The sequence below is a fragment of the Triticum urartu genome, chromosome 5 (assembly GCF_003073215.2).
Source record: "Triticum urartu cultivar G1812 chromosome 5, Tu2.1, whole genome shotgun sequence".
Taxonomy (NCBI): domain Eukaryota; kingdom Viridiplantae; phylum Streptophyta; class Magnoliopsida; order Poales; family Poaceae; genus Triticum; species Triticum urartu.
Window position 1 is genome coordinate 484,213,729 of NC_053026.1, and position 72,089 is coordinate 484,285,817.

Consider the following 72,089-nt stretch of genomic DNA (forward strand, 5'->3'; position numbering starts at 1 on the left):
AATTGCTCCCACTTTCAATATGTATCCAGATTGAGACTTAAAGTTATCTAGATCAGTGTCAAAACTTGCATCGTTGTAACTCTTTACGACGAACCTTTTGTCACCTCCATAATCGAGAAACATATCCTTATTCCACTAAGGATAATTTTGACCGCTGTCCAGTGATCTACTCTTAGATCACTATTGTACTCCCTTGCTTAACACAATGTAGGGTATACAATAGATCTGGTACACAGCATGGCATACTTTATAGAACCTATGGCTGAGGCATAGGGAATAACTTTCATTCTCTTTCTATCTTCTGCCGTGGTCGGGCTTTGGGTCTTACTCAATTTCACACCTTGTAACACAGCCAAGAACTCTTTCTTTGACCGTTCCAATTTTGAACTACTTCAAAATATTTTCAAGGTATGTACTCATTGAAAAAACTTATCAAGCGTCTTGATCTATTTCTATAGATCTTGATGCTCAATATGTAAGCAGCTTTACTGAGGTCTTTCTTTGAAAAACTTCTTTCAAAACACTCCTTTATGCTTTGCAGAATAATTCTATATTATTTCTGATCAACAATATGTCATTCACATATATTTATCAGAAATGTTGTAGTGCTCCCACTCACTTTCTTGTAAATACAGGCTTCACCGTAAGTCTGTATAAATCTATATGCTTTGATCATACTATCAAAGCGTTTATTCCAACTCCGAGATGCTTGCACCAGTCCATAGATGGATCGCTGGAGCTTGCTTATTTTGTTAGCACCTTTAGGATTGACAAAACCTTGTGGTTGCATCATATACAACTCTTTCTTTAAGAAATCCATTAAGGATTGCAGTTTTGTTATCCATTTGCCAGATTTCATAAAATGCGGCAATTGCTAACATGATTTGGACAGACTTTTAAGCATCGATACGAGTGAGAAAATCTCATCGTAGTCAACACCTTGAACTTTGTCGAAAAACCTTTTGCGACAATTCTAGCTTTGTAGATAGTAACACTACTATCAGCGTCCGTCTTCCTCTTGAAGATCCATTTATTTTTTATGGCTTGCCGATCATCGGGCAAGTCAACCAAAGTCCATACTTTGTGCTCATACATGGATCCCATCTCAGATTTCATGGCCTCAAGCCATTTTGCGGAATCTGGGCTCACCATGGCTTCTTCATAGTTCGCAAATTCGTCATGGTCTAGTAACATGACTTCCAGAACAGGATTACCGTACCACTCTGGTGCGGATCTCACTCTGGTTTACCTACGAGATTCGGTAGTAACTTGATCTGAAGTTACATGATCATCATCATTAGCTTCCTCACTAATTGGTGTAGTAGTCACAAGAACAAATTTCTGTGATGAACTACTTTCCAATAAGGGAGATGGTACAATTACCTTATCAAGTTTTCTACTTTCCTCCCACTCACTTCTTTCGAGAGAAACTCCTTCTCTGCAAAGGATCCATTCTTAGCAACGAATGTCTTGCCTTCGGATCTGTGATAGAAGGTGTACCCAATAGTCTCCTTTGGGTATCCTATGAAGACATATTTCTCCGATTTGGGTTTGAGCTTATCAGGATGAAACTTTTCATATAAGCATCACAATCCCAAACTTTAAGAAATGACAACTTTGGTTTCTTTCCAAACCACAGTTCAGATTGTGTCGTCTCAACGGACTTAGATGGTGCCCTTTTAAACATGAATGCAGCTGTCTTTAATGCATAACCCCAAAACGATAGTGGTAGATCGGTAAGAGACATCATAGGTCGCACCATATCTAATAAAGTACGGTTATGACGTTCGGACACACCATTATGCTGTGGTGTTCCAGGTGGCGTGAGTAGTGAAACTATTTCACATTGTTTTAACTGAAGACCAAACTCATAACTCAAATACTCTTCTCCACGATCAGATCATAGAAACTTTATTTTCTTGTTACGATGATTTTCCACTTCACTCTGAAATTCTTTGAACTTTTCAAATGTTTCAGACTTATGTTTCATCAAGTAGATATACTCATATCTGCTCAAATCATCTGTGAAGATCAGAAAATAATGATACCTGTCGCGAGTCTTAATATTCATCGGACCATATACATCAGTATGTATGATTTCCAACAAATTTGTTGCTCGCTCCATTGTTCCGAAGAACGGAGTCTTAGTCATCTTGCCCATGAGGCATGGTTCGCAAGCATCAACTGATTCATAATCAAGTGATTCCAAAAGCCCATCAGCATGGAGTTTCTTCATGCGCTTTACACCAATATGACCTAAACAGCAGTGCCACAAATAAGTTGCACTATCATTATTAACTTTGCATCTTTTGGTTTCAATATTATGATTATGTGTATTACTACGATCGAGATCCAACGAACTATTTTCATTGGGTGTGTAACCATATAAGGTTTTATTCATGTAAACAGAACAACAATTTATTCTCTTACTTAAATGAATAACCGTATTACAATAAACATGATCAAATCATATTCATGCTCAACGCAAACACCAAATAACACTTATTTAGGTTCAACACTAATCCCAAAAGTATAGGGAGTGTGCGATGATGATCATATCAGTCTTGGAACCACTTCCAACACACATCGTCACTTCACCCTTAACTAGTTTCTGCAACATTCAGATCCGTATGTGTCTTGCAAATCTCTATGTCTCCCACCTGGACTAGATCCCGGATGGAATTGAAGCGTCTCTTGATGTGCTTGGTTCTCTTGTGAAATCTGGATTCCTTTGCCAAGGCAATTGCACCAGTATTGTCACAAAAGATTTTCATTGGACCCGATGCACTAGGTATGACACCTAGATCGGATATGAACTCCTTCATCCAGACTCCTTCATTTGCTGCTTCCGAAGCAGCTATGTACTCCGCTTCACATGTAGATCCCGCTACAACGCTTTGTTTAGAACTGCACCAACTGACAGCTCCACCGTTTAATGTAAACATGTATCCGGTTTGCGATTTAGAATCGTCCGGATCAGTGTCAAAGCTTGCATCAACGTAACCTTTTACGATGAGCTCTTTGTCACCTCCATATATGAGAAACATATCCTTAGTACTTTTCAGGTATTTCAGGATGTTCTTGACCGCTGTCCAGTGATCCACTCCTGGATCACTTTGGTACCTCCCCGCTAGACTTATAGCAAGGAACACATCAGGTCTGGTACACAGCATTGCGTACATGATAGAGCCTATGGCTGAAGCATAGGGAACATCTTTCATTTTCTCTCTATCTTCTGCAATGGTCGGGCATTGAGTCTTGCTCAACTTCACACCTTGTAACACAGGCAAGAACCCTTTCTTTGCTTGATCCATTTTGAACTTCTTCAAAACTTTGTCAAGGTATGTGCTTTGTGAAAGTCCAATTAAGCGTCTTGATCTATCTCTATAGATCTTAAAACCTAATATGTAAGCAGCTTCACCGAGGTCTTTCATCGAAAAACTCTTATTCAAGTATCCCTTTATGCTATCCAGAAATTCTATATCATTTCCAATTAGTAATATGTCATCCACATATAATATCAGAAATGCTACAGAGCTCCCACTCACTTTCTTGCAAATACAGGATTCTCCAAAAGTCTGTATAAAACCAAATGCTTTGATCACACTATCAAAGCGTTTATTCCAACTCCGAGAGGCTTGCACCAGTCCATAAATGGATCGCTGGAGCTTGCACACTTTGTTAGCTCCCTCTGGATCGACAAAACCTTTTGGTTGCATCATATACAACTCTTCTTCCAGAAATCCATTCAGGAATGCATTTTTGACATCCATCTGCCAAATTTCATAATCATAAAATGCGGCAATTGCTAACATGATTTGGACAGACTTAAGCATCGCTACGGGTGAGAAGGTCTCATCGTAGTCAATTCCTTGAACTTGCCGAAAACCTTTTGCGACAAGTCGAGCTTTGTAGACAGTAATATTACCGTCAGCATCAGTCTTCTTCTTGAAGATCCATTTATTCTCAATTGCTTTCCGATCATTGGGCAAGTCAACCAAAGTCCATACTTTGTTCTCATACATGGATCCCATCTCAGATTTCATGGCTTCAAGCCATTTTGCGGAATCTGGGCTCACCATCGCTTCTTCATAGTTCGTAGGTTCATCATGATCTAGTAGCATGACTTCTAGAACAGGATTACCGTACCACTCTGGCGCGGATCCCACTCTGGTTTACCTACGAGATTCGGTAGTAACTTGATCTGAAGTTACATGATCATCATCATTAGCTTCCTCACTAATTGGTGTAGTAGTCACAAGAATAGATTTCTGTGATGAACTACTTTCCAATAAGGGAGAAGGTACAATTACCTTATCAAGTTTTCTACTTTCCTCCCACTCACTTCTTTCGAGAGAAACTCCTTCTCTAGAAAGGATCCATTCTTAGCAACGAATGTCTTGCCTTCGGATCTGTGATAGAAGGTGTACCCAACAGTCTCCTTTGGGTATCCTATGAAGACATATTTCTCCGATTTGGGTTTGAGCTTATCAAGATGAAACTTTTTCACATAAGCATCACAACCCAAAACTTTAAGAAACGACAACTTTGGTTTCTTGCCAAACCATAATTCAGATTGTGTCGTCTCAACGGATTTAGATGGTGCCCTTTTAACGTGAATGCAGTTGTCTCTAATGCATAACCCCAAAACGATAGCGGTAAATCAGTAAGAGACATCATAGATCGCACCATATCTAGTAAAGTACGATTACGACGTTCGGACACACCATTGCGCTGTGGTGTTCCGGGTGGCGTGAGTTGCGAAACTATTCTGCATTGTTTCAAATGTACACCAAACTCGTAACTCAAATATTCTCCTCCACGATCAGATCGTAGAAACTTTATTTTCTTGTTACGATGATTTTCAACTTCACTCTGAAATTCTTTGAACTTTTCAAATGTTTCAGACTTATGTTTCATTAAGTAGATATACCCATATCTGCTCAAGTCATCTGTGAAGGTGAGAAAATAACGATATCCGCCACGAGCCTCAATACTCATCGGACCACATACATTTGTATGTATGATTTCCAACAAATTTGTTGCTCTCTCCATAGTACCGGAGAACGGTGTTTTAGTCATCTTGCCCATGAGGCACGGTTCGCAAGTACCAAGTGATTCATAATCAAGTGGTTCCAAAAGTCCATCAGTATGGAGTTTCTTCATGCGCTTTACACCGATATGACCTAAACGGCAGTGCCACAAATAAGTTGCACTATCATTATCAACTCTGCATCTTTTGGCTTCAACATTATGAATTTATGAATATGTGTGTCACTACTATCGAGATTCAACAAAAATAGACCACTCTTTAAGGGTGCATGACCATAAACGATATTACTCATATAAATAGAACAACCATTATTCTCAGATTTAAATGAATAACCGTCTCGCATCAAACAAGATCCAGATATAATGTTCATGCTTAACGCTGGCACCAAATAACAATTATTTAGGTCTAATATTAATCCCGAAGGTAGATGTAGAGGTAGCGTGCCGACTGCGATCACATCGACTTTGGAACCGTTTCCCACGCGCATCGTCACCTCGTCCTTAGCCAATCTTCGCTTAATTCGTAGTCCCTGTTTCGAGTTGCCAATATTAGCAACAGAACCAGTATCAAATACCCAGGTGCTACTGCGAGCATTAGTAAGGTACACATCAATAACATGTATATCACATATACCTTTGTTCACCTTGCCATCCTTCTTATCCGCCAAATACTTGGGGCAGTTCCGCTTCCAGTGACCAGTCTGCTTGCAGTAGAAGCACTCAGTTTCAGGCTTAGGTCCAGGTTTGGGTTTCTTCTCTTGAGCAGCAACTTGCTTGCCGTTCTTTTTGAAGTTCCCCTTCTTCTTACCTTTGCCCTTTTTCTTGAAACTAGTGGTCTTGTTGACCATCAACACTTGATGCTCCTTCTTGATTTCTACCTCCGCAGCTTTCAGCATTGCGAAGAGCTCGGGAATAGTCTTATTCATCCCTTGCATATTATAGTTCATCACGAAGCTCTTGTAGCTTGGTGGCAGTGATTGGACAATTCTGTCAATGACGCAATCATCTGGAAGATTAACTTCCCAATTGAATCACAGTGATTATTATACCCAGACATTTTGAGTATATGCTCACTGACAGAACTATTCTCCTCCATCTTGCAGCTATAGAATTTATTGAGACTTCATATCTTCTCAATCCGGGCATTTGCTTGAAATATTAACTTCAACTCTGAAACATCTCATATGCTCCATGACGTTCAAAACGTCGTTGAAGTCCCGATTAAGCCGTAAAGCATGGCACACTGAACTATCGAGTAGTCATCAGCTTTGCTCTGCCAGACGTTCATAACATCTGGTGTTGCTCCAGCAGCAGGCCTGGCACCCAGCGATGCTTCCAGGACGTAATTCTTCTGTGCAGCAATGAGGATAATCCTCAAGTTACGGACCCAGTCCGTGTAATTGCTACCATCATCTTTCAACTTTGCTTTCTCAAGGAACGCATTAAAATTCAATGGAACAACAGCACGAGCCATCTATCTACAATCAAGCATAAACAAGCAAGATACTATCAGGTACTAAGTTTCATGATAAATTTAAGGTTCAATTAATTTACTTAAAGAACTCCCACTTAGATAGACATCCCTCTAATCCTCTAAGTGATTACGTGATCCAAATCAACTAAACCATGTCTGATCATCACGTGAGATGGAGTAGTTTCATTGGTGAACATCACTATGTTGATCATATCTACTATATGATTCACGCTCGACCTTTCGGTCTCCGTGTTCCGAGGCCATATCTATATATGCTTGGCTCGTCAAGTATAACCTGAGTATTGCGCGTGTGCAACTGTTTTGCACCCGTTGTATTTGAACGTAGAGCCTATCACACCCGATCATCACGTGGTGTCTCAGCATGAAGAACTTTCGCAACGGTGCATACTCAGGGAGAACACTTCTTGATAATTAGTGAGAGATCATCTTATAATGCTACCGTCAATCAAAGCAAGATAAGATGCATAAAAGATAAACATCACATGCAATCAATATAAGTGATATGATATGGCCATCATCATATTGTGATTGTGATCTCCATCTTCGAAGCACCGTCGTGATCACCATCGTCACCAGCGCGACACCTTGATCTCCATCGTAGCATCGTTCTTGTCTCGCCAATCTTATGCTTCCACGACTATCGCTATCGCTTAGTGATAAAGTAAAGCATTACAGGGCGATTGCATTGCATACAATAAAGCGACGACCATATGGCTCCTGCTAGTTACCGATAACTCGGTTACAAAACATGATCATCTCATGCAATAAAATTTAGCATCATGTCTTGACCATATCACATCACAACATCCCTGCAAAAACAAGTTAGACGTCCTCTACTTTGTTGTTGCAAGTTTTACGTGGCTGCTATGGGCTTAAGCAAGAACCAATCTTACCTATGCATCAAAACCACAACGATAGTTTGTCAAGTTGGTGCTGTTTTAACCTTCGCAAGGACCGGGCGTAGCCACACTCGGTTCAACTAAAGTTGGAGAAACTGTCACCCGCAAGCCACCTATGTGCAAAGCACGTCGGGAGAACCGGTCTCGCGTAAGCGTACGCGTAATGTCGGTCCGGGCCGCTTCGTCCAACAATACTGCCGAACCAAAGTATGACATGCTGGTAAGCAGTATGACTTATATCGCCCACAACTCACTTGTGTTCTACTCGTGCATATAACATCAACATATAAAACCTAGGCTCGGATGCCACTGTTGGGTTTCGTAGTAATTTCAAAAAAAATTCCTACGCACATGCAAGATCATGGTGATGCATACCAACAAGAGGGGAGAGTGCGATCTACGTACCCTTGTAGATCGACAACAGAAGCGTTTGGTTGATGTAGTCATACGTCTCCACGGCCCGACCGATCAAGCACCGAAACTACGGCACCTCCGAGTTCTAGCACACGTTCAGCTCGATGACGATCCCCGGACTCCGATCCAGCAAAGTGTCGGGGAAGAGTTCCGCCAGGACGTCGGCGTGGTGACGATCTTGATGTTCTACTGTCGCAGGGCTTCGCCTAAGCACCGCTACAATATTATCGAGGACTATGGTGGAAGGGGGCACCGCACACGGCTAAGAATATGATCACGTGGATAAACTTGTGTGTCTAGGGGTGCCCCCTGCCCATGTATATAAAGGAGCAAGGGGAGGAGGCCGGCCGGCCCTATAGGCACGCCAAGGAGGAGTCCTCCTCCTAGTAGGAGTAGGACTCCTACTAGGTGGGGGAAAGAAGTGGGGAGGGAGAGGGAAAGGGGGGCGCCGCCCCCCCTCTCCTAGTCCAATTCGGACCAGGGGGGAGGAGGCACGCGGCCCACCTCTGGCAGCCCCTCTCTCTCTCCACTAAGGCCCATATGGCCCATTACTTCTCCCGGGGGGGTTCCGGTAACCCTCCGGCTCTTCGGTTTTCTCTGAAATCACCCGGAACACTTCCGGTGTCCGAATATAGCTGTCCAATATATCAATCTTTATGTCTCGACCATTTCGAGACTCCTCGTCATGTCCGTGATCACACCCGGGACTCCGAACTATCTTCGGTACATCAAAACTCATAAACTCATAATATAACTGTCATCGAAACCTTAAGCGTGTGGACCCTACGGGTTCGAGAACAATGTAGACATGACCGAGATACGTCTCTGGTCAATAACCAATAGCGGAACCTGGATGCTCATATTGGCTCCCACATATTCTACGAAGATCTTTATCGGTCAGACCGCATAACAACATACGTTGTTCCCTTTGTCATCGGTGTGTTACTTGCCCGAGATTAGATCGTCGGTATCTCAATACCTAGTTCAATCTCGTTACCAGCAAGTCTCTTTACTCGTTACGTAATACATCATCTCGCAACCAACTCATTAGTTTCAATGCTTGCAAGGCTTATGTGATGTGCATTACCGAGAGGGCCCAGAGGTACCTCTCCGACAATCGGAGTGAAAAATCCTAATCTCGAAATACGCCAACCCAACATGTACCTTTGGAGACACATGTAGAGCACCTTTATAATCACCCATTTACGTTGTGACGTTTGGTAGCACACAAAGTGTTCCTCCGGCAAACGGGAGTTGCATAATCTCATAGTCATAGGAACATGTATAAGTCATGAAGAAAGCAATAGCAACATACTAAACGATCGGGTGCTAAGCTAATGGAATGGGTCATGCCAATCACATCATTCACCTAATGATGTGATCCCTTTAATCAAATAACAACTCCTTGTTCATGGTTAGGAAACATAACCATCTTTGATTAACGAGCTAGTCAAGTAGAGGTATACTAGTGACACTCTGTTTGTCTTTGTATTCACACATGTATTATGTTTCCGGTTAATACAATTCTAGCATGAATAATAAACATTTATCATGATATAAGGAAATAAATAATAACTTTATTATTGCCTCTAGGGCATATTTCCTTCAGGTAGCAATTACACGGACTGGGTCCGTAACTTGAGGATTATCCTCATTGCTGCACCGAAGAATTACGTCCTGGAAGCACCGCTAGGTGCCAGGCCTGCTGCTGGAGCAACACCAGATGTTATGAACGTCTGGCAGAGCAAAGTTGAGGACTACTCGATAGTTCAGTGTGCCATGCTTTACGGCTTAGAATCGGGACTTCAACGATGTTTTGAACGTCATGGAGCATATGAGATGTTCCAGGAGTTGAAGTTAATATTTCAAGCAAATGCCCGGATTGAGAGCTATGAAGTCTCCAATAAGTTCTATAGCTGCAAGATGGAGGAGAACAGTTCTGTCAGTGAGCATATGCTCAAAATGTCTGGGTATAATAATCACTTGATTCAATTGGGAGTTAATCTTCCAGATGATTGCGTCATTGACAGAATTCTCCAATCACTGCCACCAAGCTACAAGAGCTTTGTGATTAACTATAATATTCAAGGGATGAATAAGACAATTCCCGAGCTCTTCGCAATGCTGAAAGCTGCGGAGGTAGAAATCAAGAAGGAGCATCAAGTGTTGATGGTCAATAAGACCACTAGTTTCAAGAAAAAGGGCAAAGGGAAGAAGAAGGGGAACTTCAAAAAGAACGGCAAACAAGTTGCTATTCAAGAGAAGAAACCCAAACCTGGACCTAAGCCTGAAACTGAGTGCTTCTACTGCAAGCAGACTGGTCACTAGAAGCGGAACTGCCCCAAGTATTTGGCGGATAAGAAGGATGGCAAGGTGAACAAAGGTATATGTGATATACATGTTATTGATGTGTACCTTACTAATGCTCGCAGTAGCACCTGGGTATTTGATACTGGTTCTGTTGCTAATATTTGCAACTTGAAACAGGGACTACAGATTAAGCGAAGATTGGCTAAGGACGAGGCGACGATGCGCGTGGGAAACGGTTCCAAAGTCGATGTGATCGCAGTCGGCACGCTACCTCTACATCTACCTTCGGGATTAATATTAGACCTAAATAATTGTTATTTGGTGCCAACGTTAAGCATGAACATTATATCTGGATCTTGTTTGATGCGAGACGGTTATTCATTTAAATCTGAGAATAATGGTTGTTCTATTTATATGAGTAATATCTTTTATGGTCATGCACCCTTAAAGAGTGGTCTATTTTTGTTGAATCTCGATAGTAGTGACACACATATTCATAATGTTAAAGCCAAAAGATGCAAAGTTGATAATGATAGTGCAACTTATTTGTGGCACTACCGTTTAGGTCATATCGGTGTAAAGCGCATGAAGAAACTCCATACTGATGGACTTTTGGAACCACTTGATTATGAATCACTTGGTACTTGCGAACCGTGCCTCATGGGCAAGATGACTAAAACACCATTCTCCGGTACTATGGAGAGAGCAATAGATTTGTTGGAAATCATACATATAGATGTATGTGGTCCGATGAATATTGAGGCTCGTGGCGGATATCGTTATTTTCTCACCTTCACAGATGACTTAAGCAGATATGGGTATATCTACTTAATGAAACATAAGTCTGAAACATTTGAAAAGTTCAAAGAATTTCAGAGTGAAGTAGAAAATCATCGTAACAAGAAAATATAGTTTCTACGATCTGATCGTGGAGGAGAATATTTGAGTTACGAGTTTGGTGTACATTTGAAAAATTGTGGAATAGTTTCGCAACTCACGCCACCCAGAACACCACAGCGTAATGGTGTGTCCGAACGTCGTAATCGTACTTTACTAGATATGGTGGGATCTATGATGTCTCTTACTAATTTACCGCTATCGTTTTGGGGATACGCTCTAGAGACAGCCACATTCACGTTAAATAGGGCACCATCAAAATCCATTGAGACGACGCCTTATGAACTGTGGTTTGGCAAGAAACCAAAGTTGTCGTTTCTGAAAGTTTGGGGCTGCGATGCTTATGTGAAAAAGCTTCGACCTGATAAGCTCGAACCCAAATCGGAGAAATGTGTCTTCATAGGATATCCAAAGGAAACTATTGGATACACCTTCTATCACAGATCCGAAGGCAAGACTTTTGTTGCTAAATTCGGAAACTTTCTGGAGAAGGAGTTTCTCTCGAAAGAAGTGAGTGGGAGGAAAGTAGAACTTGACGAGGTAACTGTACCTGCTCCCTTATTGGAAAGTAGTGCATCACAGAAAACTGTTTCAGTGACACCTACACCAGTTAGTGAGGAAGCTAATGATAATGATCATGAAACTTCAGAACAAGATACTACTGAACCTCGTAGATCAACCAGAGTGAGATCCGCGCCAGAGTGGTACGGTAATCCTGTTCTGGAAGTCATGCTACTAGATCATGATGAACCTACGAACTATGAAGAAGCGATGGTGAGCCCAGATTCCGCAAAATGGCTTGAAGCCATGAAATCTGAGATGGGATCCATGTATGAGAACAAAGTATGGACTTTGGTTGACTTGCCCGATGATCGGCAAGCAATTGAGAATAAATGGATCTTCAAAAAGAAGACTGACGCTGACGGTAATATTACTGTCTACAAAGCTCGACTTGTCGCAAAAGGTTTTCGGCAAGTTCAAGGGATTGACTACGATGAGACCTTCTCACCCGTAGCGATGCTTAAGTCTGTCCGAATCATGTTAGCAATTGCCGCATTTTATGATTATGAAATTTGGCAGATGGATGTCAAAACTGCATTCCTGAATGGATTTCTGGAAGAAGAGTTGTATATGATGCAACCAGAAGGTTTTGTTGATCCAAAGGGAGCTAACAAAGTGTGCAAGCTCCAGCGATCCATTTATGGACTGGTGCAAGCCTCTCGGAGTTGGAATAAACGTTTTTGATAGTTTGATCAAAGCATTTGGTTTTATACAGACTTTTGGAGAAGCCTATATTTACAAGAAAGTGAGTGGGAGCTCTGTAGCATTTCTGATATTATATGTGGATGACATATTACTAATTGGAAATGATATAGAATTTCTGGATAGCATAAAGGGATACTTGAATAAGAGTTTTTCAATGAAAGACCTCGGTGAAGCTGCTTACATATTAGGCATTAAGATCTATAGAGATAGATCAAGACGCTTAATTGGACTTTCACAGAGCACATACCTTGACAAAGTTTTGAAGAAGTTCAAAATGGATCAAGCAAAGAAAGGGTTCTTGCCTGTGTTACAAGGTGTGAAGTTGAGCAAGACTCAATGCCCGACCACTGCAGAAGATAGAGAGAAAATGAAAGATTTCCCCTATGCTTCAGCCATAGGCTCTATCATGTATGCAATGCTGCGTACCAGACCTGATGTGTGCCTTGCTATAAGTCTAGCAGGGAAGTACCAAAGTGATCCAGGAGTGGATCACTGGACATCGGTCAAGAACATCCTGAAATACTTGAAAAGGACTAAGGATATGTTTCTCATATATGGAGGTGACAAAGAGCTCATCGTAAAAGGTTACGTTGATGCAAGCTTAGACACTGATCCGGACGATTCTAAATCGCAAACCAGATACGTGTTTACATTAAACGGTGGAGCTGTCAGTTGGTGCAGTTCTAAACAAAGCGTTGTAGCGGGATCTACATGTGAAGCGGAGTACATAGCTGCTTCGGAAGCAGCAAATGAAGGAGTCTAGATGAAGGAGTTCATATCCGATCTAGGTGTCATACCTAGTGCATCGGGTCCAATGAAAATCTTTTGTGACAATACTGGTGCAATTGCCTTGGCAAAGGAATCCAGATTTCACAAGAGAACCAAGCACATCAAGAGACGCTTCAATTCCATCCGGGATCTAGTCCAGGTGGGAGACATAGAGATTTGCAAGATACATACGGATCTGAATATTGCAGACCCGTTGACTAAGCCTCTTCCACGAGCAAAACATGATCAGCACCAAGGCTCCATGGGTTGTTAGAATCATTACAGTGTAATCTAGATTATTGACTCTAGTGCAAGTGGGAGACTGAAGGAAATATGCCCTAGAGGCAATAATTAAGTTATTATTTATTTCCTTATAATCATGATAAATGTTTATTATTCATGCTAGCATTGTATTAACCGGAAACATAATACATGTGTGAATACATAGACAAACAAAGTGTCCCTAGTATGCCTCTACTTGACTAGCTCGTTAATCAAAGATGGTTATGTTTCCTAACCATAAACAATGAGTTGTTATTTGATTAACGGGATCACATCATTAAGTGAATGATCTGATTGACATGACCCATTCCATTAGCTTAGCACCCGGTCGTTTAGTGTGTTGCTATTGCTTTCTTCATGACTTATACATGTTCCTATAACTATGAGATTATGCAACTCCCGTTTACCGGAGGAACACTTTGGGTACTACCAAACGTCACAACGTAACTGGGTGATTATAAAGGAGTACTACAGGTGTCTCCAAAGGTACATGTTGGGTTGGCGTATTTCGAGATTAGGTTTTGTCACTCCGATTATCGGAGAGGTATCTCTGGGCCCTCTCGGTAATGCACATCACTTAAGCCTTGCAAGCATTGCAACTAAATGAGTTAGTTGCGGATGATGTATTACAGAACGAGTAAAGAGACTTGCCGGCAACGAGATTGATCTAGGTATGGGATACCGACGATCGAATCTCGGGCAAGTAACATACCGATGACAAAGGGCCAATATGGGCATCCAGGTCCCGCTATTGGTTATTGACCGGAGACATGTCTCGGTCATGTCTACATTGTTCTCGAACCCGTAGGGTCCGCACGCTTAAGGTTACGATGACAGTTATATTATGAGTTTATGCATTTTGATGTACCGAAGGTTGTTCGGAGTCCCGGATGTGATCACGGACATGACGAGGAGTCTCGAAATGGTCGAGAAGTAAAGATTGATATATTGGAAGCCTATATTTGGACATCGGAATCGTTCCGGGTGAAATCGGCATTTTTCCGGAGTACCGGGGGGTTACCGGAACCCCCCCGGGGGTTTATTGGGCCTACATGGGCCTTGAGGAAGAAGAGAGAAGGAGGCAAGAGGTGGCCGCGCGCCCCTCCCCTTCCTAGTCCGAATAGGACAAGGGAAGGGGGCGCCCCCCCCCCCTTTCCTTCCTCTCTTCCACCTCTTTCCCCTCTCTCCTTGTCCAACTAGGAGTCCTACTCCCGATGGGACTAGGACTCCCCCTTGGCGCGCCCACCTTGGCCGGCCGCCCCCTCTCCCTGGCTCCTTTATATACTGAGGCAAGGGGCACCCCAGATAGACACAAGTTGATCCACGTGATCTATTCCTTAGCCGTGTGCGGCGCCCCCAGCCACCATAGTCCTTGATAATATTGTAGTGGAGTTTAGGCGAAGCCCTGCTGCAGTAGTACATCAAGATCGTCACCACGCCGTCGTGCTGACGGAACTCTTCCCCGACACTTTGCTGGATCGGAGTCCGGGGATCGTCATCGAGCTGAACGTGTGCTCGAACTCGGAGGTGCCGTAGTTTCGGTGCTTGATCGGTCGGATCGTGAAGACGTACGACTACAACAACCAAACGCTTCCGTTGTCGATCTACTAGGTATGTAGATCACACTCCCCCCTCGTTGCTATGCATCACATGATCTTGCGTGTGTGTAGGAAATTTTTTGAAATTACTACGAAACCCAACAGCTCGACCTTTCGGTCTCCGTGTTCCGAGGCCATATCTGTATATGCTTGGCTCGTCAAGTATAACCTGAGTATTCCGCGTGTGCAACTATTTTGCACCCGTTGTATTTGAACATAGAGCCTATCACACCCGATCATCACGTGGTGTCTCAGCACGAAGAACTTTCACAACGGTGCATACTCAGGAAGAACACTTCTTGATAATTAGTGAGAGATCATCTTATAATGCTACCGTCAATCAAAGCAAGATAAGATGCATAAAAGATAAACATCACATGCAATCAATATAAGTGATATGATATGGCCATCATCATCTTGTGCTTGTGATCTCCATCTTCAAAGCACCGTCGTGATCATCATCGTCACCGGCGCGACACCTTGATCTCCATCGTAGCATCGTTGTCGTCTCGCCAATCTTATGCTTCCACGACTATCGCTACCGCTTAGTGATAAAGTAAAGCATTACAGCGCGATTGCATTGCATACAATAAAGCGACAACCATATGGCTCCTGCCAGTTGCCGATAACTCGGTTACAAAACATGATCATCTCATACAATAAAATTTAGCATCATGTCTTGACCATATCACTTCACAACATGCCCTGCAAAAACAAGTTAGACGTCCTCTACTTTGTTGTTGCAAGTTTTACGTGGCTGCTACGGGCTTAAGCAAGAACCAATCTTACCTACGCATCAAAACCACAACGATAGTTTGTCAAGTTGGTGCTGTTTTAACCTTCGCAAGGACCGGGCGTAGCCACACTCGGTTCAACTAAAGTTGGAGAAACTGTCACCCGCAAGCCACCTATGTGCAAAGCACGTCGGGAGAACCGGTCTCGCGTAAGCGTACGCGTAATGTCGGTCTGGGCCGCTTCGTCCAACAATACCGCCGAACCAAAGTATGACATGCTGGTAAGCAGTATGACTTATATCGCCCACAACTCACTTGTGTTCTACTCGTGCAAATAACATCAACATATAAAACCTAGGCTCGGATGCCACTGTTGGGTTTCGTAGTAATTTCAAAAAATTTCCTACGCACACGCAAGATCATGGTGATGCATAGCAACGAGAGGGGGAGAGTGTGATCTACGTACACTTGTAGATCGACAACGGAAGCGTTAACTTGGTTGATGTAGTCGTACGTCTCCACGGCCCGACCGATCAAGCACCGAAACTACGGCACCTCCGAGTTCTAGCACACGTTCAGCTCGATGACGATCCCTGGACTCCGATCCAGCAAAGTGTCGGGGAAGAGTTCCGTCAGCACGACAGCGTGGTGACGATCTTGATGTACTACCGTCGGAGGGTTTCGCCTAAGCACCGCTACAATATTATCGAGGACTATGGTGGAAGGGGGCACCGCACACGGCCAAGAATATGATCACGTGGATCAACTTGTGTGTCAAGGGGTGCCCCCTGCCCCCGTATATAAAGGATCAAGGGGAGGAGGCCGGCCGGCCCTCTATGGCGCGCCAAGGAGGAGTCCTCCTCCTAGTAGGAGTAGGACTCCTACTAGGAGGGGGAAAGAAGTGGGGAGGGAGAGGGAAAGGGGGGCGCCGCCCCCCCTCTCCTAGTCCAATTCGGACCAGGGGGGGAGGAGGCGCGCGGCCCACCTCTGGCAGCCCCTCTCTCTCTCTCCACTAAGGCCCATATGGCCCATTACTTCTCCGGGGGGGTTCCGGTAACCCTCCGGCTCTCCGGTTTTCTCCGAAATCACCCGGAACACTTCCGGTGTCCGAATATAGCCGTCCAATATATCAATCTTTATGTCTCGACCATTTCGAGACTCCTCGTCATGTCCGTGATCACATCCGGGACTCCGAACTATCTTCGGTACATCAAAACTCATAAACTCATAATATAACTGTCATTGAAACCTTAAGCGTGCGGACCCTACGGATTCGAGAACAATGTAGACATGACCGAGATACGTCTCTGGTCAATAACCAATAGCGGAACCTGGATGCTCATATTGGCTCCCACATATTCTACGAAGATCTTTATCGGTCAGACCGCATAACAACATACGTTGTTCCCTTTGTCATCGGTATGTTACTTGCCCGAGATTTGATCGTCGGTATCTCAATACCTAGTTCAATCTCGTTACCGGCAAGTCTCTTTACTCATTACGTAATACATCATCTCGCAACCAACTCATTAGTTGCAATGCTTGCAAGGCTTATGTGATGTGCATTACCGAGAGGGCCCAGAGGTACCTCTCCGACAATCGGAGTGACAAATCCTAATTTCGAAATACGCCAACCCAACATGTACCTTTGGAGACACCTGTAGAGCACCTTTATAATCACCCATTTACGTTGTGGCGTTTGGTAGCACACAAAGTGTTCCTCCGGCAAACGGGAGTTGCATAATCTCATAGTCATAGGAACATGTATAAGTCATGAAGAAAGCAATAGCAACATACTAAACGATCGGGTGCTAAGCTAATGGAATGGGTCATGTCAATCAGATCATTCACCTAATGATGTGATCCCGTTAATCAAATAACAACTCCTTGTTCATGGTTAGGAAACATAACCATCTTTGATTAACGAGCTAGTCAAGTAGAGGTATACTAGTGACACTCTGTTTGTCTATGTATTCACACATGTATTATGTTTCTGGTTAATACAATTCTAGCATGAATAATAAACATTTATCATGATATAAGGAAATAAATAATAACTTTATTATTGCCTCTAGGGCATATTTCCTTCATTATCCCTTTCATACTTATAGTTGTGTTAGTGCGGGTACCCTTGGTAATGAGACTTGCTAAGTATCACCATACTCACCTTTGCCACAATAACAACAGGCATAGATGCATCTTACAGGTATGGTGATGGACGACGTTTGCTTGGTCGCCTTTCAAACAACGGTTTGGGCAGGGTTTTGGGCGCCATTTGCTTTACCTTGAGCCTTCTTAAGGAAATTTGCATTCTTACATGTATAAGGTTTATTCATTTCCATTGTATGAGTTAGATTTCGGTCATAAGGCCCTCGTTGTATGATATATTGTATATGACTTATTCTTGTTGTACGCGGAATACTTTTTAATTTGTGTTGTGATATCAACTCTTCCACATGGCGGGCACGTTTTGGCGTGTTCGTCATGTGAAGCTTTAGTGGTATTGGATTGATACTATGCGGAAGCTGGTGGAGCCGGCTAGATTTGCGTAGTGTCAGTCCTGGGCACTACATCCGTGAGTCGGTGTGGGTGAGAGGAAGCGAGGCTACGCCACAACTAGGGGAGGGCACGCGGCTACAAGCTGGCAGTAGTGTTGCGTGACGTTGCGCGAGGGTGAAAATGGGAGGTAGGAGGTGGCTATCGAACGACAGAAACAACCTATGGAACGGTTCCAGGAGTGAACATTCTGGTCCTAGGTCGGTTGCCCGACGACTATTATTGTCCTGATGAGAACGAACATAATGACGTTGGCAAGATTATTTGGGGAAGATGGGGCACCTGAAATGCAATGGGGGACATGGAAAGTGAGGAGGATTCATAGGTTTAATTAGTTCAAACTAGGTATGCTAACTTTATGGTGGAACCAACTCACGAGAGTTCCAAGTCGCATTGGTGCTTGTATTTTATTTCCAAGCTTTCCTGCAATTTTGGTTTAGTGGAAAGAGGTGTTTCCATCAATTACGATGTGCATGTGATCACTTTATCAATCTGAAGATATTGTGTCGGTTCAGTCTCTCTCGAAAGTGTTCATAGGGATTGGACTGTATGCGTGTATTAAAAAAAATGAGTGTATGCGAGCGTCTTCGATTGTAATGTGTTAAAAACATGATTCTACTACAAATGTACCTAAATTTTTTAGGCATGGCAGGTCAAACTCCCGAGATGGCAAATTATACTCCTTAGTAATTTTCTTAGCAAGCACATGGCAAATCCTTACCGTGTTCAGTTTTTTGCCAGGAATTGCCGTGATTGCTAAGAAAATTGTCATCCTCGCAACAACATATAATCTACTTAAAAATGTTCGATTTGCCGTGTCTAAAATCTGATGTCTGATTTTCAAGCACTCCAACTTGAATTTCAAAGAAAAATTAAGCAAAACTGAACCACGCAGAATGGCTGCTGCTACTATGTCGGTTCGAAGCACGAGGGAGGGCCCACGCGACGCCGATCAGCCGGATCTGCCGTCGACCAGCCAAGTCGGTTCCTCCCTCCTCTCCCGATCCATATAACCAACCAACGCCTCCCTCCTCCAGATCAAATCAATCCCATCAGATCTCAATTCTTCCTCCCCAGCCTAGCCCGCTCCCTCGATCCCCCCAAAACCCTAGCGCGCTGACCGCCATGGCGACGCAGACGGAGCCCGCTGCGCCGCCGCGCCGCCTCCTCGGCCCTCCCGTCATCCGCGCCGCCCGCCCCTCGCCCGGCCCCGCCGACGTCGCCGCGCCCGCGTCGCACCCCTTCCTCGACCTCCTCGACGCGGCCTTCAACGCGCCGTCCGCCGCGGAGGCCAAGGCCGCGCTCAAGCCGCGGAGGGCGCTCACGGAGAACTGCTCCGCCACGTACGCCAACTCGGGCAACCCCTGCCTCGACCTCTTCTTCCAGGTGGTGCCCGACACGCCGCCCGAGCGCGTGCGCGCGCTGCTCGCCGCGGCGTGGGCGCACGACGCGCTCACGGCGCTCAAGCTCGCCTGCAACCTCCGCGGCGTCCGCGGCACCGGCAAGTCGGACAAGGAGGGCTTCTACGCGGCCGCACTCTGGCTGCACGACAACCACCCGCGCACGCTCGCCTGCAACGTCGCCGCGCTCGCCGAGTTCGGCTACCTCAAGGACTTCCCCGAGCTGCTCTTCCGCCTCATCCACGGCCCCGACGTGCGCAAGGTCGCCAGGGAGGGCGCCGCCGCCGACAAGGTGAGGAGGAAGGAGAAGGACTTCGCCAAGCAGCGGGAGGCCTTGCGGGCTAGCCTGGCCAGCCGCAAGCGCGCCCGCGAGCTGGCCCCTGTGCCGCCCAAGGCCACCTTCGGCGACTTCCTCTCCGCCGCCCTCTCCAAGGCCGGCAGGAAGCCCATGGAGGTGGAGACCGTCCCTGTGTCTGTCACGGTCCAGGAGCCGGCCGAGCAGAAGCCCGAGGAGATGGAGGTGGACGTGGACCAGAAGAAGAAGCCCCGGCGGATGTCCAAGAAGGTCCGGAAGGTGGCCAAGCTCGCCGTGCAGTCGCTGGAGACGTACTACGGCGACAGCGCGTACAGCTTCCTGTTCGAGGCCGTCGCGGACTTCTTCGCCGCCCTCCTCGCTTCGGACCTCGAGCAGCTGGCCGCAGGTGGCAAGAAGAGGAAGATCGGCCTCGCCGCGAAGTGGTGCCCCACGCCGGGCTCGTCCTTCGACCGCACCACGCTGCTCTGCGAGGCCATCGCCCGTCGCCTCTTCCCGCGCGACTCGGACCCCGAGTACGCCCAGCTCACGGACGAGCACTACACGTACCGCGCCCTCCACCGCCTCCGCCGCGAGGTGCTCGTGCCGCTGCGCAAAGTGCTGGAACTCCCGGAGGTGTACATGAGCGCCCAGCGGTGGTCGGAGCTCCCCTACACCCGCGTGGCCTCGGTGGCCATGCGGCGGTACAAGTTCCTCTTCAAGAAGCACGACGAGGAGCGCTTCGACAAGTACCTGGAGGACGTGGAGGCCGGCAAGGCCAAGATCTCGGCGGGCGCGCTCCTGCCGCACGAGATCGCCGCGTCCGCCTTAAGTGGCGTGGAGGACGACGTGTCGGAGCTGCAGTGGCGCCGCATGGTAGACGACCTGCGCTCCAAGGGGGCGCTGAGCAACTGCATCTCCGTCTGCGACGTGTCCGGCAGCATGCACGGCACCCCGATGCATGTGTGCATCGCGCTGGGCGTGCTCACATCGGAGCTCAGCGAGGAGCCCTGGGCAGGCAAGGTGATCACCTTCAGCGAGAGGCCCGAGATCCACCTGATCAAGGGCAAGACCCTTCGGGAGAAGATGAGTTTCGTGGAGAGTATGCAGTGGGACATGAACACCAACTTCCAGGCGGTGTTCGACCAGATCCTCTCCACTGCGGTGGAGGCCCGGCTGGCGCCCGAGAAGATGATCAGGACCATTTTCGTGTACAGCGACATGGAGTTCGACCAGGCGTCGGCGACCGGCGGGTACTATGCTCGCAGCAGGTCGTGGGACACGGACTACGAGGTGATCTGCAAGAAGTTCAGGGCTGCCGGGTATGGCGACGTGGTGCCCCAGATCATCTTCTGGAACCTGCGTGACTCGAAGTCGACGCCGGTGACGTCGACCCAGCCTGGGGTGGCCATGGTGAGCGGCTTCTCCAAGAACTTGCTCAAGATCTTCCTGAAGAACGACGGCGTGGTGAACCCCGAGGCCATCATGATGGAGGCCATCGCCGGCGAGGAGTACCAGAAGCTGGAGGTGTTCGATTAGATCGATTGTCAGTTGTCATGAGCTTAGTCTGATCAGTTCTTTTCAGAATTGGCAGCTGGTGTTGATTCTCAGAATTCGAACCAAATCCATGCCTGCAAATGCAATAGGTTTCCGTCGTTGAACATTATGGTTGTGCTGGTAGGATGATTGGCATGGTTTAGCTTTATCCAGTTTTAGTGATGAATCGTCCTTGATTTGGAGTGCATGAATGAACTTCTGTATTCCGGACAGTGTACTGTTCGTGGTATGATGATTGGACTGGAAGAACGGATTTCTAGTGCTTAATACTGTACGTCCACTGACATATACTGTAGGTAGTTGTATTGCTGATCCAACATCATGCTTCTTTGCTCCTGCATGCCATGGCAGCTTGCTGCTGTTAATTTGCCAGTTCATTTGGATAGCGTATATATACTGCTGAAATACAATTGTTGTGGTGTTCCTGCCCTTTACCAGTTATCTCGGTTTAGTTTGTCGTGGTGTTTTGATTAGCTTCTGTTGAACATGTTGCTTTAGTTGGTACTAGGATAGGAATGTAGTGAGTCTCTTTGATTAGTGTCGTAGGTATGAACTGAATTCAGTTCAGGGCCAGTTTACCTTGAAATTCTCTGTTTCTGCAGGACAAGAGTGCAGGAAACAGAGAATGAATAAAATGGCTTTGAATGGGGAATTGCTCAATTCCTACTACTTCACAGAAAATACATTATTCATAGCCTTAAATCCTTGATTTTTTTTTCATGGGTGGTACTACATCATATAACTAAAAATTGAGTTAGAACATGAACTAACATAAGTTGTTTCTAATTTTTTTTGGAGTTACTGTGTTAGTTGATTTTAACTGTAGTCAGTTGCTTCACAATCAAATGGTGATTGCACCCAGTTGTGGTAGTGGCAATTTTACCTACCTAAGAGCATCTCTAGCCAATCCCCTAAAAAGTAGAGGAGTAAACCACCGAGTTAGCTTTAGCCTTTAGACCTCCTTTGGTTTGTAAGAATTTTGTGGGAATCTCGTAGGATAGGATTTCTATAGACAAAATTTCTTTAGAGCCCTTTCTATCCTCTATATTTCATAGGAAAATAAACGTTAGTCTAGACTCAATGGAAAAATCATATGATGTTAACCAAAGGGCATCTTCTTTCATATTTCTATTCATAGTATTTCAGATGCATGTCATCTTATTTCCTATGACTTTTCTATTGCTATGATTTTCCTATCATATGAACCAACAAAGGAGGCCTTAGTGGAGTAATTTACTCCACTAGTTTTGGCCGGACCTAACCGATTCCCTAAATACAGGGGAGTAAAACTTACAATTGGCTTATGCATTTTGTCAAACACTTGGTACACGTCTCCGCGACGAGCGGCAACAATGTTGACCACACATATTTAACTATTTCACTCATATTCTACAGGTAGATGAAATTTCTTTACACTTAAAAAATTACGTTAGTACTCATTCCGCTCCAAATTACTTATTTTAGATTTATCTAGAGACAGATGTATAATTTGGGACGGAGGTTGTACTAAGTATTGAAATTTCTTCTATATAATATCATAACACATCTCGTTTCATTGTTGGTTGGCGGAAATAAAGGACTTGCATTCTAGGATGCTAACAAATTAGTTGGCCTTGCTTGTGCTTCTTGTGTACCAACATATTGCCTCGTCTGTTTGCTATTCACGTCTTAAGTGTTCTGTGTAATATTCGTTTATTGCCTCCTGGATTATGCATTCAAACACTGCAAAACCAACAAACTAAATTTCAAAAGTAGATAATAATTCTGGAGCATGCTTTTACTGAAGTGTAATCAGTTGCCTGTAGATTGTACCATAAGCCGTAAGGGAATCATCGAGGAAAATTATCAGAAGTTTAAGAAACTCATCTCAGGTTCTTTACAAAACATGCAATTCATAAGCCTATGATTACCCAAAACTTCATTCTTACAGCCTCTGGACTTGGCATGGACCATGCAGTCATGTTCCAGAAAAGGTAACAAAAAAACGGCCAACATTGGCATGATTTGACATTTCTATTCACCTATGGTGTCGGGCCCACACGTGGACCGTGCCATCCTTATTTCCTGCAGATATCTCGGTTGTCTTCTCAACTTGGCGGTCAGCCCCGATAGGGCCTCTGCAACTGTTTGTGTTATTTGGGGTTCACCGGATTTGAGCAAGAAGATCAGTTTGGTCCTCATAGATTTCAGCAAGCTTTTTACCATTGCAAATGTTGGTTACATTGATTAGTCCATCTCCGAACTCTGCAATAACAATGCCATTATCAGAACAACCTGATATTGATCCTGAACTGATGTGGTAGTTGTAGGGATGCAGAATCAGTTTATCTGGACCTGAGCGGTAGTAATGGGGACGCAAAACATCATGGCACGGCGAACCATGGCTCTAATGTCGTCCCGACTATTGTTTCAACATGGACGGCTATTGGCAATGTCCTTGGGGTACATGGCCTGCAACTCCGCAGCTGCGGCACACATAGCCGGGTGGAGGTGCCTCACCTTCAATCTGAAAGAACATGTTAAATTATATTCTAAACAAATTCACAGAACAATGCAAAAATTATAGTGGAATAGTATAGTTCACATATTCACAAACACAAGGTAAATGATCTGTTACAATTTGTATTGAAATCTCCTAGGAGTTCAAAGGCTGGAAACAATCTTCTAGTTTGATTGTCAAAAAAGTTCAAGAATACCAAAAAGAAAAGAAACCTGGTCTTAGCAAAGCATGAACACCTACACGCTCTTTTTCATCATAACAATGGCTTTGATCTTTTAAGAGAACCTTTTCAGACTATCTGCTAGCATAATCATAACTCAAAAGGACTTGACACTGAAGACACAAAATTTCTGCATTACCATTATGGCGTCCTGATGTAAACCTTCCAGCAGCTTGTCCTCTCTTAGATGACTGCTCTTCCCTACATGCAATGCACCATTAAATATGATCATTAGAGAGGGTGCCAAAAAATCTAGCCGCTGATATATGCGAGAGAAGGAAATGTTGTATTCTAACCATTTGAGTTCAACTGCATCAATCACAGCTGCGATTGCAGCATCTTCATCCATGACTTTCCGTCTGCAAATAGTGGTACAATATTAGTATATGCAAAAGAAGAACATCTTCTTCGCCATCGGTTAATGCCCTACAAGGTTCAGCTTAAGCAATTGAGCTAAAGACCTCCCAAAGTTAGACCGACGTTAATATCTGTATGGAGAAAGAGTGACATATAGAACATCTACTGTAAAACAGTATGCATATCATTTTGGTTCATTTTTTGAAGGAAACATGCAGAAAAGGGAAGAGAGAGTGCCTTGTCAGTCTCTATTTTCAACAAACACAAATTGTTAAGAACGTAAGATCGTTGCTCAATTCCCACTGCTTCACAGAGAAACACGTTACTCATAGCCTTAAATCCTTGATTTTTCTCTGTGTGGTACATCATATAACTAAAATTTGAGTTAGAACATGAACTAACATAAGTTGTTTCTAATTATTTTTGGAGTTGCAGTGTGGGTTGATTTTAACCGTAGTCAGTCCCTTCCTTTTCTATGTGCTAAACTTTCACAATCAAATGGTGATTGCATCCAGTTGTGCCGGTGGCAATTTTACCTACCTAATACACTATCAGTAGCATTCGTATTTCGGTATGTCCAAGAGCACAAACAAATATATTTAATTGTTTAACTCATATTTTACAGGTAGATAAAATTTCATTACATTTTAAAAAATTACGTTATAGTACTAAGTATTGACATTTCTTCTATATAATATTGTAAAGAATCTCGTTTTATTGCTGGTTGGCCCCTACCATATAGCATTTCTGCAAAGATCAGAAATAAAGGACTTCCATCCTAGGATGCTAACAAATTAGTTGGCCTTGCTTGTGCTTCTTGTGTACCAACATATTGCCTCGTCTGTTTGCTATTTACGTCTTAAGTGTTCTGTGTGATATTCGTTTATTGCCTCCTGGACTATGCATTCAAACACTGCAAAACCAGCAAACTAATTTGCAAAAGTAGACAGTAATTCTGGAGCATGCATTTACTGAAGTGTGATCAGGTGCCTGTAGAAAGCCGTAAGGGAATCCTTGAGGAAAATTAACATAAGTTCACGGAACTCATCTCAAGTTCCTTAGAAAATATGCAATTGATAAGCCTATGATTTCCCAAATCTTGCATTCTTACAACATCTGGACTTGGCATTGACCATGCAGTCAGGTTCCAGAAAAGGTGAGAAAAAAGGCCAACTTTGGCATGATTTGAGATTTCTACTCACCTACGGTGTTGGGCCCACATGTGGACCATGCCATCCTTATTTCCAGCAAGTATCTCGGTCGTCTTCTCAACTTGGCGGTCACCCCCGATAGGGCCTCTGCAACTGTTTGTGTTATTTGGGGTTCACCGGGTTGAGCAAGAAGCTCAGTTTGGCCCTCATAAATTTCAGCAAGCTTTTTTCGTTGCAAATGTTGGTTATATTGATTAGTCCACCTCCGAACCCTGCAATAAAAAAAGTCATTATCAGAACTGAGCGGTAGTATTAGGGATGCAAAATCAGTTTATTTGGACTTGAGCGGTAGTAATGGGGACGCACATCATGGCACGGCGAACCATGGCTCGAATGTTGTCCCGACTATTGTTTCAACATGGATGGCTATTGGCAATGTCCTTGGGGTACATGACTCCCACCAACGGAATTAGCACCCAGTACATTATCTCTTGCCACTTCTTTTCGCAAGCATTCATTTTTGTTGGTGCATGATCTGAATTCATTACAAATATAGGTGGTTCCCCTCGCTGAAAATAGTGGCGCTCTGATAGGTTGAGGTCATCTCTTGCCTATTGCGTTGCAGAGGGAGGTGCGGAAACATGGCATGTTGGCTAGGCCTATCCTAGAGAAGCATGCTTGCTAACAAGTTGGTATTCTCCAATCTCTCACATATTAAACATTTTGAACATATAATACTAATGAAATATGGGGGAGAATAACTTGGTAAAGCACAAAGATTGGTTACTACCTAGATAGCTAGCTCATTGACGCACATTCAGCTAGCAAATGGAACCAGTGGAAGGTATATATAGAAGCTTTCATCTATGCAATAATGAACGATGCCCACATATGGGCTGATGTGTACATAGGAACTCGAAATGCATGATAATGTCTAAATTGCATGAACACATCACGCAACTGTTCTGCATAGAAGCCACAACTATTAGTTCTGAGAATTTAGTCATCACAATTCACAACTGCTCTGCATAAAGTCCGTTTGCTATCTAGAGCATGTATATTGTACATACGTACACGCTGCACGTTTGCGAGGCTTTGCTTCCATGTACAGCATATATGCTCAGTAGTTGAATGCATTTTGTTGGGGTTTCAAGAACATTTGAACACCAATTGAAAATATATTTGCAACGTACTCCTACACAATAGCACTGTACGCACACAAACCAACAAGCACAACCATCGATCAGGCATGGTACATGTCCAGGAACAGGTCGACCTCGTAGACGAGGGACTCCGGCGTGGGGCTGCCGGCGCGCGTCATGACGCAGTACCCGCGCGCCATCCTGAAGGTGCCGGTGCCGCCCACCACGGCGCGCTCGATGGCGCTCGTGAAGCTCAGCACGGGGCCCAGCATGGCCAGAGTGCTCCCGCGGCGCTCGCCGGCCGTGAAGACGAGGTTGATCGCCGATTGCGCGCCCGGCGGGCTCACGAGCCCCGCGCTGACGAAGAGGCCCTGGTACCGGCGGACGAGCGACGAGTTCCTCGCGTCCGGCCCGTAGCGCAGCTCGTCGTCGAGCACGCCGACCGCCCCGAACGTCGCGTCGGCGCCCAGAGGGGACGGCACCGCCGTGAGCGTCGTGGCGTTCGGGCCGGCGAAGGTCTCGTGCATGTACAGGTGGATGTGCGTGAGGCCGCCGGCGCGCGCTGGGAGGTAGGGCGCCGTCCACAAGGCCAGCAGGAGGACGAGCAACAGCGACGGCAAGGAGGGGGTCATGGTGATCAGAATTCAGAACGTGTAGGGCGTGTAGCAAGTAGCAACTGATATTTCAGTTTCAGCTGAGGGTGTGCAACGTTCCTGCCGATGGATTCAGCTTGCTCATAACGCTCCGTAGGCTTCATGCCTTCATCGGCTCGTTGAGGGACCGAGCCTGAGTATGACCTGCAGGCTAACAATAGACCTGCATCTGCATGCCCGTATATGTAGCTGTCACAACTAACAAATTAATTAAGACATTCATTTTATATAGTTTCAAAAAAAAAACAAGTATTTTTTAGCTAGCAGTGTTATCTACTTCTTTGACCATCTGGTTGACCACCTTTGCAACCATCATGAAGTTAGTGTTTTATTTAGATATCGGGATATATTTTTTGTAGATTTTATTTAGTGTGTTTACGGGACTGTCTATTTAACATTCGACTGATTTCCAATTGACTTTCATTCAAATTTTCTGACAAGTAAAGAGATGACATCTGTATGTCCAAAACACAGACGATACTTGTATGTTTGTATGTCCAACAAAACGGGCCGGACTAAAAGTTCTTACCCGGTTCTCACCGAACCAAAACATAACCCGATTCATTTCTGCTCAACTACGCAACCAACCAGGCCCTCCTGGACCACAAAACACGCCTAACAAAAAGAGAACAAAAGTAGGATTATCAGGTTTTACATAACACCAACACTCTCCTACTCTTTTTTGCTCACCCTTATAATATACAAACATCTTTTACGTGAACTTGTCTGCAGAAAACATCAAAGAATCTAATGAAAAAAAATGGAATCATTAGGTTCTAACTGTGATGCCCCCGATTCAATCGTACACTAATCATACACGCAAACGTGTACGATCAAGATCAGGGACTTACGGGAAGATATTACAACACAACTCTACAAATAAAATAAGTCATACAAGCATCATATTATAAGCCAAGGGCCTCGAGGGCTCGAATACAAGAGCTCGATCATAGACGAGTCAGCGGAAGCAACAATATCTGAGTACAGACATAAGTTAAACAAGTTTGCTTTAAGAAGGCTAGCATAAACTGGGATACAGATCGAAAGAGGCGCATGCCTCCTGCCTGGGATCCACCTAAACTACTTCTGGTCGCCGTCAGCGGGCTGCACGTAGTAGTAGGCATCTCCCGAGTAGTAGTAGTTGTTATCAACGGTGGCGTCTGGCTCCTGGACTTCAACGTCTGGTTGTAGCAATCGGATATAGGAAAGGGGAAAAGTGAAAGAAAAGCAACCGTGAGTACTCATCCAAAGTACTCGCAAGCAAGGAGCTACACCACATATGTATGCATTGGTATCAAATGGAATAAGGGTATCATATGTGGACTGAACTGCAGAATGCCGGAATAAGAGGGGGATAGCTAGTCCTTTCGAAGACTACGCTTCTGGTAACCTCCATCTTGCAGCAGGAGAAGAGAGTAGATGGTAAGTTCACCAAGTAGCATCGCATAGCATAATCCTAACCGATGATCCTTCCCTCGTCGCCCTGAGCGATCACCGGTTGTATCTGGCACTTGGAAGGGTGTGTTTTATTAAGTATCTAGTTCTAGTTGTCATAAGGTCAAGGTACAACTCCAAGTCGTCCTGTTACCGAAGATCACGGCTATTCGAATAGATTAACTTCCCTGCAGGGATGCACCACATAACCCAATACGCTCAATCCCATTTGGCCGGACACACTTTCCTGGGTCATGCCCGGCCTCGGAAGATCAACACGTCGCAGCCCTACCTAGGCACAACAGAGAGGTCAGCACGCCGGTCTAAATCCTATGGCGCAGGGGTCTGGGCCCATCGCCCATTGCACACCTGCACGTTGCGTACGCGGCCGGTGAGCAGACCTAACAACCTCCATTACAAAGGAAGTTGCGTTACGCGGTCCAACCCGGCGCGCGCCGCTCAGTCGCTGACGTCACGAAGGCTTCGGCTGATACCACGACGTCGAGTGCCCATAACTGTCCCCGCGTAGATGGTTAGTGAGTATAGGCCAGTAGCCAGAATCAGATCAAATACTCAGATCTCGTTAAGCGTGTTATTTGAAGTAACCGCGAACGCCGACCAGGGCCAGGCCCACCTCTCTCCTAGGTGGTCTCAACCTGCCCTGTCGCTCCACCTCAAAGTAACAGTCGGGGGCCACCGGGAACTCAGGCCCACCACTACCTGGATGGAGCCACCTGCCCCTTCAGCCCCCATCTCCAAACAGTATCACCGGTAATGTAACAGTGTAAAGTATAAAGTATATGCCCGTGATCACCTCCCGAAGTGATCACGGCCCAATAGTATAGCATGGCAGACGGACAAGAGTGTAGGGCCACTGATGATAAACTAGCATCCTATACTAAGCATTAGGATTGCAGGTAAAGGTAACAACAGTAGTAGCAAGGACAGGCTATGCATCAGGATAGGATAACGGAAAGTAGTAACATGCTACACTACTCTAATGCAAGCAGTATAGAGGAGAGTATGCAATATCTGATGATCAGGGGGGGGGGCTTGCCTGGTTGTTCTGGCAAGTAGGAGGGGTCGTCTTTGATGTAGTCGAACACACGAACATCGGCAGCGGTCTCAGAGTCTACCGGAAAGAAGGTACGGAGGGGGAATACAATAAATAACAGAGCAATCAAATGTAACACAAAGCAAGACGCAGCAATACGTTGTGCTAGGGGTGACCTAACGCAGGGATAGGTGATACCGGCGAAAAGGAAAACATCCAGGAAAGTATTCCCGGTGTTTGGCATATTCGGACAAACGAACCGAAGGGGGAAGATTGCAGGTTCGCTGTGATGGGGCATGTGGCATGTAGGTAGATGGCGTATTCGGATTCGTCTTATTTTTCTGAGCATTTTTCATTTATAGAATATTTTGATCCGAGTTACGGTTTAATATCTATGAATTTACAAAGTTTTAAAGGGTTTTCTAAATTGTCTTAATTCAAAATTAAGCGTCTAAATACTTTTGTCACATGGGGCTGTCCTAGCCAGGGTGTATGACAGTGGGGCTACAGGGTCTAGTCAGCAGTAGTTGACCATTCAATGTTGACTAGTCAACAGGGCCCAAGGGCCCACATGTAATTGACACATGTGCTAAAAGACTTAACTAAACTAGTAAAAAAAATAAACAAGGGGGGGCACTGGTCATTGGGCCATCTAACTAATCTACCAATTAACAGGGCTAATCCCACCTAACCAGGCCGGCCCCTACGTCTAGCACCCCAAGGCCAACGCTGGGCGCTCGTTCCAGCCAGCGAGGCCAGCGCCGGCGTGCGGAGGAAAGCAGGGCGCGGCCCTGGCAGGTGCGTACAACAGCGATGACAGGCTGAGCGTGCAGCAGAGGGAAGCTACAGCGCGCGGGGTGGCAAGCGGATGCGGGGCAGCAACAGCGATGGCGCTGCAGAAGCAACAGGGGGCGGCGACAGCAGCAGAAGTAGCAACGGGCAGCAGTGGCTGCGGGCGTCGCGAGTAAGTAGCAGCTGCAGGAGCAGCGGCAAGCGAGCGTCAGCTGCGGCAGCAGGAGCGGCTGTGCCTGCGTGCGGGAGCGCAGCCACGGGTGGCCAGAGGCACGCGTGAGCGCGACCACGCAGCGGTGAGCGCGAGCTCCGGCGCGACGGCGTACAGGTTCTACGGCGACGAATTCAACGGGGAAAAGAGTGGGAATCGGTGGAGGTACTCACCCCGGAGTTAATGGTGAGCTCGAGGAGGTTGGGGGCGAACCGGAGGGGCGGCACGACGGCGAGAGGCATGCGGTGGACGATGGGGAAGAAGGCTCGATCCCGACGATTGACGGCGCCCCGGCTCGAACTAGTGGTTGTAGTCGAAGTAGAGGAGCCCGGCGCGTCTCCTGGCAAGGTGTCAGCCCGCGGGGAACTCGGTGGCCATTGTAACGATGGGGCGGCGGCGATTGCGTCTTTGGGCGCGGACGAACTCGAGGGGGAGAGAGACGAGCGAGGGGAACGGGCGTGCTAGGGTTACAGGGGAAGAGTGAGGGGGTGCAGGGGCTTGCTCTTATCCCCTCCGTTGAACCGCAGGATCAACGACGCGTGTGCATCGGCGGCGTTGACGTGCGTGCTGCGTCCATGGCGCCTCTGGTGAACACAGGAAGGAGATGACCGCTGTGGTGGGTTGGGCCGGTACTGTAGCTAGTGGGCTCAAGTGCACAGTGCACTTTAGCTCTTGTTCTTTTCTTATTGTTCTATAACTTTTATTCTTTCTGTTTTGACTTTAATTTTAATAGTAAACTAGTTTTATAAAATGTGAAACTTGGTCCATAAATAGTGTTGCTAATTTAGAATCTGCCACAAAAAGGTTTCGGAGTTACATAAATGTTTTGGAATTTTACAATTTGGAAAGGCATTTTAAGTTACTGTTTTGACCCTGTTTTAATTATTTTTTGGGGGCATTTAAATACCTTATAAAATGTTGGTTATTATATGTTAATTACTTAGAGAATATTTGCAACCCAACGAACATTTTGTCTTTTAAATTTTGAAGAAAACAATTTGACATGCAATTTGAATTTGAATTTGAGTTTGATTTGGAACAAAGTGATGATTGGGAAACTAATTGTGATGACTTGGCAGTCATTAGCAGGGGATTACTGTAGCCTAATTATCCGGGCGTCACACTAACTGACTGAAAGCAACACTGAAATTTATTTAGATCAGGGTAAAAACAGTGAACCAAACAGGAAATACAGAGTTAAAAAAGCATTCTAAATACACATGAAAATATGTGATGCATTACAGTGTAATGTAGCTGCAATTTACATTGTCAGAAATCCAGGAAATTAGAGATAAAGCATGGACTATGATAAATGTGGGATATTGCATTAAGACAACTGAGGATATGCAGTGAAAAAAATCAGAGGAGCTCCACTGTAAATACCTACAGTATATACAATGTAAAAAGTGGGGTGTTTACAGAGTGTAATTCCCTAAAATAATCTTAGGTATTGCACTGTAATACCTACAACTTTTACAGTGACTATTCTGTAAATTACACATAAAAAATTACATTGAAATCAAACTGAAAAAGCACACTGCAGGAATGACAACAATGAAGTAGGCACAAAGACAACATTTTAGACACATCAGAGAAAATTCACTGAGTAAATAAGTAGAAATTGCAGTGCAAACACCAAGGAATGACAACAATGAAAAATCACAGGAAATTACAATGTGAACACCAAGGATTTACAGTGACTAAAGCTCTGGAATTACAGTATACATTCTAAGGAATTACTCTGAAAGTAAAGCACAGTGAAGGACCACATGAATTATAGTGCTTCACAAGGAAAATTTACAGTCTAAATACACATGAATTACTATAAAATAAGTACAGCAAAATACAATCTAAGAACGCAGAAATTAACCAGAAGCAAATCAGGGCATTCTGGCAAATTACAGTAAGCACCTTGTGGGAACATGTATTGACAATGTCACAAGAGTTTCTTGTTCATATTATTGCAAATATTGACATTTACTTTTTCAAAATTGCAGATGGGAAGCAAGCAAAGAACAATAACTGAACTTGATATACTCACAATGACACAAGAACTCGTTCTAAATGTGAGATAAAATAGCAAATAATGATCTCAGAAACTTGAAGAAAAATGCTATGTACATAATAATGAAAAGTTGGCAATCTATTGCAGGAAACATTTTCATTTACTGCTCCCCTACAATCTGACATTATATACAACGCAAAAGACCTAGTTATCTACATGATGGAACTAGCAAAAGCAAAGCGTGAAGAAATCAAAACTACAATACAGTACATACATTACAGCAAACCCAGCTCCATGACTTCATGAGCACATATATAATACAAAAAAACAGGGGAGGAAATACTCTGATAATTACATTTAATTTGCAGAGGAAAAGCACTGAAATTCCATGAGATGTGCAAACAAACAATAAGATACATAAGCAAAAAAGATTAATTATGGCCTAAATACAGAACTACGACACTGGGAAACTGCAGTGCAACAGTAAAGAGAGGAACAGACTAAAGCCATCAGAGAGTTTAGTATAACAATGGGGGCTGACAACATTCCTTCTTCAAGCACATGATAATTTCCTCTTCAATGATTCACTTTATGCAAAAACAAAAAAAGACAAGGGTCAATCCAAACAAAGATCATAAAAAACACAATCAACTACTTCAAGAAAAAGAACACACATGATTCATATATAACTTGAATAGAGCGTTGTCAAAGCCTCCATTATCACCAAGAAGTCCCTGAAAAAAGTCAACAGACCCAAATTAAAAATCTGAAATAGAGAAGAAAGAAGAAAATAAAAACTAAAGAAGAAGAAACAAATAAGTACCAATGACATAGCATTAGAACCATCGTGCGCGAAGTCATTAAGCACAAATGGAACATTCAAAGAATATGCACTCTCAATAGATGATACTAATGGAATGTCCTGGTGAGAGACTTTCCGTAGCCTACCCATTAGAATAAAAAGCAAAACAAATCATAAAAAAAATGAGAAACATATCCGAGAGCTAGCTCTAAACACATGAATATGGCATAGGAATGTAGCTCAAAAATTGCGGAGAATGAAATAAAATTACAGAGAAATGCAGCTGAAATTTACAATCAAATTACAGTGAAAAACTAGGGAATTACAGTGTAAATCTCAGTCAAATTACAGAGTAAATCTGACGCAAATTCCAATGTAAATCTTGATCAAATTACAGTGTAATATCTGGGACATATCACAATGCAAATCTGGGGAATTACAGTGTAAAACTCAGTCAAATTACATAGTAAATCTGAGGCAAATTCAGTGGAAATCTCAGTCAAACTACAGTGTAATATGTGCGACATATTACAGTGCAAATATGGGGAATTACAGTGAACGCAGTCAACTTACATAGTAAATCTAGGCAAATTCCAGTGTAAATCTCGGTCAAATTACAGTGTAATATCTGAGACATATTACAGTGCAAATCTAGGGGATTACATTGTAAATTTGGTCAAATTACAGAGTAAAAGTAGCTGAAATATACACAGAAAACGGAGGGCATATAACAGTGTAAAATCTAGGGGATTGCAGTGTAAATCTCGGTCAAATTACGGAGTAAAAGAAGCTGAAACATACATAGTAAATCTACGGCATATTGCAGTGTAAATCTAGGGGATTACAGTGCAAATCTCGGGCATATTATAGTGTAAAAGAAGCTCACATTTACAAAGAAACTCTGTGGCATACTACAGTGCATATCTGGGACATACTAGGCATATTACACTGCCTACCTAATATTTGGAGATTAAAAGGCTACACTGGATATACCACACTGCAAAATCTAACACTAAAAAACAGAACAAATTACAGTGCTACTACACATGGAATTACAAAGTAAATGCCGAGGAATTACAATGATAGTGCACAGAGAAATACATGGGATTACCCTTGAGACTACACTGCTCACTCTGCAAACATCTCACACGGGAATAAGCACTGGAAAAGCCTAACACAGGGAAACAATTAATACTACCAAAATACAAACAACTACAACCAAAATCAGGAGGGTTGGAGTAGAACTGCCATGAACCAACCAGACCAAGAAAATATAGAGCCTACCTATCCAGCAGAAATTACTGAACCCTAACCACAAGAACAACCCTCTGATGACACCTACCACCGCCTATAACCGATGGGATCAAAACATGGAGACCTAAAACCTAACAGCGGAACCACAACCCAGAACAACAGACTAATTCATACATCTACAAAAAAAGCAGAGGAGGAACCAACGGAATCTACACATACCCCGAAGCTGAACAAATAGCTGCGTCTACAAGAGCTTTCCACAACAATACCCTGGAACCTACACACACCAGGAAGCCAAGCAAAAACAGAGTTAGATCTAGAAGCTAAGGGGCAAAAACATGCGAAATCACACAGGGGGAGGGGGAGATGAGAACAACGAACCATGGCAACCGTGAATCAAAGAGAAAATTAAGCTCCAGCAGGGGGAAAGGGGACGGAATCGCCTCCTCTTCTCCACCGCTCTACGTCTAGCTCTCTCTCTATCAAATCGAAAACTATCGAACACTACCGCATGAAATGGGCAAGGGAAATGCGCAGAAAAAACCAGACAGAAAACCACACCTGGCGAGCGGCGGAAAAACGGGCTGGAGCCAAACGAAACGTGCGCCCGATAAGAAAAACAGACCCAAAACGACAACTCTCAGCGCGAATCTTAACACGAGATTGAACGGACACAGATTTGAATGAAAGCCAATTACAAAACACTCGACTGAAAAATAGCAAAACCGTTTATTTATTTATTCGAATGAAGATGCACAGAATATACTGTACAAGAAGGAAATTGTGTTGAGTCATAAGAGTGGCAAATATATCCGCTGAGAAGATACACGAGGAGGAGCGGCCCAATGATGTTTTTGGGAAAGTCTTTTCCCTGATAATAAAGCACGGTTGACTCCATGAGTTCACCGTCACAATACGCTTCTTTCCCTAATTTTATGCTTTCAGTTTGAATTTAAAATATATTTGAGGTGGTACTAAATTTTGAGCTTCGTGCATCGCCTGATCGAGCAAGCGATCGAGCATCCTCCCATCTCACACGTCCGGCCCACCTTGACCTGTCCATGAAATCAAGTAATTCAGGCCTCTTCTTTTCACGTCTCACACATATGGGCCAAGTTGGGCCGTCGCTCGAGGACTAAGTTGTTGCCAAAAAGAAAGATGCGGCAGCAAGAATCGAAATCGCAACCTGCGTTTGGATAAAATTACATGGTCCAACAGACCTATCTCATGGTTGTTGAAAACAACGTCTCAGTTCTTTATATATGCGGTGGGGGGCTCCAAAAATGGAGCTTTCAAATACCTAAAGGATTATTTGTGGAGTAAGGTCCAAGGGTGGATTGAACAAACCATATCAAGTGCTGGAAAAGAGGTTTTGATCAAGGCTGCAGCCCAAGCAGTTCCTGTATATTCAATGTCTTGTTTCAGGTTGCCACAGGGACTATGCGAGCACTTAGATATGTTGATCAGGAAATTCTGGTGGGGGAGCAAGGATGGAAAGAGAAAACCAAGTTGGGTCTCTTGGGAAACAATGACACAACCTAAGAGCATGGGTGGTCTAGGTTTTAAGGATTTTGAGCTTTTTAACCTTGCTCTGCTTGCGAAACAAGCATGGCGTATACTACAGACGCCGGAATCTTTGAGTGCAAGGATCTTGAAGAGCATTTATTTTCCCAATGGGTGTATCTTATCAGCAGAAGTTGGAAGTCACCCCAGCCAAATTTGGCGCTCTATTATTGAGGGACGGGACATACTCAAACTTGGGCTGATTAGACGCATAGGAAATGGTGAGACAACCAATATCTGGGTGGACAATTGGATCCCCAGGGATGTGATGATGAGGCCATATGGGAGGAGATCTACCAACCCCCCCCCCCCCCCGATCTTGTTTCTGCCTTGATCGACCGCACAACAGCTACATGGAATTAGGAGAGGTTGGAGGAAGTTTGCATACCAATAGATATCCAGGCTATTGTCCAAATTCCAATCTGCACTTTAAATATCCCGGATAGATGGGCTTGGAACTTTGAAAGAAATGGAAGTTTTACCGTTAGGTCGGCCTACAGGATGTTGGTGATCACAAAATACAGAAGATGCATGTGGATGGATGGGAGTGCGGGCTCATCAAGCACTGACAGAGATGAGCAATCTTGGAAACTCCTCTGGGGAACTCAAGTACCTGGGAAGATACGTATGTTTTTGTGGAGATTAGCACACCACTCCATCCCAATTGAAGATGTGAGGGCGAAGAGGAATATGGCAACAACGAGTGCTTGCAGCTTTTGCGGTGCGGAGGACTCATGGCGACACTCGTTACTCGAGTGCTCAATGGCAAGATGCGTATGGGCTTTGGTTGATGGGGAGCTGGCGGAACATCTATGCGAAACGACCAAGCCTAGCGCTAAGCATTGGTTATTCACAATGAAAGACACGCTATCGCATGCAACATTCGTGAAGCTATCGGTAACCCTGTGGGCAATTTGGTGGCGAGGAGGAAAGCAATACATGATGAAATTTTCCAGAGTCCTTCAGCTACTCACTTGTTTATATGCAATTTTATTAGAGAACTTGATATCCTTTCAGTTAAAAAGGTCATTCAGCAGGAAGTCAATGGGGCGGGTGCACAGCGACCCAAAGCACCCCCACCGCTTCATGAAAATTCATGTTGATGCTAGCATTGCAAGAAACCAGAGCAGAGGAGCTGCCTCGGCCGTGTGCAGAGATGCTAATGGGAATTATGTTGGAAGCTCCTCGCTGGTCATCGAGGGATTAAGCAATGCTACAACTATGGAAGCAATTGCTTGCAGGGAGGCTCTCTCCTTGGCAGATGATCTGATGCTACAGAACTTTGTTGTGGCGTCCGACTCGAAGCAGATTGTGGGTGAGATCAATAATGGCGCCAATGGTGTACACGGAGCCATTTTATCAGAGATAAAGAATAGGGCTCTTTTGTTTAACTGCACTTTTACTTTTGAAGGCCGAGCGGTTAATCGCGACGCCGATAGGTTAGCCAAGTTTTCAAACTCTTTAGATCAGGGAAGACATGTTTGGTTGTTGCAACCCCATGATCCAATTGTAATGCCACTCCATGTGGAGTTTGATCAATAAAACTTGGTGATACCCCTCAAAAAAAGTTCTTTATATATAGTACCACCTCGCGTCTTTACCTGCAATAACACCAGTTTATATACATCTGTGAATTCAAATCAATAAACAGCCTTGAGGATTAAAACGGAGAAGAGGGTAAACAATGGGACCGTTCTTCTCTGGAAAGAACCAAGAGACTTGGAAAGGAAGCGGTCAGCTGCGTGCTTTAATGGAAGAATTAAGAAGGCCCTGAAAAGGAAGGAAATCGATTAACCAGACCCGAAATTCTGGCATGCAAGTATTGTTTATGTATTTCCTTCCTGCTGCCCCCACACCCTAATCTCGCATGCATAGTAACGGGATGCCTACCTTGCACACTTCTAAGTGGACACACCACATGTCCTCCAAGTTTGGCAGAAGTTTTTTTCATATTTGAATAATCAAACTTTTTCTATATCTTCAGGTCATTGGAGTCGTAGATTTCAGATCATCTAGACATCACACAAGTTGCTAAAAGAAAGAAAATGTATTATTTTCCTCCATTTTTGAATCTAAATATTTGTATTTTTTAATGTTACTAGAGATGAGAGTAATCGTATTTGTCATGTTTGTTGGAGTTGGATATAAAAAATGGCACATAATGCCACATGGTGTAGATTTTTTTTTTGCCCGTTGCAAGCACGAGCATTTGGACTAGTAAATCCAATATTTCTTTTCTGACCAACAGGGTCTCCTCGGTCTTCATTCCATTGAAACGAAATCAAAAAGTAAATCCAGTATAAATCTCTATCTCTACCTACTAATAAAGCACGGAACGCTTCTGGTCGTACGTCGTCGGCATTTTTACAGAAAATCTCCTGCTGTTTTGGGTATTCAACCCGCAGTACTATTATAAGTCAACCCGAAGCGGTACTGACAAGAGAGAAAAAGAAATATGCCGTTGTGTGTCGCCGGCCCACCCCCACGCCGATACGCGCCGTCGGTGCATCAGTTGGACGAGGTGCCTGGCCTCCTTGCGAGCTGCGAGCCAAAAAGAAGTAGTGAGGTTCACTCAAAAGAAAAGCAGTGAGGATGAGCGGTGCAGGATCGGTCGGACCTGGGGGCATGCATCATGCATGGCGCATGTGGCGGAGGAAGGCTGTGGGCGTCTGAATCGAGTCGGAGGCGAGGCTGTTGGCTGGATCCGGAGCACGGTCCGGCTACTGGGCGGGTGGCCAGATCGGGCGACGGCAGAAGAGCTCCAGGGGGCCCATCCATGGCTGTCCTCACCGACGCGGGGGGCGGGGGGGCGGGCGACATGGGTGGGGGGGGGTCCCTGGAGGGCACCAGCGGGCCACGTAGTCGGATCTAGCAGCCGACGGATCGAGACGGAGAGGCGGCGACCTCCGTTGCCGGGCTCCCTGAAGAAAACGTGTGAGAGAGATTAGAGAGAGAAGGGGAAGAGAGGGAGGGGGCGGGCATCGGCTTGGCCTGCTTGCGCGCGGTTGGAGGAGGCAGGGCCCTTACCTCGATCTGGCGCCACGGTCCCTAGGGCGTGCGGAGGACAGGAGGAGGGAAGAGAGATGGGGGGTGTGTGTGACGCCCCCGATTCAATCGTACACTAATCGTATCTGGCACTTGGAAGGGTGTGTTTTATTAAGTATCCGGTTCTAGTTGTCATAAGGTCAAGGTACAACTCCAAGTCGTCCTGTTACCGAAGATCACGGCTATTCGAATAGATTAACTTCCCTGCAGGGGTGCACCACATAACCCAACACGCTCGATCCCATTTGGCCGGACACACTTTCCTGGGTCATGCCCGGCCTCGGAAGATCAACACGGCGCAGCCCTACCTAGGCACAACAGAGAGGTCAGCATGCCGGTCTAAATCCTATGGCGCAGGGGTCTGGGCCCATCGCCCATTGCACACCTGCACGTTGCATACGCGGCCGGAAGCAGAACTAGCCCCCTTAATACAAGAGCAGGCTTACGGTCCAATCCGGCGCGCGCCACTCAGTCGCTGACGTCACGAAGGCTTCGGCTGATACCACGACGTCGAGTGCCCATAACTGTCTCCGCGTAGATGGTTAGTGCGTATAGGCCAATAGCCAGACTCAGATCAAATACCAAGATCTCGTTAAACGTGTTAAGTATCCGCGAACACCGACCAGGGCCAGGCCCACCTCTCTCCTAGGTGGTCTCAACCTGCCCTGTCGCTCCGCCACAAAGTAACAGTCGGGGGACGTCGGGAACCCAGGCCCACCTCTACCGGGATGGAGCCACCTGCCCCTTCAGCCCCCAACTCCGAACAGTACCACCAGTAATGTAACTGTGTAAAGTATATAGTATATGCCCGTGATCACCTCCCGAAGTGATCACGGCCCAGTAGTATAGCATGGCAGACGGACAAGAGTGTAGGGCCACTGATGGAACACTAGCATCCTATACTAAGCAGTAGGATAGCAGGTAATGGTAACAACATTAGTAGCAAGGACAGGCTATGCATCAGGATAGGAATAACAGAAAGCAGTAACATGCTACACTACTCTAATGCAAGCAGTATAGAGAAGAGTAGGCGATATCTGGTGATCAAAGGGGGGCTTGCCTGGTTGCTCTGGCAAGAGAGAGGGGTCGTCAACACCGTAGTCGAACTGGGGGGTTCGCCGGCAGCCTCAGGGTCTACCAGAAAGAAGTAACGGAGGAGGAACACAATAAATAACAGTGCAATCAAAGCTTCACAAGGCATAACATGACAATACGCGGTGCTAGGGGTGCCCTAACGCGGTATGAGGTGGTACCGGCGAAGTGGGGAAACCTCCGGGAAAATATCCCCGGGGTTTCGCATTTTCGAACAGATGAACTGGAGGAGGAAAGTTGCGTGTTCGCTATGCTAAGTATGCGTGGCGGACGAACGGGCTGCCAAATCGGGTTCGTCTCGTCGTTCTGAGCAACTTTCATGTACAAGGTATTTTCATCCGAGTTACGGTTTATTTTATATTATTTTTAGAAGATTTAAATCAATTTTAGAATTATTAGAATTAATTTAATTAGAAAATGCCATTATGATGTCAGCATGACATTAGGGTGATGTCAGCAGTCAACAGTCAGTTGACTTGGTCAAACTGACGCGTGGGTCCCAGTTGTCATTGACTTAGGTTAACTAAACATGATTAGTTAATTTAATTAAGTGATTAGGTTAATTGAACATGATCAATTAAGTTAATTAATTAGTTAATTAACTCTTTAATTAATTAATTAATAATTAATTATTTTCAATTCCTTTTTTTAATGTTCTCAGGGGGCGTGGGGCCCCTTGCCCAGTGGCACAGAGGCCACTGGAGCGGGCGCGCGGGTGTGGGGTAACGGGCGCCTGGAACGGGCGCCGGGCACCCGCCCAGGTCGACGCGGGAGGGACGGGCGCTGGGTGCCGGCGACCAGCTCGCCGGGGAAGTAGGGCGCAGCCCCGGCAGTGGTGGCTCTGGGGGCGACGTAGGGCGCGGTTTCGCGTGCCGGCGTGCGTGCATGGGAGCGGCGAGCTGCAGTCGGGCAGGAGCCGGCAGGGAGCAGGGCCGTGGGCGCGTGAGCGACTACAAGCGGTGGAGGCGGGGCGGCGCGAGGAGCATGAGGGGCCGGGGTGGGCGAGGCCAGCACGCGGTAGCAGTAGGAGCTGGCCACGGCGGGCGACCAAGGCCATGGCCGGCGCGCAGGAGCGCATCGACGAGGTGTGCCATGGATGCAGGGGGGTGTGGCCGGCGCAGGTCGCGGCACAGGCAGCAGCAGCAACGAAACATGGGCGAGGCCGGCGGTGTGTGGCGACACGAGCGAGGCGGGTCGGCGCGGTGTGGCGGTGCACGTGCATGTGTGCGCGTGCGCGCGAGGCGGGGAGGAGAGTAGGAGGCCGAGGGCCTCACCGTGGTGCGTGGGGAACGGGGCAGTGGTGCGTGAGGAGGGCGGCGGGGACGACGACGTAGAGGAAAAGCAGGCCGGCGGGGGGGAGCGATCCGGGCGTCGAAGGTCGATTCGGGCGGCGGCAGCGTCCTGGCGTAGGGCAGCGACCTCCTCTCCCGATCTCGATCCAATCGGGGGGAGAGGAGATATTTTTGTGGGGGGGGGGAGTGGGTGTCGGTGGTGTTGGACTGGGGGAGTGGGGGGTTAAGGCGGCGGGGTGGGCCGGCCCATTCAGGCGGCCGGGGTCCGTGTGGACGGCCAGCTGGGCCAAAAGGCCCAGCGTGGCGGGGGGAGGGTTTTCTCCTTTTTCCTTTTGTTTTTTGTTTATTTCTGTTTATCTATTTTCTGTTTCTTTTAGTTTTACTTTATATGTAGTTTTATAATATATCAACTCAGTTCCTAAATTAGCATTATTAGTTAGGCTACTGCCATAATTAATTTGGCACTAAATAAATTAGTTTTACATTTGTTTATTATTTAAAAGTATTTAATAATTGTTTTAGCCCCTGTTTTTATTTAGTTTAGGCACTTAAACATTTTGAAAAAGGTTGGTTCCAACACCCAAAATAAGTTAGGGATTATTTGCCACATGATGATCATTTTAGTTTTCATGTTTGAGAAGTTTAGAATTTCACTTATTATTTGAATTTGAATTTGAACCGGATTTGGATCAACGTGAGATTAGTAACAGTAATAGTGGTGACATGACATCATTAGCAAAGAATCACTGTAGCTTAATTACCCGGGCGTCACAGTGTGGCACGGACGGAACTGGGGGCGGGGCGGAGAAGAGGAGAGAGCAGCGCTGATGGGGGCGTGGATTGATGACGAGCACGAGCAGTGCTGTGTGGATAAGGGAGCTCTCCGGTGGGGATTTTTGTCTATTTTTTTATTGATTGCACACCGATCAGAAGCTGCTGGATTGATTTATATTTCCAGTCGATGATTGTGGACCATGTTTTTTTTACCCCATGCCCTTTTGTTGTAGTATTATTTTTGGGTGATGCCACGTAAGTTATATTATTGCTGTATTTAAATGTTGATATTAGTATATGTAGCAACAGACTGTCGGGATGGTAGCTCTAGCCTCTGCCAACGTTCTAAAAATGTAGCATCCGTTATACTGATATTAAATATTTTTGGATGCTTCTTTTTCTTGAGACATACTCCCGTTCATGGTCTCCTTGATCTCAGGATCTGCTTATTCTTAATTATCGATTTGATTTGTAGGATTTACATCAGATTGGCGCGATTTGATGAATTTGAATTGTTTTATGTTGGCCATTATAATTTTTGTGTGCTACCAATTGCAAAGAAAATGTTCTATATGAGCACTGATTTATAATTACATGCCGTTGTTTGTTGTTACTGATGAGTTTAATGTTCGTGCCAAGCCATTCGGCGTGCGCCGGATAGAGAGGGGGCCGAGGGAGCAAGCGTCCGGTGGATGGAGAACATGAGGGGACGAATGGCGCGATGTATGTGTCCTTGTGGATAAGGGGCACGCAGCACAATGCGTAGTGGGCGGTGGGTAGTAAACAGTAGTGGGTGCTAGATGTTGTGCTGCACAGACCCGAAGTTGCTAGACGTGCGCCGATTACAACTTGCTGTTATTTGTTGATACAAATACATTATCTGATATAATAATTACTTCAATAAAAAATAAGATTCCTTTTAGAGATTATAATATGTACTACATACAGAGCAGGGAAGATATCTGGGGCTCACCGGTACATGTTGACCATCAAGATATTTCTCAACTCTGGATGTCACCTATGTCTTGGTGAGATAGGGAGGAGAGAGGGAGTGATGATAGCGAGAGTATGACAACGGACGGCGCATCTTGATTGTGTCCTGTTTCACCCTGCACGACAGCTGGGAGGGAAGCACTCCCCTCCGTTGTACCATCTATTGATCCCACGGCCTGCATATCCCAATCATGATCCCCAATGAGGCTAGGTGATAATGTCTTGGTAAATGGTCATGTTGACGTGAAGGGTGTGCTCCTACTACCGTCGGCAATGTGTCAACAAAAGAGCGCCAAGCATTGTAAACTCTTTATTTTCCAGCCATCAATTTTTTTCAAGTGGGAAAGTATAAATATGAATAAATGTTAATAGGGATTGAGAGATATAGGAATTAATATATGATCTATTTGAATCTGCTACACGTATACAAATGATGCACAATTATTTTCGCATCAAAGGAGTAGTCTTTTGATCTACTGAACCAATAAATGTTTAGATTTTTGTTACTATTTTTACACATGATTTTTGAATATTAACAGTTTATTACACATATTCCAATTTCTTTAGGGCAATTTGAAGGGGTAGATTTTATTAGCAGAGAAGAAGATTACGAGCTTTTGGGGTACAATGGGGTCTTCATAAATGGGACCCTTATAAGTCCTACAACCAATTTTAATTGGAAATTCACATTATTCACCATGGTAGGTAAACTATTGAATACCACACAAACTCTCATATTTATTTTATACCCGTTGCAACGCACGGGCTTTTTTGCTAGTATAAGTTAAAGAAGGGGTAAACGGCTCAAATCATGTTCAGTTGTTTTCCAGTGAGCCGAGCCGCACCGACACTTCTTGTTCGCCATAGCACACTGAAGCCCAGCCAAGTCAGGAGGTCAGCAGGCTTTAGGTCTTTCGGGAGAGGGGATGGGCGAGATTGGGCTTTATGCTGAGTTTGTTTGTGATTCTACTCGTGTCCAAACAACGCCCGATTAATTGAGAAGCGCTTTTGGGAAGGGTTTCTGTCAAGCCAACATGAACCACGAGGTATTCGCTTGGGCTACAGCCGGTGAGAAGTGGATGTCGCTGGTTGAGCTGTGAGAACGCACTGGGTGGATAGATATTTCACATTGCTCCATGACAGCAGTCTGCTTGCTATCATCTTGGTATCCTCCAATCCCTCACATAACCAAACATTATAGACATGCTAGTACTACTGAATAACAGCATGGCCGAGAATAAGTAACCAAGCACAAAGATTGGTTGCTAGCTATATTAGCTAGCTCATTGACACACACTCTCAGCTGGGAAGTGTAATCAGTGGAAGGTATATACTGTATATATAGAAGCTTTGGTTCCTGCATCAAGGAATGATACACACATATAAGCATGAGTACATGGGAACTCTGGTGCATATTTGCATGATAATTAAAGTCTAACGTGCGTGAGAACATCACACGATTGTTCCCCACAAAAGCCAACATGGCCATTTTGGAGAAATTAGTCATCACAATTTTGCAGCATGCGTGTCACCCTCTCTTATTTCCCATTTGCTTTTTCTAGTACTTCATGTTGCTTTCAATTGCAAGAGAGGAAATACGCCGGATAAGCATGGGTAATGTACAATGCATATGACGAAACAAAATAAATAACCTCATTCTCATTGTCCTAGACAATTGAAATATCTCACGTGAATATTGTATGATACATGTACAAGTTATACATATCAAGAGAAGTGTAACAATATTTTGAATGTGGCACTGGACTGCTGCAATATGCTCAAGTGCCAAATATCCCATCTGCCCATCATTTACCTGGGTCTACCACTAAATTCTAAGAAGGTGTCACGGACTGTGCCACCTGGGTGGGCCGTGGTGGATTGTGGGCTGGCTTTGGGCCAAAGATGGCCTGGATTGCTGCTACAAAAGACCAGGAGCTGGAACAGAGACGGGGGACGAAATCACGAACAACACGGCGGCATCCCTTCTCCTACCCTTCCCCTACCTTTCTCCTACCCCTGGCCCTCTCTCCCTCGATTCTCCTTCCTGCTGCTACTTGTACCATGGTGAATTAGCTGCCCAAATCTCTGTAATCCTGTACTCTTGAGTGATTAGTGAAGCTGGTACGTAACAGAAGGCCCGTAAAGTGGATTTTCAAAGGTTGTTGGATATAATCAAAACAAGGTTAGCGACATGGCGCGCTTCCGTGCCGACACAAAGTGGTCGCCTTATCCTTGTGCAATCGGTTCTCACCTCTATGGCAATTTTTCATATGCTCTCCCTTGACCCTCTACCTTGGGTGCTAAAAGAAGTTGACAAAATTAGACAAGCTTTTCTTTGGAGGAGATCAGAAGTTGTTGGGGGACTTTGGCTAGTTAAATGGAAGGTCGTTTGTCGCCCTAAAGATGAGGGAGGTCCCGGACTCTTGTCTTGACGCCATGTGTTCTACGATGAAGTTGAGAAGGGCATGACTTGCTCAAACTAATCTTGATGTCCCTTGGCGTCACCTAGGTGTGCTGCTTGGGGCTGAGGATCGTCCAATCTTCAACTCATTTGCCAAAGAGGAACCTGGAAATGGTGAGTCCATTCTTTTTTCGTTTGATGGTTGGCTCGACGACACTCCTCTGGATGCCATTGCCCCGGACATAGCCAATTCGGTACCAAACAATATTAAATCCGTCGGAACGGTTGCTTGTGCTAGGTCTAGTGGCTGCTGGATAAGGGACATTAAGGGGCCAATAAATATGGGAGCACCTACATGACAGGTGCCTAAAAATATTTCACGTTTCAGTCAAATTGTCCTCTGTCCATTGGATTTGCATCCAAAGGCTGAAAACCAAGATCATTGTGATTCTTTTCCTTCCCGTCAGTTTTATGTATGGCACAGCAGCCTATACAAGTAGTATTATACGTTATCCAATGAACTTGCTAAAATTTCTCCTTTATGCGTACAGACACACTATGCTTGTAAATCACTGTATAAACATCATGATGTACACAAATTTTCTTAACAAGTATATTTTCTTGCACACACATACACTGTACTTATGCAAAATAATGGGAGGTACCTCCATTGTCAAGCTGCAGCGGGCTTTTCTATGGGGAGGCACAGATAAGGTTTCTGAGGGAAAATGTAAGATAAAATGGTAGAAGGTTTGTACGCCCAAAGACATGGACGGCCTAGGCATCCTGGACATGAACAAATTTGCCCGTGCCCTGAGGCTCAGATGGCCTTGGTTGGTTTGGAAGGACCCGAACAGAGTTTGGGTTGATCTGGGGCACCCGTGCAATGAAAAGTACATGACATTGTTTTATGAGTACTTCCATCACTGTTGGCAACGGGCAGAGGGCCTCCTTCTGGCACTCCCCTTGCTTGGAGGTCACAAGCCGAAATAAATTGCTCCCTCCATTTTTGCAATTTTCAAACACAAGAATGACAACATCCATACGACTTTGGATCTCAACCGGTGGATTGCGAACATCAACACAAATTCTGGGTTCAAAATTCAACACATCCTTGAATACTATGAGCTTTCGGTTGGATTACGAGAGGTCTTCCTTGATGAAGGGGTGGACGATGAGATTGTTTGGAAGCTTTCACCTTCCGGTGAATAGACATCATCATCGGCTTACAGAGCTCAGCTTGACGACTCCACTGCATCGCAAATGAAGCCGGCTATGTGGAATAATTGGGCGCCGCCAAAGCATAAATTCTTTGCTTGGCTTATCATCCAGGATCATGTCTAGACGGCCGACAGGCTCCAATGGAGAGGATGGCCAAACTGTGGCCTATGCCAATTATGCAAGAGGGAGCCGAAGACAGCGGCGCACATCATCTTTCGCTATCGATTCACGACGCGCATTTGGGCAGAGATCAAGACTTGGATGGGGTTGAATAGTGTGAACATAACTGACTGGAGTAGCTTTGACAACATCTAGGATTGGTGGCACCACATGATGGGCGTCAACGCCAATGTGAGAAAGGGCCTCGCATCTCTAGTCATGTTGGTTTCATGGGAGATTTGGAATGAACGGAATGCAAGAGTGCTTATGACGTGTCCCTCCATGCCAAATGTAATCACGTGTAGAATTAAGACCGAGACTAGACTTTGGGGTTTGGCAGCGGCCAAGCGATTGAGTTCTCTTGTGCCGCGAGAGTAGGCTAATCGGGTTCGGGCCATCTATGGACGATGGGTCATGTAATTCAAAACTCTTTCTTAATTAATGAGATGAAGCAATCTTTGGCCCCCGTTTCAAAAAAAAGGGAGGTGAAAAGAGGAAATTAAAATATTGATTCTAGTTTTCTTTTTTAGCAACCATTATGCTATTTTTTTAATTAAAATCACACAATAAATTACATTGGTCATATGGGATTTCCACAGTATTCTGACACTACAGGCTTTAAGGTGTGGAATTAAGAACAACACGACGACCTTGCTAAACAGAATTCGTGACCTAGTTACAAAATTAGCTTCAGTATAAGAAAGACTTAAATTTAAACAAATAAGAACTAACAAAATAAAAACCGAAACAAGAATTTTCTAAGGTAGAATAAATTACAGGCATTGGTATTACCTTGAAGGAGAAAGAAAAAGAAAAAATGGCATCATGAATGTCGATATTCTTTTCTATAAGCTCGATATAATTTAATTATATTTACTTAAGACAAAAACAATATGGGTGGTAAAAAGAATAGGAAGTAGTTCTCTAAAGAAGTTCTTCTTCTGCTCCTTCTCCTGAGTTTTTTCAGTAGTTTCTTGTTCTTACATACGAATATATTTTCTAAAACAACTGAAAACATTTTGAAAATTAAATGACTATTTTAAAAATGATGCATTTAAGAAAAATGAATGGATACTTTTTAAAAATGAGTGATTTTTAAAAAAAAATATTGCATGAACACTTTAACCCTCCTACGGTGAGATTCTTTTGAAAATTGCTCCGGTCCACCTGGATGGGTTGGGGACTAAGGCATGGACACCTCCTATGGTGGTGGTGTTGACCCAGACCTGGTGGCTGATGTCGGGCTAGGAGTGGAAGAGGGTGTCTTCCACTCTTCCTAATGTGGTTGGTGCGTTGGGATGAGGATGGTTGGTGGTGTCTCAGGAGTCAGGACATGGACGCTAGGGTGGCGACCCAAGATGGTGGTCCGCATGAATGGCTCCTCGACGAGTGCCATGCGGCGGCGGTGGCTATGCTTCTTGGTCACTAGAACGGTAAGGGTGTAGCGGCGGGTAGCTTGGGCACACTATTTGTCTTTGGCAAAGGGTGTGCCCAGATGCTGATTTGGAGGCTGGTGCACAATGCGGGCGTCCTGGGAGCCTCATAGTGGCACTAGTGAGCTGCCAAGCGAATGCTCCACGCTTTTAGCGCCAACGGCGGCGACACCTGCACGTGCCGCTATCCTCTTGAGGACGTTGTTGTGGTTCTCCTCTCTAGGCCAAAGTTCCGGGTGAAAACCCTCGTTCGATTCGAGCTTGACGGCGGCGACGGTTGGCGGCGCTCCCCCTCCTAAGCGTGTTGTCGTGGAGTTTAGGTGTCCTAGGGCATGTCGTGGATTTGTATTTTGGTCGTTCTATGTTTTCTTTCGGCATCATAGTCGCGTGTGTTTGTTGTGTCTGATTATCCCAGATTTTGCTTTTGTAAGAGGGCTACCTCACTATCATATATCGTTCGGCCTTGTAACTTGGTTGTGATGCTTTATATATAAAATGGAGCAAAATCATGTTTCGACAATAGTCTAAAAAATAATACAATAGATAAGGAAATGGATTCAACCCAAAACGAACAGCCCAACATTTTTCCTAAAGTTAGTTAGCCACATGCTATGTATTTCTGTTGCAGCAACGGCGCAGCAGGTCTTGTTTAACCTATTCTCGGCTACTTGACCCTCAGCTACAGGACTTGGCACCAATACATTCTCTTTCTTCCCTCATTTTTCAAGCAAGTTCTCCTCACTGAAAACAACGATGCTCCTATAGCTTCATGTCGGCTCTCATCTATTGTGTCACCGAGGGAGGTGTAGCTTTTTATGCCTTTGTAAGAGAAGCCTGCTCGCTTGCATGTTGGTGTCCTCCAATCTCTCACATTTTAAACATAGATTCTAAAAAACATATTAAACATTGTAAATGCACTAATACTAATGAATAAATAACAGGGTGGAGAGTAAGTAAATAAGCACAAATGTTGGATGGTGGCTACACAACTACTGGCTCATTGACACACACTCAACTGAAAAATGAAACCAGTCGAAGGTATAAATAGAAGTGCCCGCCCTTGCAACAATGAATGGTACAGACATAAGCATGAGTACGTAGGAACTAGAAATGCATGATAATGTCTAAACTGTGTGAGCACATCACACAATTGTTTTCCACAAAAGCTAGCGTGATTAATTCTAAGAAATTAGTCATCACAGCTTTGCGGCATACATATTACCCTTTGTTATTTCTCTTGCTTCATCCAGTACTTCATGTTTTCTTCAGAGGCAAGAGAAAATAGACCAGATAAGCATGCCTCGAAATATAAATGCATGACGTCATGAAGAAACAAAACAATTGGTCTCGTTCCAATTGGCCTAAACAATTGAAATATCTTATGTGGGTATGGCATGATACATCATACATGTACAAGTTGCACAAATCAAAAGGAGATCGATGTGTCATGATTGAAAGTTCTTGCGAGTTCCATATATAGTAAGATATGCACATAGGTAATACTTGCGACCACTCTGTCCATTGATATGCATCATTGAGAGGTTAATTAATTACATGACAGGACATATAAAATGGTATTGACTGCCTTATGATTAGTTTTAGTACAGAATATGTATGTTGTACGTATTTATGTGTTGTACGTTTCCGAGGCTTCCTTTCATGATATGCTCAGCACTTGGTAAACAAAAATAAAAAGCATGTTCTCATGAATGTAATCATTTCAAGCCAGCAACTTTGTGCCATTGATAGTCGAGTTCTTTAATATGACTTCGTTTCAACAATATAGATTACCCTCTGTCAGTATGGACTTGGCTAGAATGAATAGAAGAAATTGTTGCATCTCATGTATTCTAGATGCATGATGTTGCGAGCGATACTACAATGCTGCATGTCTCCCGCCCTCGCATAAACCAAAAGCAAGAACATGATGGCTTGGTTGTTATCTTTTTTAGTTATATTATTGCTTTGTTAAAATGATATGGTAACTAATTTTGTGTACTACAAAAAAATCAGTCTAATTTTTTGACAAAATGGTGAATTTTATGGACTCGAAATGAAGTATAAAGAGTATACAAACACAATTAGCACACAACCGACTTTTGCATAACTATTATGCCCACAATCAACACCAATGCACACACACACACACACACACACACACACACACACACACACACACAAATACGTCAGCAAATAGCAAAATCATATAAGACCGACCAAAACTGTGCCTAAGCGAGGAAAAAGAAAAAAACTGAAGCGATCAAATCCACAGTCAACAAATTACAACAAAGACCACACCACAAGGACAATGAGGTTCTTCAAAAATGCCTTGAGGAAGGGAGCAATGCTCAATCATCTTCATCACCAAATCCGACCACCAATGGCCAGAATCTAGAATTTCACCTACAAGAACCAGTCTGAGCATATCCGAGCAATGCTTTCAACAAGGTAATGCCACAAAAATATTATTATTGGCTCATTGCTACGTATTATCAACTTAGGCCAGCCCTAGGTTTTCATCCGGAGCTCAAGACTGGGTGCTCAAGAAGCACCACCATCGACGTCAAGCATGTGTGTCACCACCACTTTTCCACTATCCCATCATCTACATGCGATGTGCGATTGCCGTTGCTGCACAACCATCCATTTGTGTCAAGCCATCATCCTTAGATTGCATCTCATCGCTGGAGGCAACCACTGGATCTGGAGAGAGAAACCCTCATGCAAAACCTTTTGGTGGTCACCGTAATCCAGAGCGAGCCCGCCAATGCAAGCCAGAGTGGTCAACACATGGACCAACACCGATGACGGAGCACACCGCCGCCGACTGCCACCTCGCTGGAGAGTCCTACCTAGGCCCATTAGCTCAGGGGTGTCCGGAACTGAAGCACGAAAGAAAAATCCACCATGCCGCGAGGAAGGAGCCTCCGCAGGCACATGAGGAAGACATGCTACTAAGCCTAAACAGTCGGAGACGCCACATAGAGGGAGCCCACAGCTGCTCGTGCTGCCAATGCCGCCATGCGAGGAGAAGCCTCGCTGCAGTCTGACGGCTCGATGCCGCCCCGCAGCCGCAGGTCTGGTCGTGGAAGGTCCAATTGTGCGACTGGAGCCAATAGATGTTGGTTGTCGCACTGCTCAAGCAACCACCACAGGACGAATACCACAGTGAGGTCCCGGGCCCGCTGCCCTGACACCCTTACTCTGCCGCCAACATCGCCCTGTTCATGGCCGCCATGCGGCAACAACAGGAGCTCTCCTCGCCGTAAGAGATGATGCATGGGGGAGATGCCCCGCTGCCACCGTCGGCCGAGCAAGCTTCGCCAACCAGTGTCCTCCAGCGGCAATAGGAGGTATGAGGAGAGGCGGTGATGGCTGCGGCGATGGCTATGGTTTTCGCCCGAGCAGCCCCACGAGAGCGATGCGGTTGCCACGTACGTAATGTTTCAAGAAAAGATGTACCATGGACATAGCAATCACACCCTTAAGTCATTTTGTTATTACCAAAAAAAGTCAAAAGCTTAACACTGGCTAGTATGTACAATCAAATGTGACAAATATTTTGAGAGTGAAGTAGTATACATATGGAACTGCTCCTGCTGGCGTGCAGCATAGAGGCACGGGAGCCATGAAAAGACACGTGCCATGATAGTACCAGACGTACGGGTTTCTCCACGCAATGCCAAACAGCTAGCTCTAACACAAACCAATCACTTTGCTGAGTCGTGGTCATGTTCTGGCGTCTACATGTATCGTGAAGTTGACAATATATATACTGTAGGTACAATTTCAAAGGGTTAGCTCACCCACATCTTCTCCCATGGTTCCAACGTCAGTCAGGCGAACATCACCAGCGGCCCACGTTAAGTGGCACAGGAACATTCTGTCTTTCCGAGGCCCCAGCGGTATCCTCAAGAACTGGATCAAGAGATTGGGTGAGGATTGATAAACCCGGGAGGAGAGATCGGAGAAGAGAGATGAGAGGTACACATAGATTCAGTTACAAATGACATACATAATACCACAGCCATACACACCCGGCCCTCGATACATGCAGGGCGCGTGATATATGCATCCAACTTACCCAACCTGACACTGAGCCGAGCTCTTTATGGGGTCCTTGCATTGCTAGCTCATCACCAGAGGTCCTCTTCTTGCTTGGTCACCACCACTGACATGGTCAAGGCAGCAAGACGCAAAGCGATGGATCCAATGCCGTGATCAGGCTACACGATTGCCGCCTACGAGGATTGGCTCTAGCATATTCTTCCTTTCCCTTGCTTTCTCAAGGATGTATTTAGAGCATCGGATGTTGTGAACACATTAGGTGGTTCCCCTGGCTGAAGACAACGATGCTCATATAGGTTCAGGCCACCTCTCGCCTGCTGCATTACAGAGACATTCGCGGTGACACCACGTGTTGGATTTGTCTATGTGAGAGTGTTGAGATTTGGAGATATTAGGATTTGAGTTCTAGGGATTTGACAGGAAGAACATGGAGAAAAACTCCGGGGCTTTCTCCTCTGTTTGAGCAGCCCCTCTTCTCTTAATATTGTGATTCTTACACTCCAGTCCTCTATGAATTACATATTTACTTAGTTACATATAGCCCAACACTCCCTCTCAAGATGGGGCAAATGCATCATACAACCCCATCTTGCTACATAAGTGTGACGCCCCGAGACCGATGCGTCAGGTGTCTTCCAGTTATTCGTTGTCTTTGCCATGTCATTTGCTTGCGTGTTGCATCTTGCCATGTCATGTGCATTGCATCCTCATGTTTTCAAAACTTGCATGCATCCGGGTTTCCCCAGTTCCGTCCGTTGTCCGTTCTGAGCCCAAACACACTTGCACGCGCCCGCGGCACCTCCGAAATAATATTTTATAAGTAGCCGAAAATGTTCTCGGAATGGGTTTAAAGTTGATATGCGGTGTTGTTATGTTGTCAGTAGGCCGCCTGTCAAATTTCATCGCATTCGGAGCTCGTTTGATAGCCCAACCGTTATATATATATATATATATATAGCGGCATAATAGCCGGTCATACGTCGGATGTTTTCGGTCTCCGAAAACTGTTGCCGGGCTTTCCCTCTATTTCCTCCCTAGACCGTCTATACAGTCCACTACTTACCACCAAGCCTAACCTAAGCTCTCTCGTCAGCCTGCGGACCGCCTCGCGCGCGCGTCCCAAAGCTGTCCCGGACCCGACCCGGGCAGTCGTCATCGTTGGATTCGGATCATCCCCAAACATCTATAAAACACCACCGTTTTCTTATTTGGACTCCCTAGCTTATCTTTCTCGACCGCCCGATTACGATCGGACGGACCGTATACCCCCCTAACCTATAATCCAATAATGTATATAAGAGAGCAACCCTAAATTTTAGGCGAGTTGTCCCATCATTCCCTCACCCACCGCCGCCACACTCCCGCATCCACCTCGGGATCCTCCCAGATCTGATCGAACCAACCCAGCGCCTCCACTGTTTCCCCCCGATCCAATCCCCTCCGCCTCCACTCTTTGCCCATCCAGCCGCCGCCTTGCCTCCACTCCGGCAGCACGCGCCACCGGAGCCCCGAGCCACCACCTCGTGGCCGCTCTTCAGCAACATCGCCACTTCTCCTCCGCAACCCCGAACACCCCTCACGAGCCCCTGCTTCCTCGCGCTCCGTCGCCGTCCCGCTCATCCCAGCAGAGCCCCGTCCTCCACGTGCCTGTTCCGTGCATCCGGCGCGATGCCGGCAAGCAGCAGCAGCAACCAGGCCACTGCACCTCGCCTTGGTCCCTTCCTCGTGATTTCTCCCATCTCTCTCTCACCCACTTCCTTCCTTTCGGTGTGCCTACAGGAGCTACGCCCGCGCTGCCGCCATGGACGGTCCTTCCCGGAGCTATGTATCCGCCTCACCTCCCGCCCTTGCTACCGACGAACGCAGCGACCGGCGCCCTCCTCGCGCGTGACACCTTGCCTCCGCCGCCTTCATCGAACCTCGCCACCTCGCGCCTTCTCCAACCTCCGCCACTTCGCTGGGAGGCGCCCCTGTGCCCCTGCTTCGAGCCGCCAGAGCAGCACGTCGCCGGTTCCCGTCCCTACCGCCTGGATCCGTGCGTTCGCCACCGTCGGCTACCTCGAGGAGCGTCGCCGCCTGCTGCCTCCTCTGCAACAAGCATTGACCCCGCAGCCGCCGCCATGATCTGCCATGGCCGCCTTCAAGAAAAGTGATGCCGCCGGAGAACCGAGCCGCCGTGCCCTGCATCCTGGGAGCCAGCCGCGCCTCAAGCCCCTGCGTCCCTGCCGTGCGCCAAGTACCCGATGTCGCCGGCACGCCCTGCTTCTGCCTCGCCTGCTCGTCTCTGTACGCGAGGGAAACGAGTGCCTCGCCCGCACCCGTTGACCGCATCGGCCTCCCCTGCCTCCGCTCGCTTGGTTTGCCCGCGCGTTGACCCGTGCTTGGGTCGCGTCCAGCATGCCAAGGCCCAGCGCGCCCCTCCTGCAGCCTCCTTTCCAATCGGGCCAAGGCCCATGGTGAGGCATGTTGGAAATATGCCCTAGAGGCAATAATAAATTAGTTATTATTATATTATATTTCATTGTTCATGATAATCGTTTATTATCCATGCTAGAATTGTATTGATAGGAAACTCAGATACATGTGTGGATACATAGACAACACCATGTCCCTAGTAAGCCTCTAGGTGACTAGCTCGTTGATCAATAGATGGTTACGGTTTCCTGACCATGGACATTGGATGTCATTGATAACGGGATCACATAATTAGGAGAATGATGTGATGGACAAGACCCAATCCTAAGCCTAGCACAAGATCATGTAGTTTGTATGCTAAAGCTTTTCTAATGTCAAGTATCATTTGTTGGAAATATGCCCTAGAGGCAATAATAAAATGGTTATTATTATATTTCTTTGTTTATGATAATTGTCTATTGTTCATGCTATAATTGTGTTATCCGGAAATCGTAATACATGTGTGAATACATAGACCACAACACGTCCCTAGTGAGCCTCTAGTTGACTAGCTCGTTGATCAAAAGATAGTCATGGTTTCCTGACTATGGACATTGGATGTCATTGATAACGGGATCACATCATTAGGAGAATGATGTGATGGACAAGACCCAATCCTAAGCATAGCTCAAAGATCGTGTAGTTCGTTTGCTATAGCTTTTCCGAATGTCAAGTATCATTTCCTCAGACCATGAGATTGTGCAACTCCCAGATACCGTAGGAGTGCTTTGGGTGTGCCAAATGTCACAACGTAACTGGGTGACTATAAAGGTACACTACAGGTAACTCCGAAAGTGTCTGTTGGGTTGGCACGAATCGAGACTAGGATTTGTCACTTCGTATGACCGAGAGGTATCTCTGGGCCCACTCGGTAATGCATCATCATAATGAGCTCAATGTGACCAAGTGGTTGATCACGGGATCATGCATTATGGTACGAGTAAAGTGACTTGCCAGTAACGAGATTGAACGAGGTATTGGGATACCAACGATCGAGTCTTGGGCAAGTAACGTACCGATTGACAAAGGGAATTGTATACGGATTGATTGAATCCTCGACATCGTGGTTCATCCGATTAGATCATCGAGGAGCATGTGGGAGCCAACATGGGTATCCAGATCCCGCTATTGGTTATTGACTGGAGAGTCGTCTCGGTCATGTCTGCGTGTCTCCCGAACCCGTAGGGTCTACACACTTAAGGTTCGGTGACGCTAGGGTTGTTGAGATATTAGTATACGGTAACCCGAAAGTTGTTCGGAGTCCCGGATGAGATCCCGGACGTCACGAGGAGTTCCGAAATGGTCCGAGGTGAAGATTTATATATAGGAAGTCAAGTTTCGGCCATCGGGAAAGTTTCGGGGGTAATCGGTATTGTACCGGGACCACCGAAAGGGTCCCGGGGGTCCACCGGGTGGGGCCACCTATCCCGAAGGGCCCCATGGGCTGAAGTGGGAGGGGAACCAGCCCCTAGTGGGCTGGTGCGCCCCCCTTGGGCCTCCCCCTGCGCCTAGGGTTGGAAACCCTAGGGGTGGGGGCGCCCTACTTGGCTTGGGGGGCAAGCCACCCCCTTGGCCGCCGCCCCCTTGGAGATTGGATCTCCTAGGGTCGGTGCCCCCCTAGGGACCCTATATATAGTGGGGGGGAGGGAGGGCAGCCGCACCCTAGCCCCTGGCGCCTCCCTTGACACTCCTCCCTCTCCCTGAGCTTGGCGAAGCCCTGCCGAGATCACCGTTGCTTCCACCACCACGCCGCCGTGCTGCTGGATCTTCATCAACCTCTCCTTCCCCCTTGCTGGATCAAGTTGGAGGAGACGTCTTCCCAACCGTACGTGTGTCGAATGTGGAGGTGTCGTCCGTTCGGCGCTAGGTCATCGGTGATTTGGATCACGACGAGTACGACTCCATCAACCCCGATCTCTTGAACGCTTCCGCGTGCGATCTACAAGGGTATGTAGATGCACTCCTCTCTCCCTCGTTGCTATATGACTCCATAGATTGATCTTGGTGATGCGTAGAAAATTTTAAAATTCTGCTACGTTCCCCAAAAGTGGTATCAGAGCTAGGTCTATGCATAGTTTCTATGCACGAGTAGAACACAAAGCAGTTGTGGGCGTGGATATTGTCAATTTGCTTGCCGTTACTAGTCTTATCTTGATTCGGCGGCACCGTGGGATGAAGCGGCCCGGACCGACCTTACACGTACGCTTACGTGAGACTGGTTCCACCGATTGACATGCACTAGTTGCATAAGGTGGCTGGCGGGCGTCTGTCTCTCCCACTTTAGTCGGATCGAATTCGATGAAAAGGGTCCTTATGAAGGGTAAATAGAAATTGGCATATCACATTGTGGTTTTGGCGTAGGTAAGAAACGTTCTTGCTAGAAACCTATAGCAGCCACGTAAAAACTTGCAACAACAATTAGAGGACGTCTAACTTGTTTTTGCAGCATGTGTCGTGTGATGTGATATGGCCAAAAGTATGTGATGAATTATATATGTGATGTATGAGATTGATCATGTTCTTGTAATAGGAATCACGACTTGCATGTCGATGAGTATGACAACCGGCAGGAGCCATAGAGTTGTCTTTATTTATTTATGACCTGCGTGTCAACATAAACGTCATGTAATTACTTTACTTTATTGCTAAAGCGTTAGCCATAGTAGTAGAAGTAATAGATGATGAGATAACTTCAAGAAGACACGATGATGGAGATCATGATGATGGAGATCATGGTGTCATGCCGGTGACAACGATGATCATGGAGCCCCGAAGATGGATATCAAAAGGAGCAAATGATATTGGCCATATCATGTCACTATTTGATTGCATGTGATGTTTATCATGTTTTACATCTTATTTGCTTAGAACGACGGTAGCTTAAATAAGATGATCCCTCGTAATAATTTCAAGAAAGTGTTCCCCCTAACTGTGCACCGTTGCGAAGGTTCGTTGTTTCGAAGCACCACGTGATGATCGGGTGTGATAGATTCTAACGTTCGAATACAACGGGTGTAAGCCAGATTTACACATGCAATACACTTAGGTTGAATTGACGAGCCTAGCATGTACAGACATGGCCTCGGAACACGGAAGACCGAAAGGTCGAGCATGAGTCGTATAGAAGATACGATCAACATGAAGATGTTCACCGATGTTGACCAGTCCGTCTCACGTGATGATCAGACACGGCCTAGTTGACTCGGATCATGTTTCACTTAGATGACTAGAGGGATGTCTATCTGAGTGGGAGTTCATTGAATAATTTGATTAGATGAACTTAATTATCATGAACTTAGTCTAAAATCTTTACACTATGTCTTGTAGATCAAATGGCCCACGCTAATGTTTCCCTCAACTTCAACGCGTTCCTAGAGAAAACCAAGCTGAAAGATGATGGCAACAACTATACAGACTGGGTCCGGAATCTGAGGATCATCCTCATAGCTGCCAAGAAAGATTATGTCCTAGAAGCACCGCTAGGTGACGCACCCATCCCAGAGAACCAAGACGTTATGAACGCTTGGCAGCCACGTGCTGATGATTACTCCCTCGTTCAGTGCGGCATGCTTTACAGCTTAGAACTGGGGCTCCAAAAGCGTTTTGAGCGACACGGAGCATATGAGATGTTCGAAGAGCTGAAGATGGTTTTCCAAGCTCATGCCTGGGTCGAGAGATATGAAGTCTCCGACAAGTTCTTCAGTTGTAAGATGGAGGAAAATAGTTCTGTCAGTGAGCACATACTCAAAATGTCTGGGTTGCATAACCGCTTGACTCAGCTGGGAGTTAATCTCCCGGATGACGCGGTCATTGATAGAATCCTTCAGTCGCTTCCACCAAGCTACAAGAGCTTTGTGATGAACTTCAATATGCAGGGGATGGAAAAGACCATTCCTGAGGTATATTCGATGCTGAAATCAGCGGGGGTGGAAATCAAAAAGGAACATCAAGTGTTGATGGTGAATAAAACCACTAAGTTCAAGAAAGGCAAGGGTAAAAAGAACTTCAAGAAGGACGGCAAGGGAGTTGCCGCGCCCGGTAAGCAAGCTACCGGGAAGAAGCCAAAGAATGGACCCAAGCCCGAGACTGAGTGTTTTTATTGCAAGGGAAGTGGTCACTGGAAGCGGAACTGCCCCAAATACTTAGCAGACAAGAAGGCCGACAACACTAAAGGTATATGTGATATACATGTAATTGATGTGTACCTTACCAGTACTCGTAGTAGCTCCTGGGTATTTGATACCGGTGCGGTTGCTCACATTTGTAACTCAAATCAGGAGCTGCGGAATAAGCGGAGACTGACGAAGGACAAGGTGACGATGCGCGTCGGGAATGGTTCCAAGGTCGATGTGATCGCCGTCGGCACGCTACCTCTACATTTACCTACGAGATTAGTTTTAAACCTCAATAATTGTTATTTAGTGCCAGCTTTGAGCATGAAAATTGTATCAGGATCTCGTTTAATTCGAGATGGCTACTCATTTAAATCCGAGAATAATGGTTGTTCTATTTATATGAGAGATATGTTTTATGGTCATGCTCCGCTGGTGAATGGTTTATTCTTAATGAATCTCGAGCGTAATGTTACACATATTCATAGTGTGAATACCAAAAGATGTAAGGTTGATAATGATAGTCCCACATACTTGTGGCACTGCCGTCTTGGTCACATAGGTGTCAAACGCATGAAGAAGCTCCATGCAGATGGACTTTTGGAGTCTCTTGATTACGAATCATTTGACACGTGCGAACCATGCCTCATGGGTAAAATGACAAAGACTCCATTCTCAGGAACAATGGAGCGAGCAACCAACTTATTGGAAATCATACATACTGATGTGTGCGGTCCAATGAGTGTTGAGGCTCGTGGTGGCTATCGTTATGTTCTCACCCTCACTGATGACTTGAGTAGATATGGATATGTCTACTTAATGAAACAAAAGTCTGAGACCTTTGAAAAGTTCAAGGAATTTCAGAGTGAGGTCGAGAATCAACGTGACAGGAACATCAAGTTCTTGCAATCAGATCGTGGGGGAGAATACTTGAGTCACGAATTTGGCACACACTTAAGGAAATGTGGAATAGTTTCACAACTCACGCCGCCTGGAACACCTCAGCGTAATGGTGTGTCCGAACGTCGTAATCGCACTCTATTGGATATGGTGCGATCTATGATGTCTCTTACCGATCTACCACTGTCATTTTGGGGCTATGCTTTAGAGACTGCCGCATTCACTTTAAATAGGGCTCCGTCGAAATCCGTTGAGACAACACCGAGTGAATTATGGTTTGGGAAGAAACCTAAGCTGTCGTTTCTAAAAGTTTGGGGATGCGATGCTTATGTCAAGAAACTTCAACCTGAAAAGCTCGAACCCAAGTTGGAAAAATGCGTCTTCATAGGATACCCTAAAGAAACTATTGGGTATACCTTCTACCTCAGATCCGAAGGCAATATCTTTGTTGCCAAGAATGGATCCTTTCTAGAGAAAGAGTTTCTCTCGAAAGAAATAAGTGGGAGGAAAGTAGAACTTGATGAAGTATTACCTCTTGAACCGGTAAGTGGCGCAGCTCAAGAAAATGTTCCTGAGGTGCCTGCACCGACTAGAGAGGAAGTTAATGATGATGATCATGAAACTTCAGATCAAGTTGCTACTGAACTTCGTAGGTCCACGAGGACACGTTCGGCACCAGAGTGGTACGGCAACCCTGTCTTGGAAATCATGTTGTTAGACAACGGTGAACCTTCGAACTATGAAGAAGCGATGGCGGGCCCGGATTCCGAGAAATGGCTGGAAGCCATGAAATCCGAGATAGGATCCATGTATGAAAATGAAGTATGGACTTTGACTGACTTGCCCGATGTTCGGCGAGCCATAGAAAATAAATGGATCTTTAAGAAGAAGACAGACGCGGATGGTAATGTAACCATCTATAAAGCTCGGCTTGTCGCTAAGGGTTATCGACAAGTTCAAGGGGTTGACTACGATGAGACTTTCTCACCCGTAGCGAAGCTGAAGTCCGTTCGAATCATGTTAGCAATTGCCGCATTCTATGATTATGAGATATGGCAAATGGACGTCAAAAGGGCATTCCTTAATGGTTTCCTTAAGGAAGAATTGTATATGATGCAACCGGAAGGTTTTGTCGATCCTAAGAATGCTGACAAGGTGTGCAAGCTCCAACGCTCAATTTATGGGCTGGTGCAAGCATCTCGGAGTTGGAACATTCGTTTTGATGAGATGATCAAAGTGTTTGGGTTTACGCAGACTTATGGAGAAGCCTGCATTTACAAGAAAGTGAGTGGGAGCTCTGTAGCATTTCTCATATTGTATGTGGATGACATACTGTTGATGGGAAATGATATAGAATTCTTGGAAAGCATAAAGACCTACTTGAACAAGTGTTTTTCAATGAAGGATCTTGGAGAAGCTGCTTATATATTAGGCATCAAGATCTATAGAGATAAATCGAGACGCCTCAATGGTCTTTCACAGAGTACGTACCTTGACAAGATATTGAAGAAGTTCAAAATGGATCAGTCAAAGAAGGGGTTGTTGCCTGTATTGCAAGGTACGAGATTGAGCATGGCTCAATGCCCGACCACGGCAGAAGATAGAGAAAAGATGAGTGTCTTCCCCTATGCCTCGGCCATAGGGTCTATCATGTATGCTATGTTGTGTACCAGACCTGATGTAAACCTTGCCATAAGTTTGGTAGGAAGGTACCAAAGTAATCCCGGCATGGAACACTGGACAACGGTCAAGAATATCCTGAAGTAACTGAAGAGGACTAAGGATATGTTTCTCATTTATGGAGGTGACGAAGAGCTCGTCGTAAAGGGTTACGTCGATGCTAGCTTCGACACAGATCTGGATGACTCTAAGTCACAAACCGGATACGTGTATATTTTGAATGGTGGGGCAGTAAGCTGGTGCAGTTGCAAGCAAAGCGTTGTGGCGGGATCTACATGTGAAGCGGAGTACATGGCAGCCTCGGAGGCAGCACAAGAGGCAATCTGGGTGAAGGAGTTCATTACCGACCTAGGAGTCATACCCAATGCATCGGGCCCGATGACTCTCTTTTGTGACAACACTGGAGCTATTACCCTTGCCAAGGAGCCCAGGTTTCACAGGAAGACCAGACATATCAAGTGTCGCTTCAACTCCATTCGTGAAAGTGTTCAAAATGGAGACATAGATATTTGTAAAGTACATACGGACCTGAATGTAGCAGATCCGTTGACTAAACCTCTCCCTAGAGCAAAACATGATCAACACCAGAACTGCATGGGTGTTCGATTCATCACAATGTAACTAGACTATTGACTCTAGTGCAAGTGGGAGACTGTTGGAAATATGCCCTAGAGGCAATAATAAAATGGTTATTATTATATTTCTTTGTTCATGATAATTGTCTATTGTTCATGCTATAATTGTGTTATCCGGAAATCGTAATACATGTGTGAATACATAGACCACAACACGTCCCTAGTGAGCCTCTAGTTGACTAGCTCGTTGATCAAAAGATAGTCATGGTTTCCTGACTATGGACATTGGATGTCATTGATAATGGGATCACATCATTAGGAGAATGATGTGATGGACAAGACCCAATCCTAAGCATAGCTCAAAGATCGTGTAGTTCGTTTGCTATAGCTTTTCCGAATGTCAAGTATCATTTCCTTAGACCATGAGATTGTGCAACTCCCGGATACCGTAGGGGTGCTTTGGGTGTGCCAAATGTCACAACATAACTGGGTGACCATAAAGGTACACTACAGGTAACTCTGAAAGTGTCTGTTGGGTTGGCACGAATCGAGACTGGGATTTGTCACTCCGTATGACGGAGAGGTATCTCTAGGCCCACTCGGTAATGCATCATCATAATGAGCTCAATGTGACCAAGTGGTTGATCACGGGATCATGCATTACGGTACGAGTAAAGTGACTTGCCGGTAACGAGATTGAACGAGGTATTGGGATACCAATGGGCAACTAACGTACCGATTGACAAAGGGAATTGTATACGGATTGATTGAATCCTCAACATCGTGGTTCATCTGATGAGATCATCGAGGAGCATGTGGGAGCCAACATGGGTATCCAGATCCCGCTGTTGGTTATTGACCGGAGAGTCGTCTCAGTCATGTCTGCGTGTCTCCCGAACCCGTAGGGTCTACACACTTAAGGTTCGGTGATGCTAGGGTTGTTGAGATATTAGTATACGGTAACCCGAAAGTTGTTTGGAGTCCCGGATGAGATCCCGGACGTCACGAGGAGTTCCGGAATGGTCCGGAGGTGAAGATTTATGTATAGGAAGTCAAGTTTCGGCCATCGGGAAAGTTTCGGGGGTAATCGGTATTGTACCCGGACCACCGGAAGGGTCCCGAGGGTCCACCGGATGGGGCCACCTATCCCGGAGGGCCCCATGGGCTGAAGTGGGAGGGGAACCAGCCCCTAGTGGGCTGGTGCGCCCCCCTTGGGCCTCCCCCTGCGCCTAGGGTTGGAAACGCTAGGGGTGGGGGCGCCCCACTTGGCTTGGGGGGCAAGCCACCCCCTTGGCCGCCGCCCCCCCTTGGAGATTGGATCTCCTAGGGCCGGCGCCCCCCTAGGGACCCTATATATAGTGGGGGGGAGGGAGGGAAGCCGCACCCTAGCCCCTGGCGCCTCCCTCTCCCTCCCGTGACACTCCTCCCTCTCCCTGAGCTTGGCGAAGCCCTGCCGAGATCACCGTTGCTTCCACCACCACGCCGTCGTGCTGCTGGATCTTCATCAACCTCTCCTTCCCCCTTGCTGGATCAAGTTGGAGGAGACGTCTTCCCAACCGTACGTGTGTTGAATGTGGAGGTGCCGTCCGTTCGGCGCTAGGTCATCGGTGATTTGGATCACGACGAGTACGACTCCATCAACCCCGTTCTCTTGAACGCTTCCGCGCGCGATCTACAAGGGCATGTAGATGCACTCCTCTCTCCCTCGTTGCTAGATGACTCCATAGATTGATCTTGGTGATGCGTAGAAAAATTTAAAATTCTGCTACGTTCCCCAACATCATTTCCTTAGACCATGAGATTGTGCAACTCCCGGATACCGCAGGAGTGCTTTGGGTGTGCCAAACGTCACAACGTAACTGGGTGGCTATAAAGGTGCACTACGGGTATCTCCGAAAGTGTCTGTTGGGTTGGCACGAATCGAGACTGGGACTTGTCACTCCGTGTAACGGAGAGGTATCTCTGGGCCCACTCGGTAGCACATCATCATAATGTGCACAATGTGACCAAGGAGTTGATCACGGGATGATGTGTTACGGAACGAGTAAAGAGACTTGCTGGTAATGAGATTGAACAAGGTATCGGGATACCGATGATCGAATCTCGGGCAAGTATCGTACCGATAGACAAAGGGAATTGTATACGGGATTGATTGAATCCTTGACATCGTGGTTCATCCGATGAGATCATCGTGGCGCATGTGGGAGCCAACATGGGTATCCAGATCCCGTTGTTGGTTATTGACCGGAGAGTTGTCTCGGCCATGTCTGCATGACTCCCGAGCCCGTAGGGTCTACACACTTAAGGTTCGATGATGCTAGGGTTATAGGGAATAGATGTACGTGGTTACCAAATGTTGTTCGGAGTCCCGGATGAGATCCCGGACGTCACGAGGAGTTCCGGAATGGTCCGTAGGTAAAGATTTATATATGGGAAGTCATCATACGGTCACCGGAATAATTCGGGGGGTTACCGGTATTGTACCGGGACCACCGAAGGGGTTCCGAGGGTCCACCGGGAGGGTCCACCTGCCCCGGAGGGCCCTATGGGCTGTGTGTGGAGAGGGATTGGCCCCTTAGTGGGCTGGGCGCCTCCCCCTAGGGCCCATGCGCCTAGGGTTTGGGGGAACCCTAAAGGGGGGCGCCCCCCTTGCCTTGGGGGGCAAGGCAACCCCCCTGGCCGCCGCCCCCTCCTCAGATTGGATCTGAGGGGCCGGCCCCCCTCTCCCTTGCCCCTATATATATGTGGGGGGTGGGAGGGCAGCCGCACCCAAGTTCTGGCGTAGCCCTTCCCCTCTCCCAAGTCCTCCTCCTCTCCCGCGGTGCTTGGCAAAGCCCTGCAGGATTGGCACGCTCCTCCTTCACCACCACGCCGCCGTGCTGCTGTTGGATGGAGTCTTCCCCAACCTCTCCTTCTCCCCTTGCTGGATCAAGGCGTTGGAGACATCACCGGGCTGCACGTGTGTTGAACGCGGAGGCGCCGTTGTTCGGCGCTTAGATCGGAATCAACCGCGATCTGAATCTCTGCGAGTACGACTCCTTCATCCGCGTTCTTGCAACGCTTCCGCTTAGCGATCTACAAGGGTATGTAGATGCACTCCCCTTCCCCTCGTTGCTAGATTACTCCATAGATTGATCTTGGTGATGCGTAGAAAATTTTAAATTTCTGCTACGATCCCCAACAGTGGCATCATGAGCTAGGTTTATGCGTAGTTTCTATGCACGAGTAGAACACAAGTTGTTGTGGGCGTCGATTTTGTCAATTTACTTGCCGTTACTAGTCTTATCTTGATTCGGCGGCATCGTGGGATGAAGCGGCCTGGACCGACCTTACACGTACTCTTACGTGACACAGGTTCCACCGACTGACATGCACTAGTTGCATAAGGTGGCTAGCGGGTCTCGGTCTCTCCCACTTTAGTCGGATCGGATTCGATGAAAAGGGTCCTTATGAAGGGTAAATAGAAATTGGCATATCACGTTGTGGTTTTGGCGTAGGTAAGAAACGTTCTTGCTAGAAACCTATAGTAGCCACGTAAAAATTTGCAACAACAATTAGAGGATGTCTAACTTGTTTTTGCAGCATATGCCTTGTGATGTGATATGGCTAAAAGGATGTGATGAATGATATATGTGATGTATGAGATTGATCATGTTCTTGTAATAGGAATCACGACTTACATGTCGATGAGTATGACAACCGGCAGGAGCCATAGGAGTTGTCTTAATTTATTTATGACCTGCGTGTCAACTTAAACGTCATGTAATTACTTTACTTTATTTCTAAACCATTAGCCATAGTAGTAGAAGTAATAGTTGACGAGACGACTTCATGAAGACACGATGATGGAGATCATGGTGTCATGCCGGTGATGATGATGATCATGGCGCCCCGAAGATGGAGATCAAAAGGAGCAAAATGATATTGGCCATATCATGTCACTATTTGATTGCATGTGATGTTTATCATGTTTTACATCTTATTTTCTTAGAACGACGGTAGCTTAAATAAGATGATCCCTCGCAATATTTCAAGAAAGTGTTCCCCCTAACTATGCACCGTTGCGAAGGTTCGTTGTTTCGAAGCACCACGTGATGATCAGGTGTGATAGATTCTAACGTTCAAATACAACGGGTGTAAGCCAGATTTACACACGCAATACACTTCGGTTGACTTGACGAGCCTTGAATGTACAGACATGGCCTCGGAACACGGAAGACCGAAAGGTCGAACATGAGTCGTATAGAAGATACGATCAACATGAAGATGTTCACCGATGATGACTAGTCCGTCTCACGTGATGATCGGACACGGCCTAGTTGACTCGGATCATGTATCACTTAGATGACTAGAGGGATGTCTATCTGAGTGGGAGTTCATTAAATAATTTGATTTGATGAACTTAATTATCATGAACATAGTCTAAATTTTCTTTGCAAATATGTTGTAGATAAATAGCTCACGTTGTAGCTCCATGTTTCAATACGTTCCTAGAGAAAGACTAAGTTGAAAGATATGGTAAGCAATGATGAGGACTGGGTCCGTAGTCCGAGGAGTGTCCTCACTGCTACACAAAAGGCTTACGTCTTTGATGCACCGCTCGATGTGCAAACCCCTACAACGTCATCTATGGATGTTGTGTACACCTGACAAACACATCCTGATAACTACTTGATAGTTTAGTGCACCATACTTTACGGCTTAGAATCGGGATTCCAATGACGTTTTGAACGCCATAAGACATATAGATGTTACAAGAGCTGAAATTGAGATTTCAGGCTCATGCCCGTGTTGAGAGGTATGAGACCTCTGACAAGTTATTTTGCCAACAAGATGGAGGAGAATAGCTCAGCTAGTGAGCATGTGCTCAGAATGTCTGGGTGCTACAATCACTTAAATCAAGTGGGATTTAAACTTCCAGATAAGATAGTGATTGATAGAGTTCTCTAGCCACTATCACTAAGCTACTAGATCTTCGTGATGAACTATGACATGCAAGGGATGGAGTTGATCTCGGAGCTGTTCGCGGTGCTTAAGACCGCAAAAGGTAGAAATCAAGAAGGAGCATCAAGTGTTGATGGTTTAACAAGACCACTGGTTTCAAGAAGGGCAAGGGCTAGAAGGGAAACTTCATGGATGGCAAACCAGTTGTCGCTCCAGTGAAGGAACCCAAGGTTGAACCCAAACCCGAGACTAAGTGCTTCTGTTGTAAGGGGAACGGCCACTGGTAGCGGAATTACCCCAAATGCATGGTAGATAAGAAGGCTGGCAACTTCAACAAAGTATATACGTGTTATTAATGTGTACCTCACTAGTACTCCTGGTAGCACCTGGGTATTGGATACCGGTTCAGTTGCTATCATTGGCGACTTGAAGCAAAAGCTACGGACTAAACGGAGACTGGCTAAGGGCGAGGTGACGATGTGTGTTGGAAGTGTTTCCAAAGTTGATGAGATCACCATCGCACGCTCCATCTACCTTCGGGATTAGTATTGAACCTAGATAAATGTTATCAGGTGTCTACGTTGAGCATGAATATGATTAGATCATGTTCATTGCAATATGATTATTCATTTAAGTTAGAGAATAATGTTTATTCTGTTTACATGAATAATACCTTTCATGGTCATGCACCCTATGTGAATGGTTCAGTGAATCTCGGTCGTGGTAATACACACGTTCACGCCAAAAGATGTAGATAGTACCACTTTCTTGTGGAACTGCCGCTTAGGTCATATTGGCGTAAGATGCATGAAGAAACTCCATGTCGATGGATGTTTGGAGTCACTTGATTTTGAATCGCTTGACACATGCCAGCCATGCCTCATGGGCAGGATGACTAAGACCCCGTTTTCAAGTACAATGAAACGGGCAAGTGGCTTGTTGGAAATCATACATGTTGATGCGTGTGATCCAATGAGAATTGAAGCGTGCGGTGGATATCGCTATTTCCTCATCTTCACTGACGATTTGAGTAGATATAGGTATATTTACTTAATGAAGCACAAGTCTGAAACATTTGAGAAGTTCAAGCGATTTCAGAGTGAAGTTAAGAACCATCATAATAAGAAGATCAAATTCCTACGATCTGATCGATGAGAATTTCTGAGTTATGAGTTTGGCAATCACTTAAGACATTGTGGAATTGTTTCACAGTTGAAGCCACCTGGAACACCATAGGGTAATGGTGTGTCCGGACGTCGTAATCGAACCTTATGAGATATGGTGCGATCTATGATGTCTCTTACCAATCTACCGTTTTCATTTTGAGGATATGCGTTAGAGATAGCTGCATTCACTTTAGATAGGACACCATCTAAGTCCGTTGAGACGACGTCGTATGAATATGGTTTGGCAAGAAACCAAAGTTGTCGTTTCTTAATGTTTGGGGTTGCGATGCTTAAGGCTTCAGCCGGAGAAGCTCGAACCCAAAAGCAGACAAACACATCTTCATAGGATACCCAAAGGTGACAGTTGGGTATACCTTCTATCTCAGATCCGAGGGAAAATTGTTTGTCGCTAAGAACGGGTCCTTTCTCGAGAAGAAGTTTCTCTCGAAAGAATTGAGTGGGAGGAAGATAGAACTTGATGAGGTTGTCGAACCTTTACTTCAACCAGAGAGTGATGGAACACAGAAAGATGTTTACTGTGGCGCCTACGTCTTTTGAATAGGAAGTTAATGATAGTGATCATGAAGCTTCGGATCAAGTTGCTACCGAACCTCGTAGGTCGACAAGGATATGTACTACTCCTGAGTGGTACGGTAATCCTGTCTTAGATATCATGTTGTTAGAGAATAATGAACCTGCGAGCTATGGAGAAGCGATGGTGGGCCCGTATTCCGACAAATGGTTAGAAGCCATGAAATCCGAGATAGGATCCATGTACCAGAACAAAGTATGGACTTTGGTGGACTTTCCCGATGATCGTCAAGCCATTGAGATAAATGGATCTTTAAGAAGAATACGGACGTGGGCGGTAATGTTACCGTCTATGAAGCTCGACTTGTGGGAAAGAGTCTTTTCACAAGTTCAAGGAGTTGACTACAATGAGAATTTCTCACCCGTAGCGATGCTTAAGTCTGTCGGAATCATGTTAGCATTAGCTGTATTTTTCGATTATGAAATCTGACAGATGGATGTCAAAAACAAGTTTTCTTACCAGTTTTCGTAAGAAAGAGTTGTATGTGATACAATCAAAGTTTTGTCGATCCTAAGGATGCTAAAAGGTATGCTGGCTCTAGCGATCCTTCTATGGACTAGAGCAAGCATCTCGGAGTCAGAATATATTCTTTGATGGAGGATCAAAGCTTTTAGGTTTATACAATGTTTGCTAGAAACTTGTATTTACAAGAAAGTGAGTGGGAGCACTACAACATTTCTGATAAGTATATGTGGATGACATATTGTTGATCCGAAATAATGTAGAATTTCTGGAAAGCATAAACGGTTGTTTGAAGAGTGATTTTCAAAGGAAGGCCTGGACAAAGCTGCTTACATATTGGGCATCAAGATCTATAGAGATAGATCAGGACGCCTGATGATACTTTTACAGAACGCACACCTTGACATGATTTTGAAGGAGTTCAAAATAGATCAGTCAAAGAAGGGATTCTTACCTGAGTTGTAAGGTGTGAAGTTGAGTAAGACTCAAAGCTTGACCACGGCAGAGGAAAGAGGAAGGACGAAGATCGTCCCCTATGCTTTTGTCATAGGCTCTATACGGTATGCCATGCTGAGTACCGCACCTGATGTGTGCCTTGCCACATGTCTGGCAAGAGGGTGCAAAGGTGATCTAGGAGTGGATCACCAGATAGCGGTCAAAATTATCCTTAGGGGAATAAGGAAATGTTTCTCGGTTATGGAGGTGATAAAGAGTTTGACGTAAAGAGTTACGTCGATGTAAGCTTAACACCTATCCGGATAGCTCTGAGTAGAGATACCAGATACGTATAATGGAGCAACAATTTGGAATAGCTCCAAGTGGAACGTGGTAGCAGCATCTATGATATGACATAAAGTTTTGCAAAATACATAGGGATCTGAATATTGCAGACCCGTTGACTACAACCTCTCTCACAAGCATAACATGATCAAACCCAGAACTCATTGAGTGTTAATCACATAGTGATGTGAGCTAGATTATTGACTCTAGTAAACTCTTTGGATGTTGGTCACATGGCGATGTGACATGTGAGTGTTAATCACATGGCGATGTGAACTAGATTATTGACTCTAGTGCAAGTGGGAGACTATTGGAAATATGCCCTAGAGGCAATAATAAATTAGTTATTATAGTATTATATTTCATTGTTCATGATAATCGTTTATTATCCATGCTAGAATTGTATTGATAGAAAACTCAGATACATGTGTGGATACATAGACAACACCATGTCCCTAGTAAGCCTCTAGTTGACTAGCTCGTTGATTAATAGATGGTTACGGTTTCCTGACCATGGATGAGGGAGTCCTGGATTAGGGGGTGTTCGGGTAGCCGGACTATACCTTCAGCCGGACTCCAGGACTATGAAGATACAAGATTGAAGACTCCGTCCCGTGTCCGGATGGGACTTTCCTTGGCGTGGAAGGCAAGCTTGGCGATGCGGATATTCGAGATCTCCTACCATTGTAACCGACTTTGTGTAACCCTAACCCACTCCGGTGTCTATATAAACCGGAGGGTTTTAGTCCGTAGGACAACTTCATCATACAACAATCATACCTTATGCTAGCTTTTAGGGTTTAGCCTCCTTGATCTCGTGGTAGATCTACTCTTGTACTACCCATATCATCAATATTAATCAAGCAGGACGTAGGGTTTTACCTCCATTAAGAGGGCCCGAACCTGGGTAAAACATTGTGCCCTTGTCTCATGTTATCATCCGGCCTAGACGCACAGTTCGGGACCCCCTACCCGAGATCCGCCGGTTTTGACACCGACATTGGTGCTTTCATTGAGAGTTCCTCTGTGTCGTCGCTTTCAGGCCCGATGGCTTCTTCGATCATCAACCACGATGCAGTCTAGGATGAGACTTTTCTCCCCAGACAGATCTTCGTCTTCGGCGGCTTCGCACTGCGGGCCAACTCGCTTGGTCACCTTGAGCAGATCGAAAGTTACGCCCCTGGCCATCAGGTTGGGTTTGGAAGCCTAAACTACACGGCTGACATCCGCTGGGACTTGATCTTAGACGGATTCGAGCCACAGCCAAGCATGCCGCACTGTCTCGATG

The 72,089-nt window shown here is 45.7% G+C and overlaps 2 protein-coding genes and 2 long non-coding RNA genes across 5 annotated transcripts; 1 reads left to right on the plus strand and 3 right to left on the minus strand.

The window, feature by feature from the left end:
• The first annotated feature begins 19,287 nt into the window (after positions 1–19,287).
• Positions 19,288–21,815, plus strand: LOC125556396. The gene has a single exon (XM_048719139.1). The coding sequence runs from the start codon at positions 19,397–19,399 to the stop codon at positions 21,500–21,502; it is 2,106 nt and encodes a 701-aa protein (XP_048575096.1). The 5' UTR covers positions 19,288–19,396; the 3' UTR covers positions 21,503–21,815.
• Positions 21,816–26,889: 5,074 nt separating this feature from the next.
• On the minus strand, positions 26,890–27,731 carry LOC125556397 (dirigent protein 1-like). Its single transcript, XM_048719140.1, has one exon. The coding sequence runs from the start codon at positions 27,520–27,522 to the stop codon at positions 26,992–26,994; it is 531 nt and encodes a 176-aa protein (XP_048575097.1). The 5' UTR covers positions 27,523–27,731; the 3' UTR covers positions 26,890–26,991.
• Positions 27,732–28,667: 936 nt separating this feature from the next.
• Positions 28,668–35,686, minus strand: LOC125510023. Of its 2 annotated transcripts, none has more exons than XR_007284447.1 (5): positions 35,477–35,686; positions 35,315–35,372; positions 33,714–33,773; positions 31,208–33,626; positions 28,668–28,724 (listed from the first exon to the last, which is right to left on the minus strand). It is a non-coding gene; the product is annotated as an uncharacterized LOC125510023 (long non-coding RNA). The 2 variants fall into 2 exon arrangements; XR_007284446.1 differs by lacking the exon at positions 28,668–28,724 and adding an exon at positions 30,034–30,109.
• A 3,205-nt stretch (positions 35,687–38,891) lies between these two features.
• On the minus strand, positions 38,892–39,466 carry LOC125556398. Its single transcript, XR_007305077.1, has 2 exons — positions 39,276–39,466; positions 38,892–39,199 (listed from the first exon to the last, which is right to left on the minus strand). It is a non-coding gene; the product is annotated as an uncharacterized LOC125556398 (long non-coding RNA).
• Between the last annotated feature and the right edge of the window lie 32,623 nt (positions 39,467–72,089).

Excerpts from the sequence above, each read along its gene's own strand:
- LOC125556396 (XM_048719139.1), top strand. The coding sequence starts at position 19,397 with ATGGCGACGCAGACGGAGCCCGCTGCGCCGCCGCGCCGCCTCCTCGGC.
- LOC125556397 (XM_048719140.1), bottom strand. The coding sequence starts at position 27,522 with ATGACCCCCTCCTTGCCGTCGCTGTTGCTCGTCCTCCTGCTGGCCTTG.